Genomic DNA, 72,089 nt, shown 5'->3' with positions numbered 1-72,089 from the left:
ATGCTTTGGATATAACAGCATTGCAAAGTAAAGAGTAAATGCCAGTATCCTGTTTCTTGCCGTATCATCCTATCCAAAATGCACTATTTCCATTTTCCCTGCACTCAAGGAAGGTTGGGTTAATACTTGAATGGAAGACCACCAGGAAACACCAGGACTATAGGGCAGAAGTCCAAAAGACACCCAAGAAAGAGGCAGCAGCACATTGCTTCTAGATCACTGTCAAGAAATCTGCATGTCCATGAAGTCACCAGAAGGTGACCTGGACTCTGTGGAGACTTGACTTATTAAGACCTCTTACTTGAGACATATTCACATCATCACTGTTTTCATCCCCCCACACTCAGTAGGGTTTGAAGGAGATCCGTGATTGGTTTTACTTTTGCTCACTTGAAATGGGCAAACAGAAAGGGAGAACTGACAAAACCCCCATCATTAAATATATTCTTGAGTGGAGCTGTAAAGACCTCCAGTGAATGTTCGTCTTGCAGGACCTGAAGCTCAGGAATGAGGAGCAGAAGCAATGAGGCAAGAGTTCCTTCCAATGGGAAAGGGAGCTCTCGTGTCTCTTCAAGAAAGTTCTCTAGTTTTGCAGCTGCCTCAGCTGCACTGACCTGGAAATAAATCCCTCTGCTCTCTCGTACCATGGATATGTGGGAATGGACCTGTTTTCAAACAGACTCCTCCAATGGAAATGCCCTTTGAGTGGTGATCTTGTGAAACTGAGGAGTCTAGTAGGGTTGGCTGAAGTGGGTGATAGGCAGCCTTCTCTGCTCTTAGATGTGTGTGTGTGCATGAATGTGTAGAACTTCATGATTCTGCTTTGACATGATGCTATATCATTCTGTTCTCTTGATCAGTGTTTCCCAAACTTAGGGCCAGCTCTGCCATTAGGCACAGTGAACTAGCCTCCTAGTTTTATGGAATCTTCCAAGGATGGAAAATGGTTAGTTATTTAATCTGTCACGATTATACTGCCAATAACAGGGAGGCGTACAAGTGGGATTTCTGCTTCATGTGCTCCAAATAACCCAAGGACCATACTTGAAGAATGGAATGCCAAATGACACTCCACTCAGTGGGCCAACCCTATCTCCACAGCATAGTCTTATCACAACAATTGGGTTTCTTAAGAAATTTGCAGGCACTGTTTCTCAATATTATTATTTCTAGGGGTAGGGAGAAATAATTTCTAGATAGAACATCACTCTCAGATCTAGCACATTGCTTCTTGATTATTTTAATGCTAAAAATACACAGAGTGGGTTTGGAGTGATAGGGACCGTACCCTCCACCTCCACAAACATTGTGCATATCACCCCATCTGCCACCCCAAATGCTAAGTCTTAGCAACATCACTGCTTTCCAACATGGTTTATTATTCAAATTGCCACAGGAGGGATACAGGAAACCCAGGGATTTCAGCTGGATTAAAGGAACAGAAGTGGAAAACGTGGACCCAGCCATTCTGCTGAGGCTTGACTGCCACAAGAATAGCTAAATAACAACAGCAATGAGACTTCTAGTAGATGCTGCAAAATAGAATGTAGCGAAGGGAGATGTGAGCACATCAGTTCAAAAAGGCAAAAGATATTTCTGTAGGCTAAGAACATATGGCAGAAGAAAGCAAGCTTTGGGGGAAAAAGAATGGAAAATAAAATGATCATTTAGATTGTGAAACTGTCACAAAATGTGAGTACTAGGATCTGATCCCAGTTTTCAGAATTTGTTGGGGGAGGGGGAGAGGAAGAGAGGCTGTTGGAAAAATATCAGCTACTAATAAATGTTAATGGAGGAATTAGTGGATTAAGAATCTGATTTGAAGCAGTTATTGGCGATGTCTATCCTTGAGCATCTTGTCAAAATATTTTCATTTTTGTTACCAATGCGAGATCTTTCAGAACTGGCTCCCAGAACACAGTTCAGTATTGAAGACTCTTCACTCTATTGAAGACTCTTCCTATATGATGTACTCTGAAATAGTTCTTGAAACTTCAGTAGAAGTCTGATTTAAAAACTAACTTTTCCCACTGTGTGTGAATTGGTTTTTAATAGACAACACCTTTTCAAAAAGAGTTAAGAACTGATATGAACAAATTAACTTGTTTTGTCAATTTCCACTCATAATAGAAAAACCCTGGCTCTTAAGACAATGAAAAGTTGACCAAAATTATATGTCAGTTCATTCTGTGCTTGATATGGTACAAGGGATAGAATATTGGTAGTATAGAGCAGGTTCACAGGTCATTTTATGGTTTGTTTAACAATGATTTTTTGAATAAACTATAATTATCATTCATACACAATATAAATATAAACCATAGTTTAGAAACCACACTGGCTATATTCCTCAAAAATGCCAAGTCAAAATCAAATAAACTACCTGAGGTTTTAGCAAGATATGTGAACCCAGGATAAAGTTAAAATCCCTATTTAGCCATTACAAACTTGGGATGATAGATAGATAGATAGATAGATAGATAGATAGATAGATAGATAGATAGATAGATAGATAGACAGACAGACAGACAGACAGACAGACAGACAGACAGACAGATAAGGTATTCTCAATCTACTCTGTTTGAAAGACTATTGTAGTATGTAAAATAGAGTAGAAAAATAAGAAGGATGTCAACTAAAAGATGTTGCAAAAATTGTTAGCTGATATCGTACCCACTCTATGAAATGTCCCAAGAATGCTTTGCAGCTGGAAAAGTCAATTCAGGCTGATTGCAGGAGAACTTCCTCTGTGTGACTGATGAGCGATGCTGAAGGTCTGATCTGTACCTGCAAAAAGTCCATGAAAACAAAACCCTGTGCAGACAAAGCACCCTCTTAAGTGTCCCAGAATCTATGCATTGATGGGCTCCGAAACAGTCCCACAAACTAAAATGTGAGACTGGGTGACCAAAATATAAATCCAGTTACATTCTTTATGTTTGCTGTGAAGTAGGGAAAGAAATCTAAATTGTGCCCAATTCATCTGGTCATATAGCGGTTTGAAGTGAAATAAGTTCCCCAGTTCTGGTAGTCTTTCATGTGGGAAACTAAACCTCTGAGGGAGTTGGGAGTTAAGGTTTCTCAGTGCAGAAATGGCAGCCACCAACAGTCCCCTAGCTTTAAGATCAAGAGGCACAGGGCACAAATCCATTAAATCATGGGAAAGATGGGAGAAAGAAGCCCCAGTGTTAGACTAAGGTGAGTATAACCTTGGTGTGGACAGAAAGCAACCAACTCTTTCAGTAAAGATGCTTATTGCATCACTAATTCTTACCTGTGTCCTGTGATGGAGAGCCTGAAACTGACCTTGAGCCTAGAGGCTAGTCAAGTGTCAGATTTGGGGATACTTAGCATGGTGCTTTGTCTTCATTTCCAAAGTGTTCAGGAAATTCTGCTGAAGTCTTCTCTATAAGCCTAACCCCATCAAGCATGCTCAGTGAGGACTGAAGCATTGTACGGCACAGTAGGTCATGGATAAATGGGATTCTCATATCCTTGATGCTAGGATGCCCTGAGATCACTAATAATATTCAGCAAGGGAGGTGGAGTTGATATTATTTGGAGACCAGAAACTAAGTTTGAATGTTTGCTCTCTCTAAACCTAGTCACATTCTAGACGGTCTTCCATGGAATTAGCCAACGTAATGTAGTGGTTGAAGTGCTCGACTGGCACCACCAGGACCCAGGTTTAAATCTGTCCTTGGTCAGGGAAGGTCACTGAGTAACTTGGGGCCAGTCGCTTTCTCTCAGCTCAACAGACGTCACAGGGTGGTTGTTGTGGGGAAAAATGGAGGAGGGAGTGCTATAGGGACGTCTGAAGGAAAGACAGGATGGAAATCAAAGAAATGCATAAATGTGTGGCATAAACTAGCATAACCAAATATTATTTAGTAAAAATGCTTTTTAAGGGAGCCCATGGCTCAGTTGTTTGGAACATGCTTTGGACATAGAAGATCCCAGCCAACGTCAGTTCTTGGCAGCTCCAGATAAAAGGAGGTAGTGGGAAGGCCTCTCTCTGTCTGAATTTTGGAGAGCCACTCCCAATCCATGTAGACTTCCCTGAGTTGTCTGTAATAAACATCTAATTTAGGGCAAGGCAGCTTATTATATTCTATCTTAAATATGCTGCACTATATTGGGAGACAGGAGAAGACCAATGAAAGCTGCAACTCTGCTTGATATTCTGTTCTCATTAAACTACTGAGAAAGCCAATTATCTGGTTTTTCCCCTAAGTCTCATTTGTAATAAAAGTACATTATCTAATTTAGCCTTTTTAAAAATCAAACTGGTTCTTTTCTTTTATTTCTTTTACCTTTTTCTAATGACCCATTTTGTGGTGCTGTCCAGGTGGTGCACGATCAGCCACCCCGACCGTAAATAAGCTACAGATGAGGTCTCCCACTGATCCATTCAGATAGCCTGATGTCAGATTGCCTGTCGAAATACTCAGGGCTTTATTACCACGTGTAAGGTAATAAAATAAACCAGAACGTGTGTGTGTGGTTAGGAACAGTTAGCAGTTTTAATTATAAATGGCAGTGTCTCTGGAAGAAACGGATTGCTTTAGATCTGAGTGTCACTGCTGAATGCCTATACCTTGTGGACGTTATACATGTTGTGAAAAGAACGGTATCTTTGCTCGCTCAGACTAAAGAAGTGAAGGGCCTAGGAAAGGAGGACCTGAAATTAGCACAGGATCTGGCCCAATTAAACGAAAAACAAAAAACAACAGCCATTCCTCAGCAGAGAAGCAATGAAAAGTATTATCACATTGTCAAAGAATCTTTTGATCTTGGAAAGATTTCATCTCCAGAAAGTCACCATTTTTGACTGTACCCCCAAAGCAATCTTTTGTTTTAATTGCTAATTCGCAAGATGGAAGAGTTACATCTGTTGAGGATGAGAGGACCACACACAGCCCCATTTGTTACCTGGAAGACTTAATAGCGGCATTCCCTGCTCAGTGGGAAAACTCTGGGACTCACGCACCGTCTGCTGCCTAATTGTCTTTTGGCTCAATTTGGTGCGTGCAAATAGGACTGGGCTGCAAAAGATGGTTCAGGAAACCCTAACAGGATATCAAATACCAGGCAGCACAGAGCAGATGGCAAAATAATTTTCTAAAGCAATGCTCAGGAAGTTTATAGTAGACAAGGGAACGGGGAAATAGCAGGTGGGTAAAAATGGAATTGTCACAGGTTATGCATTGTCAATAATATTGCACTATGCATATTAATAATATGTCATTATGAAATAATAAAGTTGGTATGGTTATTAATATGTGCATATGACCTATTACTAATTAATACTAGATAACAGAGTGGTGGGATTATAAAATTATCTACTTATAATTAAAATGCAGGGGAAAATGGACATCAGGGTTGCTTATTGATGGTGCTCATCTTACCATAACAGAGTTTGTTTTGTCTTATTACACCGTTTCATTTTCCTACAGGGAAATCCCAGTCCTGGGACTCTGAACACTGAATATCTATATGTCAACCTTCCCTCCGTCCACCCCAGCCTCTCTTACGGTCATCTTAGGAATCCTTTTGGGGCCTTCCAGCTCTGACGACTGTTTAACCTGTGCAATATCTCATTCAGCAAGACCCCCGAGATGTGTAAGGGAATTCTGTAACTGTGAAACATTCCCAGCATGTGAGCCCCGTCTTTGGGTGCTTCAGTTGCTACAAACTCCTGCATCCTTGGAATAGTATCTGAATGATCCTGATTCACACCGTAGGTAGCATAATGCAATCAATACAAGATGCTGCATATAAATAAACTGTTTAGATTCTCGCACATTTTAAGATTAGAGAGGGCACCATTCCCAGCAGTATTCCCCCTCCCTCAGAGTTCACACCTTTTAAGAGGAAATGGTTGCAAAGTATTAATTTAAGCCAATAGTGAAAGCTTATGTTATTCATTTTTTTCAGTGATATACATAGTGCTCTTTTTGTATACTATTAACTATGGACATATGTTTTTCATCTGAATATGCTACTTACACACTAGATTCATATATATATATATATATATATATATATATATATATATACGCGCACACACACACACACACACACACACACTGTAAAGCAAGATATAACAGCTGTCACTGAAGTATTTTTAGATCACTGAAACCACCACTTGAATCTGGTGGACAATGAAAAATCTGATCACTCTTCCATTTCTACTATGATGGTACAGGCTGGGAGTGAGTTTCAGAGAGGGAGAGAGCCCAAGAATATCTTGCTTTTATTGGGGCATGGGCATTAACTAGCTTCAGAGTTTCAGTATCATGATCTGGTATTTCTTTCATAACTATCATGATGTTTTGACAATTCTACACTAATACATGCAATAAACATGGCAAGGAGGAGGAGGAGGAGGAGAGGAGAAAAAGGAGGAGGAATCAACAAACTTCCAAAGTTCTTTTAAAAAGTGAATAAATTGCTTCTACTGTGATTCTACAACATCATGAGTGAGGAGGCAAAGTTTGGAAAGTTTTCTAGGTTTTTAAAAACTATGTTAAACATTTTTGGAGCCTATATTTTATTTTACTTATGTTCCTTGTCTCAAAATGGCAGGAAACCATGCTGATGATTTTTGACCTCTTAAATGTAAGGCCTTCAGTTATCCACCTATATGCTGAATGAATTATTTTTTTCCGCTGAGTTGGTTTTCCACCCATCTTTGACATGCACGTATTTTGCTGTCTCCATTATGGATCCCTGCCTGTCACTGTTGCCTCTGTTCCCAGTCACTTTCCCCCAAGATAATGGGTGATGGAGCCTAACAAATTTGAAACACCTTGAGGCTATCCATGGACCATGTTACAATAAAGGAGAAAACACTGCTTTAGTGGCTGAGGAGGATATAAGCCAGTCTCACACATGAGCTAGTGATGAGAATGATGTCATGAGGACACTGCAGAAAAGTCATATTGCCAGGACACATATGCACCATGGCTAAGTGTGAAGGGGGTAAGACCCTATGAAGTTGCTAATCTAAATGAGATTTGTGTTCATGGTGATTCAGGATGTTAGATTATATCCTGTTGTTTGTGTTGAAGGCAATATACCTAGCACTCCTCCAGTTTGTCCTAACAATGACTACTGAGAGACAGTAATTGGCTCAAAGTCACCCAATGAGCTTCCATGGCTGAGGATGGATCTGCCCTGATTCCTCTGTTCCTAGTCCAACACTTTAACCACTACACCACAGTGAAGGGTTGGTTGGGTTGAAGCTGTATCCACAGTGCCCCTCTAATTGACTGACTCTTATTTATAGACTTCATGTTGGTTTTGTTATTGTAACTTTTTGAAAGAGGAGAAAGGAAAATAGTTTCCTATTAAAAAGTTTTGTCATTATGAGTGATGACAAAATTGATTTAGGTCATCCTGGCTTGATGGGAAATTCTGGGAGATGCTCCCTGAAATATCAGGTTGGGGAAGCAAGGATTATAATAATTTTCAGTTACTGTTGCTGGGAATCCATTTTCCTTCCCTCGCCAATCATCTCTCCACCTCAACAAGGGGAAAAAAATCTCTTGAAGATTCATCTCAACCTTCTTCTAAATGAGCCCAGACCCCCATGGGAATCTCCATCTGTACCATAGAGGACATTTAATTGAAGAGAAGAGAATTGCAGATGTTTCATTACCCAACTAGATAACATCATCAGTGCACACTGATGATGTTACCTAGTTGGGTAATTAAATGTCTCTAAGCAAACAACCATGCTCAGAGAGCACCAAGAACTCCATAGAGGGCATTGTTCTGACTTCACCTCTTTCTCTCTTTCTTCCAGCCACTTTGCCCCAAATTCCATTGGTCCATTTCTTTTATAGTTTTCCATTTTTACAGTCTACTGTGTTGAATGCCACTGGACTTTTATGAGCCCTTGAGGGGGTCTTATTAAAAAGCAGGGATAAAAAAGAACACACTGAAAACAAACTAAAATATCTTTATATAATCTTACTTTTCCAGTGAGGGACTGGACAGCCAAAAGAACAGCTTAAAGAATGCCTGGCAGCAGACACTAGTTTTCCACCTCCAATATTGTTTGTCACTCTGGGGTATTGTTTCCTGATTCTGTGTTTTGAAGTTGGAAGGCAGTCATTTGCACCAAATGGCTCATCCTGCTTCCAGAGGTTTGCGATACAGACAGACACTGAGCAGTCACAGGGGTCTCTTCAAAGGAAGGACAAGGCACCCATGATTTGAATGGAGCTGAAGGGAGCTCAGACTCACCCGGAGTTATGCAAGGCTGCAATCTGAGAAATTCAGTTCAGGAGGGCAGAAATGCATTACACTGATTGTTGCTCTTCTTGCTTTATTTTTTAAAAGAACATTGATTTATTCATCTGTTGTTTTTTTACCTACCACAATCAAGGGACTCTCGATGGGTTACCATCTCAACAGTAAATTCTCCATGATATAAATAATTTTACATAGCAATAAATAATTAAACCACAGATAAAATAATAAAACAGCTATCCAAAAGTAATAAAAATCACAATAAAAATAGATGGTGACTTCTATAACTCAAAGCCTGTCTTAAACAATTCTGTTTTTTAATAGTTTCTTGAAACTTAACCAAGTAAGAGCTGACTGGATTTCAGAGGCTAGGAGTTCCATAATGTTGGCATTGCCATAGAAAAACAGCATTTCTGACAAAATGAAAAGTGCTCTACATCTTTTTATATATTTTTATGTATTTTCCTTTTTTTTCTTCTAGAAAAGCTACTATTCTGTGCCCACTTCCATATGTTCAATGCTCACTACGCTATATTTTTTTAAAAGGGTGGGATAGAGTTCTCCCTTCCTGAAGATTTTTTTTCTTTTTTGCTTGTGTGCTTCCATTAACTCTGGATTTCTCCAAAAAGCAAAACTTAAAAGTAGGATAATGCCAAGTTGGCTATATAAAGGTCAGCTGTTGGTGAGAAGAGATCACTGTGGCTGTGTCTTTTCTACTGATCAGAGAAAGACATACGAGTCAGTAGTAAGTTTGCCTCCTTTTTGCTTTACTGAACCTTCTCTGAGAACTCATTTCAGTGCAGTGGTGTCTGTGGGAGGATCAGACTGATAAAAGCAGCATTGCAGCATCATGACACAAGCCCCATCCCTTTTCTATGAACTTTGCAATGTTGCCTACACACCCAAAAGGAGCAGAGTTTGCACTGCAATGGTGCTTTAAATGTTCTAGTGAAAGTATTGAGGACCTATGAATGCTGCTACTCCAGTCAGTCTGCAAACACTGTGGCGTATATAGGCAAGTCAAGATCATTGCATAACAATACAAGATTTATGTATTTATTTATACAACTGATAAGATGCCAGACTCCCAACAACTCTTGGCAGCTTACGATTAAAAGGTTACCCCCAAAATTACAAAAGACAAGAGAAATCATGAGTGGACCAGAGAAAACACAACCAACCAACCAACCATCCAGCAGGGTTCAGCCACTCTGACTCAAAGCCTGGGACAATAGCCAGTTCTTTAATATCTTCCTGAACATCAGGGAGGGGGGAGCTGTATGACTGGGGGAATAGCATTCCCATGGGCTGGCACTGTGACTGAGAAAGCATGCTTCCTGGGTCCTGCAAGATGACCCTGCGTGATCGATGGGACCTGAAGTGCACCCACTCTACCCAATCTCACCAAATGGGCAGAAACAACTGGAGACTTAGGGCAGTCCCTCAAATACCTAGGCCCTATGCTATGAAGGGCTGTAAAGGTGATAACTAGCAGCTTGAATTGTACCTGTAAGCCAACTGGCAGAAGAGGAACAAGCTTTATCTGACAAGACAGAGATAGAGACAGCATTGACAATGAAAGCGGATCTACAAATGACAGGCTACAGGAATGACATGGAAAAAGATGTCTCATTGGACACACAAAAGAAATTGGTTGATGCTTTAAAAATCAAAAGGGAATTACAGATAATAAACCAAGAGAGAGACCTAGATAATTCTTTTATATTGGATTTACAAAAGAGTAAAAAGAGTTAAAGCTTGGATGAATCTTGTGAGAAGAGGTAAAAAAAGAAATGAAAAGAAATCAAGTTCTATGACATTACTTGAATGGACTAAAGTTTAAGATTATTAGAAGTAAAAGGAAAGAATATAAAATTGGTTTATTTGATCATGGTTAAAATAGATATTTTGTTATGTCTGGCAACACTTAAAGGACTTTTGCTGACACCAGGACTGAAATGATGATGCTTTATGAATTTGTTTATAGATAAGAGATGGGATATGGGATGAAGAGATCATTGGTTATAAATTAAGAGGAGGTGAAAAGTAATTAAAATTATTTATACTTGTGATGAAGGTTGGAAATCACTTCATATATATGTCTTTTCTTTTTCTTTACTATCTTTCTTTCTACATTTTTTCTTTTTCATTGGACTTTTTCTCTTTCTTTCTTTCTTTCTTTCTTTCTTTCTTTTCTTTTCTTTCTTTTAGATTGTATTAGTTTTACTATTGCAATTATAATCTTTAATAAAATTATTTAAAATATATACTGTTATTATATATGATCAAGAAATTAGAATAAAATCAAGCAACTCTATCACTACTATTATATTTTAAGAACTACTACTATTAGTATTAATAGTATCACTACTATTATATTTATTACATTACTTTGGTAGCTACTCTGAGTAATCATTTAAGTAGAAAGATTGAATAAAATAAATAATATATATTAATCATAAAGCCCAGGATACACTTCTGTGAAAGCCAAATGTCTTAATGGAGAGGTCATTACTTGCAGCTGTAGAATAGTTTAATAGGCTTAAATTAGACAAGGTTCATTCCTCAAGAACATCAGCAGACATAAGCTGGTCCTCTATACTAGCACAATAAATCTTGCAATCTAAAAACTGTAACCATTTCAGTAACCAAGTGAAATGCTAAAATGCTTTATCTTTATGTGGTTAGGAGTTACAACTATAAAGAGCAATAGTAGATCAGATTAAGACAAGAAAATGTAGATACACACCAAATGAACCCGCTTCATTGCTTCCAAAAATGGAATTTAATGACCTTTTTAAATGGAAACCAGTCTCATTACACTGGTTATCCTTGTCAAGAAGCTCATTCTATGAATAGGTTCATTATACATCAAAGGCTTAAGGGAAAATCGTGTACTCAGTCCAGATCCCAGAATGATATCATAGCATGTTCCCATTGCCAACTTATGCGGAAGGAAGGAAGGAAGGAAGGAAGGAAGGAAGGAAGGAAGGAAGGAAGGAAGGAAGGAAGGAAGGAAGGAAGGAAGGAAACGAGCTTGCTTCTTCATTTGTACCTTCTCAGCGGATTACCACCTTGACATGACAGACAAACTTAGTAGTTTCAGTGACTCTGAAGCAGGAACAGAAGCTTCTGGTTGGGTCACTTTTGCTAGTAAAATCAAAAGGGGTAGAAGTGGTAAAGTGGTAAAAAATCCACAATACAGGGAGGACATATTGGTCTCTGAAGGCATAAAGAAAGGCAGCACACTTAGGAGCTGGAGCTCCAAACTCAAACCCAAAAGAAGGCAACAGCAAATCACTTCTGTATTTCTTTCAAGAAAACTGGCTGGGCACGGTTGAAACATTTAGACAATTTTGGATACCAGATGATCAGATCTTCAGGTCAAAAACCACTTCTGTAGTTACTGGAAAGAAACTGAACTTTCATAACTAGATCTGGAAGTGAGAATATGACTGGGACTCAAGAAAGTCTTGACACAAATTGTGCCAGAATTAAAAGAACAGTTCCTTGTTTTATAAGGACACATACAGTTAGTACATGGAATAAAGAAGCATCTACCAAGAAAAATGTTAAATTGTCAAAGAGGAAATGAAGCACACAAACTGGGTATTTTAAAATAAGTAAACTTAAGTGGTCTGGAATAATTACATATACTATTCAGGGCAAGAGATTCTGTGAAGATTTGGGTGGCCTTGGTACTCAAAAAGGAGATTGCTATGATTAGCTATAACACATAATTACGTAACACGTGATTGGCTAAAACACAATCAATGACAGGATCGTATCTATTAGAATTGGTAGATATCCAGTAAACATCATTGTATGGAACACAGTTCAAATGCAGTGATGAAAGACAATGAGAAATTCTATGGCAAATTGCAAGAATTGCCAAATTCAATGTCAAGAAAAGGCATAATACTAGTAATGGGTAATTGGAGAAATGGAGTTGTTATTGCTGCTGTTGTCGTTGTCGTCATCGTCATCATCATCATCATCATCATCATCATCATCATTTAAGGCCACCCAACTCTGTAACAATTTCAGGCAGTGTACAATAAAAAGCAGTAATAAAATAGATAAAACACAAATGGAAAATCCTAAAATATCCAGAGAAGCAACCATACTAGCCAAAAGAAATACAGTGGACCCATCACTCGCTCAAACCAAGGTCTGGGGGGAAAGCCAAGTTGTCAAGGCTCTTTTAGTCAAGGTTGGGGCCAGAGAATATTGCAGGGGAGGGAACAGCATTCCAGAGGCAGGTGCTGTAACAGAGAAGGTAGTTACAGGAAAGAGCTTAATAGAGTTTTGGGAAGAGAACACTTTCTTTATTGACATCTTTTACAAGAACTACAGACACAGGCTCTACATGTGAATGTGACCGGATGCAGAATCAGAATCAAAACTGACTGCATAATAAGAAATGGAAAATGGAGAAGTCCAGCCCAGGCAGCCATGGCATTGCTAAGTACAGATTGTGGATCTTGAATTATTGGTGCCAAATATTTATTTTAAACTTATAAAACTAAAGGGAATAGGTTTGACAACAAGATTTGATGTAGAAGTCATACAGTTAGTATCTAAGATTCAGTATGCTTAACTCATGTTTAAGAGAAGTTGGCGACCTATGGGAGGAGATAAGAGACATTAAAGCTGAAGCAGAAAAGAAATCCCCACATTTCAAAAAGAAAAAGATCCAAATAGCTGTTAGAACAAGTTATCTTGATAGCCAATCAAAGAGAGAGAAGAAAGTCTTGGATCTCAAGAAGGGCATAAGACAACCAAAGGCAGATTTCCAATGTCAAGCCACTATAAGGCAAGGAAAGATATCTCAGTCAAGGGAAAATAACAGGAAAAGGGAAAAAAGAGATTTTTTAAGAAGATCAAAAGAATCATACAGAACTTTACAGCTAAAATCGAACACTCAGGAATCATTATAGAAAAAATCTAATAGAGGCAAAGATGCTAAAGGAAGGCAGAAAGACTATACAGAGATCTTTAAAATGATATCATCTGTAGAAAGAAAATATATTCAAGAGCTGATTCTATTAGAAAGTGAGATAGGACAGACAACAGACCAATTGTTACAAAGGAAAGCACAGGATATATATAAAATACCCATTAATTCAATCTGCATGACAAGAGGCAGTTGAAGTGCTTACAGTTCTATATCAAGAAATACAATAAATATATTATTATTGCATTGACATCCTGCCTTTATTTTGCACAACTCAGAGCAGTATATATATGCTCCTATCTCCCCCACAACAACTCTGTGAGGTGGATGGGGCTGAGCGCCTACTTTCATGCTTAAGGAAACTCACAGTCTCTGGGTTTCTAGTCCAGCACCCTAATCACTACACCAAACGGGCACTCAATAGTTCTACTGAAGTAGGGATACATAAGAGAATGTGCAAATTACTGAGCCATTGCAATAATACCTCATGCATTTAAAAGGTTGCTTAAGAACTTAACAAAGAAGAATGAAATCATACCAGCAGAAAGGAATAGGAGATCAGATATCTAATGTAAGACAGATAATGCAGACAGCAAAATACAGTAGAAGGATTTCCTTTTGCTTTATAGAGTACAGCAAGACCATTGATTACATAGATCATGCCAGAATGTGCAATATATTAATACTAATGGGCGTGCCAGATTATTTGTCAGAGAAATCTTTACAATGAACAAGAATCTACTCTAAGAACTAAATTTGGAGAAGTAGAGTGGTTTAGAACAGAAAGAAGAATGAGACTAGGGTGCACACTGCCCCCATATCTGTATAATTTCTATAGTGACTATGTCATAGCAATGCAACACCACTTTGTTAGCTGAAAATAAAGAATTAGAAGAGCTCATTAAGAAAGTAAAACATGGGTTATTTCTATGGCAACACAGATCAGAATAGTTAAAGCAATGGTCTTTCCAGTGGTAATGTTTAACTGTGAAAGCTGGAAGAAAAAAAGAAGGAAGGAAGGAAGGAAGGAAGGAAGGAAGGAAGGAAGGAAGGAAGGAAGGAAGGAAAAGAGAGGGAGAGGAAGGAAGGAAGGAAGGAAGGAAGGAAGGAAGGAAGGAAGGAAGGAAGGAAGGAAGGAAGGAAGGAAGGAAGATGCCTTCAGATTAGGACTCTTAAAATGGTTACTAAGAATACCAAGGACTGCAAGAAAAGCAATCAATCCGTTCTTTCGCTTTGACCACTTTTTTTTCATAAAAACATTGTTAGATGACTTCTTTTTATGCCTTTTTTTTCTTTCCTAGCTGGCCTGATTGGGAAGAATACAAATACAAATCTGGAAGAGAAAATACATACAAAAATTAAATAGGGGCTGGATAAATTTCACTGGGTGACTTTGGGCCAGTTTGTCAGAACTTGCCCGTGGAATGAGCTCTGAAACCCTTCACTGAGACCTTCTTGCCAGCTAAGTATGAGTACCTAGCTAGAGGCAGAACTTTTTCCAGTGAAGAGCTCCCATCTGTGAAACACTCTTCTTAGAGAGATTCACCCTTTTTTATGATTATAGGAATTTGGGGGAGCAGGATCTTCAGTTGAAGATCAACATTTTCAAGTGAAAGTAAAAAATACAAAATTAAAAAGGGAAGATAAATGAAGAACTAAAATAAAAGTAAACCCCCCAAAAAGGAAAATAAATTTTAAGAAAAATGTTCTTTAGTTTTGGAGTACTTCACGATAACAAATGTAGCTGGAAGTGGATAAATCGTTAATTGAAGAGATTCTAATTTAAGTGAAAACTGTTAATAACATCTGGTAAATGCAGGAAGGAACAACTGAACTTCTCTCCTTAAATCAAGTCAGAACTTGCGACCTTCCATCAATAAATCTCCCCAGTTTAGTTTTTCTTTTCTTGCTGATTGTTTTAGGCAGAAAATGTGGTTGGCTCTATTTGTTGTTTTATTGTATCTTTTCTTTATTTAGGCTTTATAAGGTCTTTGGAGGATTCTGGTTGAAGAATAGTAAATGAATAACTTCAAGGAATATGAAGAGAGGGAGGGGGAATACTTTACTTTTCTTCATATGCGCCCTTTGTGCGAAGACTTTATCACATTTATATTTATTCACTTTAAATTGTTTGGTATTTTGGCCTGCAAGTATACAAATGTATGTGTAAGTTTAAAGCAAGAGAAAGATGCAAGCTATTTTGGAAGTGATCCATGGGAGAGCAGTGGTTTGCACTAACCAGAATTAAGGGAACAGACTGGAACAATCCTATTAGCGGTTTTGAGAATATCTGTAAAGTGTGGGGCCCCTGAAATGAGAATAATAACTTTGAAGCAAGTTATCTCATTTAAGTGCTACTCTGTGGTGTATTTCTTGACTGCTTGTTCATTTACTGCTGATTGTAAAAGGTAGAAGCTATCTCCCACTTTGATAACTTCATTATCAGTTCTAAAGCTGTTTGTTGTGCCTGTTGTCATTAGTTTGGTCTTCTCATATGTTTAATTTTATTCCTATTTGTTTCACTTCTTTCTTGATCTTCGCTTCTTGATTTTTAGTACTAGAGCCTACAGTTACTATCAGAGTAGTATCATCAGCATAGTGTAGGCTATTGATGTTTCTTCCTCCAGTTTTAAAACCACACTTATATTCTTCCAATCCAGTTTTCCTTAATATATATTCACCATTTAGACTGAATAAATAAGGGACAGCATACAGCTTTGTCACACTCCTTTGCCAACCTGGAGCCAGTCTGTTTCACCATGTTCTGTCCATACTGTGGCTTCCTGACCTGTATATACATTTCTCCTGAGGACAATGAGATGTTTTGGGATTCACATTTTTCTGAGCACATTCCACAGTCTAATGTGATCGACACAATCGAAGGCCTTTCTATAATCAATGAAGTACATACTGTCTTTTTTTTGGGTGTTCTTTGGCTTTCTCAATTATCCAGCATGCATCAGCAATAAAGTCTCATGTTCCTCGGCCTTTTCTAAAGCCAGCTTGAACATCCGGCATCTCTTTTTTCCATGTAGGGCTCTAATTTGCATTAGACAATTTGCAAATTTGCTAGCATGTGAAATTAAAGTTATTTTGCAGTAGTTTGCACACTCTGTAAAATCTTTTTTTTTTTTTTTGGTATTGGTATTTAGACTGACCTCTTCTAATCTGTTGGCCACTGTGTCATTCTCCAGATTTGTTGGCCTGGCTTCGTTAGAATCTTTACTGATTCTGTTGTTTGCCATATTTCTGTAGGCATTTCATCAGTTTCCATAGCCTTCTGACTTGGTAATGACTGGAGTGCTAATCTAACTTCATCTAACTCAACCTCCTCTTCTGCATTGGTGGTTGGAGCATAAATCTGAATTATTGTCATATTAAAGAATTGTCCCCAAAGTCTAACTGATATTATTTGGTCACTGATTGCACTGTAGCCAAGTACTGTTCTTGCGATACCCTTCCTAACTATAAAAACAACACTGTTCCTTCTTTGTTTTTAATGTCCCGAGTAATAAACAGTGTGAACTTCTGACTGAAAGTGTCCAAATCTACTCCATCTCAATTCTCTGATGCCTAAGATGTCAATTTGTACTTGTTTCATCTCTCACTGTGTTGAGTTTTCCCTGTTCATGCTTCTTACATTCCATGTTCCCACTCTAATCCTGTCTTTGCAGCTTCATATTTTCTTCTCCTGTATGGCAACATCAGCAACTAGACATCCCAAAGGCTTTAATCTAGCCACATCATAAACACCATTAGTACTCTGAAAGATCCTCAGCTCTTCTCCAGTAGCATGTTGAGTGCCATCCGCCCTGAGGGGTTCATCATCTGGCATTATATTGTCAATCATTTTATATTTTCTATCCATGTGGTCTTCTTGGTAAAAATATGGAGTGGTTTACCATTGCCTTCTCCTGCGCAGTATTAATTGATGTCTTTGTCATTGTCACTAAAGTGATCATCTGCCTTCAGCATCTCCCTCTATTGTTGCTTCCTAAAGAAGTGTCTGCTTGCTTTAGCTGGGCAGCTGGGATGACCTTCATGCCTTGAGTGACTGTGGAGTCCTTGGGATTCTCTGAACTTGGTTCTTTCTTGCAAACGTTTCATTGCCTGGCTAGGTAACATCTTCAGTGCTAAAATGGGATGGGGTTTGCTCTCTATTTATGTGCTGTGGCCTGCCTTGCCAGTGCTGGTGGGGGTGGGGGTTTTGTTTTGCTCCTCTGGTAGTTCCTTGATTAGGGTATTGTTTGCTGCTTGATTGTGTGCCTGGTGGTAACCTTTGCTTATCTGGGTGACTCTGCTGGGAATATATACTCTTGGTATTCACTCCTGATATTCTTTGCTCATCCCTCCCAGGAATACCATCACCAGTCCACCACAATGAGGCAGCACGGCAGGACTTTGGGGTGCGGGTGGGGATTATTATTATTAGTTACTAAATCACAGTTTCTTTGCTAGGGCTACTGAAAACAAAGCAGAGAAAAGAAAAACTAGTCCAAGTTGATGGTTTTTCATTGAGGAAAAAGTCAGTCGTTCCCAATTAAATGGAGATATTAAACATTTGAGAGCATGCCCCTTCTATGGTTGCCAGATCGGGGTGACTAAAATCCAAGCGACTACTACATGGCAGCCAAGAGTTGAATATTTCACTGTCTCTTTACTGCTATCTAGTGGTGATAATGGAGTTTTGCGCCCTTTATCTGGAGATAAAGTCCTGTAGTAATCTACCCTTACATCTGGTTCTCTAAACAGTGGAACAAGAGTGAAATAATTTTTCTGAGTTTTGGTGGCATTTTGCTGAACTTTTAAAAAAGATCAGCTGAAAAGATAAAAAATGTTTTCTTTAAAAAAAAAACAGGTGTATGAATTAAATATTAAGGTGTGAAAGAGAAAAACAGAACACTGTAATCTACCTGTTCTAAGGATTAAAAAACCAAACCAAACCAGAAAGAGCCTGTGCTCTATTTTGAACAAATGTAATACCACAGTTGTGAAACAGAGCATAGACAAATGCCAAAGCCGGGGCAACATGATACCTGGGCTGAGATCTTGGCTAAAAATGTGAGAGAAACTCAGAAGGCCTGGAGTTTGCAGTCCTGTTTGTGTGGGATAACAATGTACACTAGGGGGCAGCCTTTCACTGATAAGATTAGATTATGGTAAAATCTGTATCATCTGATTTCAATTAAAGGCTGGCCCAAAAGGCAATTATGCTTCCTGTGCAGTTTCTAGGAGAAAAAAAAATTATGCTTGCAGAAACTGTTGAATCAGCACACTCTCACAGTGTAAGTATGGGAAGGAAAAGGTCTTGCATAACATTAGAATCTTAGCACATACACCCAAAAGAGGAATATATAGTTCACTGTGGCATTTTTGTATGTTGTAAAAACACAGCACAAATTATTTCCAAGTAACAGAGTGGATTCAGGCAGTTTCCCTTCCAATAAAATTCTAGTCAAAAGGGAATGCTGAAGTTCACATTTTTGGTATGTTGTTATCTCTGGCGTGGGTTGGAAGGGAAAGGTCATAAAGGACGTTGCAGGCTTGTATTGCCACAGAAATTATTAACAAACTTTATTTATTGCTTAGCTGAAGGAGCTAGGCCTGTATATATTGTAATCTGAATAACAAAACCAACTGGAAAGAGAAATAAGAAGTTTGGATATGCAGCTGTGATCCTGCTGTTCATGGTCTGTAGTGACTTCTCTAAACTCCAAATTGTCTTGGTCCCTTAAATCCAGATTACTGTACAGCGGCACAAAATATTTAAAGGCACACCTCTTCTACGGCTGCCAGATCTGGGTGACTAAAATCCAAATGACTACTAGATGGCACCCAAGAGTTGAATAGTTCACTACCTCTTTACTGCTATCTAGTGGTGATATGGAGTTTTGTACCCTTTACCTAGTAACCCTACACTCGTCAGATGTTCTGTGTTTGCTTTAAGAAAACAGAGGTCAAAAGTGTATTATTTAACCAGAAGGCTTTTGCAGCAGCTATCAATAGTGTTGTGTTCACATTTGGAGTCTTTGGGGGACAGGCCCAACATTTTTTATTTTCACAGACATGAAGGTTTATTTTCTCTCTCTCTCTCTCTCTCGGTGCCTTGGCATCAAATGGCACGTATTTGATGCTTCCTTTCCTGATACTTTTTGCTGTTGTGGCATTCCAGACAGCTGAGGGGGTTTGAACTACAACTCTCAGGTTCCCCAGTGAATTCACACTTTAGATCAGCTTTCGCTTCAGTCTTACATTTCATTGTTTCAAATCTTATTGATTTCTCCTCATACTAGTGCTATCATAGGACAACATCTGGACAGAAGGGACTGTAAAGGGGTAGCGGGGGCATCTCCTCTGGCCTCAAGCAAAAAATAAAGTCCGAAGAAAAGAAGACCGCAACTGGTGTTCACCCAGCTCATTCCCTAGATTATCCCCTTCACAGCTGCTGCAGGACTCCGTTTTCACAAACACTTGGTGCTTTGGGTGTCTGGCTTATATGGGTGAGGGCCTTTAGAGCCGAGTGTTGGTAAATGGCTGTGACAAATGCCTGCTTGGGTAACCATTAGGCTCTCTTGCAATTTACTACTGTTAGGATCCTCTTGCCGTTATGTATATTGGATGGCCAGTTGGTTTGCGTGAGAGTGAGTAGCAGCTCAGACGCTGCTGCTGGACGTAGACAGAGGGGAGAAAGTGGAGAGGAGGGAATGAATGAGGAGAGTGGCAGCTCCTCCTGCCTTCCATCTCAGCTGGCAATTCCTCTTGTGCTGATCCCCAAGAGCCTACTTCATCTAGTGGAGAAATTGGGTTCATCTGTGAACTGATAAAACAGTGTACTCTCTTCAAAATGGTCTATGCTATTTGGCACTCTTTTTTCCTTTGACTTCTTGTCTTGTTTCCCAGCAAAAGAAAACAAAACTTAGACTCCTCTTAAACTTCACAGTCCTAATTCCAGATTTCAAAATGCAGCTATACATTGATTTTTTTTTTTTCCAATGAGGCAGAAGCTCTATAAATTAGTTAGCAGTTTATTGGATGCCCCAAAGAACTCTGAGTAATTCTCTCTCTTTCTCTCCTCTCTCTCTTATCTTTAAATTTATATGGCCACCCATCTCAATGTTGTGACTCTGGGAGGCAAACAGCAGTTAAAAACATAAAATAACATCCCAATAAATAGGTAAATGGCAGCCAGGTTAAAAACTATCTGAACCATCAATACAACCATCTCATGGGCTCTGTCACATATTCCAACCCCCATGCCCGGTGACATAACCAGGTCTTCAAAGCTGTATGAAAGGCCACCACGGTTGGGTCTAATCGAATCTCCCTGGGGAGGGATGATGTTCCAAAGAGCAGGTGTCAGGAAGAAAAGGCTCTTCCTGGGTCCCACCAGATGGCACTCAAATAGATGGGACCCATAGCATGCCTCTCCTCCTGGATCAGGATGGGTAGACACAATTGGGGAGAGGTGGCCTTACAAATAATCTCGCCCCATACCATGAAGGCTTTACAGGTAGAAAGGCTGACTCCTAAAAGGCTCTGCCAGAGAATTAATAAAAATGAGCGTCTTGCTTAAAATTTCCTTTGCTTCCCTTTTGCTTGGGTTGGCTGATTAGAAGTCCTGCCATAGCAGACATTATTTTCCTAGTTCGCTAGCAAATGGACCTGTTTAATTCTCAGGAGGTATCATTGAGCTTAACAGAGAGAGTAGCAGAAAATAAAGCACCAAATTTGTTGAAAAAAATACTGAAAACAATTTATTTTCTCATTTCTTTCTCCTGGACCACCCCCCAAGATTAAAAGCTTAGCTTAGTGTGATTGGGTTGTTCCCTTTATTTATCATTTCCAAATTAATCAGCCTCCCATTGTGACAGTGCAAGAGAAAACATTGATCTAGCCTCCAGGTAATTTCTTCCATCACAGCAATTGACACTAATGTGAGGACAGCCTGAGGAAGAGGATTTAAATTCTAATTTCTAGAAGAACACTTCTGAAGGTTTAAATTAAACTGGAAGCCCTGCACACACTTGGCCTGCAGCCCATGTGGAAGTTAAAGCTGGACAAGACAGCGATGATGAGGTCAGTGAATCCTGCATTTCAGTATGCCATCATACTTGCCATTCTACACGAGTGATAATTATGGTAACCTTCAATTTGTTTTCTGCTTGGAAAGTTTTGACACTGATGCTGCCTCTGAGCATTACTGACAAATCACCAATACAAATGCATGACCAACACAATTACAGGAGGGGAACAACAATTAAATTCCATTAAATAAATGCAAATGCTTGTCAGTTGGGGCTCTTTGGCTAATGAATCTCCCTGAGCAAGAGGAGCAGCAGTTTTTGCTGAAATACTGTTTCCTGTTCAATCATCAGGCCTCAGAACCATGAACGAACAGCTTTGCAGCAACGTTTGTGGGAGAAATGACATCACACGCTCTCTGGCTGATGCTGCATGGCTGCTGGGAAGAAGAACTTAAATTTCGAATGGGGATGAACTGCTGCAATGAAGGAGATTATACCATGTACGGTAAAATGCCTAGACGTATGTGCTGTAAACCAACTAGAGTCCAGCTGGATTGAAGAGGTGTATAAATGTCACAAATGAATAAATAAAAGAACGGGAGGGAATGGACATCTATTTTGTGCGACCGTGTAATATTAGGCCTCAAAATTCTACTGAGATAAGACAAGTCTAAGGAAATGTATACACATACCCATATACATATATAATTTTCCCACCAAATTAAAAAAGATACCTTTTGGGGAATAAAGTGATATGTTTTTCTTGCATTTGTTTACTTTCCTGTAAGCTCCTGAGATGGCTAACATGCTAGTTGTTAACCATGCCATCTGTTGTAGCAATTTTCAGCTAAATGAATCAATTCATACTTCCTCCCTACACATACACTCACACACTTTCTATGTAGCTTTTTTATGAACAATATGTTTGTGTCTATTACCCCCATCATTTGGCAATGTCATATGAGATATTTTAATTTTCCAATTTTTCCATCTCCAAATATTTTTTTAAAAAATATGCATACACCATGGAAAAGCTGTGTCTATTGATTTCTTTAGCATTGAAAACATTGGGGAAAATCTGTTTCTTTCTGCTGTCAAATTTCAACCATCTGATTATATTGAAATGAGTTCTTTTCAATATGTTTCCTCTAAATGACCCTCTGTAAAGGGATTCGTATCTTGCACTGCAGATGGCAGTGGTGCTCAATATAGCAGACAGATCTGCTTCGGGAAAACTCGATCAGTGCTTTGGTTACTAAACTGCAAGCAGTTAAACTGTAAAATCCAAATTCTTTTTCCATGTACACTCTTGCCGCCCCAACCCCTTCCTTCCATTTGCAACAGAAGAAACCTCCAGCGTGCTTTTTTTTTCCTCTCTTCTTTTTTGGAACAGGTTGATGCTTAATACAAATGGCCTTAAATCTTCTCCAGGAATGCAAGCCAAACACTCTTGCAAGTTCCAAAAGTTAGAGTATTTTATCATGTTTATTCTTTACATTCCTCCTTTACATTCCGTACTCCTTTGCTTCAGCTGAGGCCAGCAACACAAATACCACAAAGAAGATTGCTTCACAACAAGGTTGTGCACTGCCAAAACACAGGCATGTTTGAAGCACCCACGACTCAAGGAGATTGTGGCTGGCTGCACGTTTAGATAAGCTGGAGCAAATAGCCTCAAATTCAACATAGGATCTTGGACCGAACATATTTCGGCCCATGTGGCCCATGTTTTTCTTTAAACTCTAACACAGAAAAGCCTCAGTGTCTGACGGCCTGGAATATGGGGCGAGAAAATACTAGTTTAGGCTCAAATCCCAGATGAACGAGAGGTTTGGTAGGTGATCCTACGCCATGCCCACCTGAAATTCAGCATGTTGCAGTGTTCGTTTGACCTGCCTGTTATATATGCCTCTATGTGCATATTTATGTTTCTAGGTATCAGTGTTAACACTTAACTTATTAAGCTATTGGTCCTTACAATGACCATGCATCAGAGTTACAGCTATTACATTCACACAAGTATACTGACAAAGTACAATATGGTTCTGTACTTGAAGGGGACCTGGTTATAGCAGCAATTGCACAGATATATGAGACCCAGTTTGGTGTACGGTAGCGGTTTAAGGCATCAGCCTAGAACCCGGGAGACTGAGAGTCCTAGTCCTGCCTCTTAGACACGAAGCCAGCTGGTGACCTTGGGCAGTCCCTCTCCCAGAGCCCTAGGAAGAAGCAGGCAAGGGCAAACCGCTTCCGAAAAACCGTGCCAAGAAAACTGCAGGGACTTGTCCAGGCACTCACCAGGATTCAAGACTAACTTGAAGGCACAATGTAATGTAAATAGTAATTGCATGAATACAAAGATAATGTAAATAGCAGGTTGGGACCATACTTGATCCCACATAGGAGTGGGTATGTGGGAGAGAAGTAAAGTTTAACCCATCAGCGTCCTTGCTTGGAGGGGGGAGGGGGTCAGAAGAGTCAAGATGAAGCAGAGCAAGGCTTCAATTGCACAATTATTGCTGTCATCTTGACTTTTTGACCCCTCCCCACAGATGCTCCTGCTTTATCCCTTAAATTCTTCTACAGTGCCAGTCTAGATCAAGAGGAACATTTTTGTTTACAACACAAAAAGTTTAGATTTTGACTCTGATCATTTTTCTACAAGCATCTTCTAGAATTATTCAACCATAGTCATGCCAATATAACAGTAATTAGGACAAACTTTCTACCATCTCATTGATATTTGGGTGATGCTATAAATCACTATTGGGGAAATGGCCGAATTGGTCTCTCTTTCTCTTGCCGTAATCTTGAGCCACACTGGAGGTCCTAACCTGCTGTTTACCATGAAAGAAACCCCATGCATTTGTTACTTATTTACTTTTTACATGAACAATGTCACATGGTGCAATGAGGGAGCAGGGCCAGACACACAATAGAATGCATTTGGATGAACACAGAAAGAGGGTTTAAATCTGCCAGTAATTCTTAAATCTTGGCCATAATTACATGCAAACTTCCTTCCCCTCTTGTTTTAGCCAGAGTTGCTTATAGATCCCACCACTGTGTGTGTTTCAACAGGGATTTAGAAATAGTGCTTCTGACTTCTTGTGCGTGCAGCATCTCTCTGCTGTTCAGTAAAGGGGACAGAAAGAAGTCAGGTTATTTTAAAGAAAGGCAGGTGTGCTGGTGGGAGGTCTGAAGCACTTTTTCCAAATCTTGTTTCAAACATGCCCAGCCCTACTCAGCTTAAGAGCACAGTAACTGAAACATTGCCTCTTCCCGTATGAAGCTCACTACGAGTTGTGGTTACCTTCCAAGACGCTGTTCACCTCTGAGGAAACCGCAGTTGGAGGACGTGTGAAACAGAGCCCTTTACATAATGGTGCTCAACCTGCAGAACCCCTTCAGAAGAAAATTAAGCTGGTTGCTTTTGGCTTCTGTACAAAGCAGGTGAACTAGGCCTTGACTTTTCAGTTAGAAATACTTTGAAAGGACTGTTTGGTTGTGCCTTCATTGAAATTCAGCTTTCCTTAAGTTTTGCAATGGCCTAATGTGGTTCTTTTGGCCAGGTCTGGCCTAAATGTTTTGCCACAAATGAAGCCCACCTACCACCACATCAGGGTAACAAGGTGATATCAGAGTTGTCACAAGAGGATATTGCGTCAGTTAACAGAGCAAATGTAATCCATGTTATCATATTTCCTCTCTTCAGAGGGGCAGATGTATGCCTCCTGCCCCCCGCCCCACAATCCAAGAAACTGATGCTGGGCCAGAGATGAGGGGCACAGTTTTGCTGGGCTGATGGTCACATCAGTCTCTGAATGACGTATCAAGGGCTAACTGAGAAGGGTCCAGGTTGCATTAAACTCTTAAAAATGAGTGAAGAGGAAACTGAAATCAAATTAATGAAATGTTAACAGTATTACTTTTAATTCATTCAAATTTTTAACTGCTGAATTTTAACAATTTTAATATCTCACATTTCAACTGGTCTGTAGCTTCAAAACGAAGACCTAAATGAACAAAGCCAACTGGAGGGCAGCATTTTGCTGACTTGAGTGGATATCAAAAATGTCAGCTGGACCAGACCTGGTTACTACTTAGAAGGGACACCACTAGGAAATCTCAGGGTTATAAGCTAGACTGGGAAGTAAAAAAAAATCCCAGAAAAAGCCAGTGGCAAACCATTTCCATATCAAGCCAAGAAAATCCCTGGAGGTATTTGTGAAGTCTCCAGTAGCCAAGCTGCAATTTGAAGAAGTCTTTTCTTTTTGCAAGTGACCCTCCTCTGCCAAAAATCTCTTTCTTATTCTCTGTCTCTCTCTTTCATACTGTAAATGCGCACACACACACACACCTGACATGAGAGGGGAAAAGGACAAAATATAGGGGGGGATGGAAACATTATGAAAGAAATCAATGTATCCTGTTTTTTTAAAAAATATCTTTTTAAAAATATCTTTTTAAAAAATATTTTCTCCCTTCAAGAGATATGAAAGTTCAGGAGTAAACTGCAAAACAGCTGAAAAAAGCCCTTATTTTATTTCCATTTCCTCCCTTTTCTAAATCACATTGGCTCTCTTTCAAAGGTTTGACCAAGAAGGCGATTAGATTGTGTCACTGCTTGTTTCTCATGCTCTGCTCCTCGTGTGATGTCCGCCTGTTCAACAGGCCCCATCTCAAGAGAGACAAAGGCTGACCTTGAGCTTCTTCTCCATCTTCTGTCTGGAAGTTGCACTGTGATCCTGGAATTTCTGTCCCTGCATTTCAAAACCCAAAGATATATGCTCCTTTTGGGATGAGTCAATGGAAGATGGGGAAAAAATGATGGGAAAACATAGAACTGGAACTGGCATCTGTCATGCCAGCTCGTTTGGTCACAGGCCAAACTGATGGCCTTTCAAATGCTCCCCAACCATCCTTGAGGAGGCAGAAAACAATAATGGCTGACCATTGGCTGCCCGCACTGCCAGTCCCAATCCTGTCTCTAATAATTGCAAACACCTGACTTGACAAAGCCCGAGGTTTCATACACCTTCAACCTGTCCTTGGATGGGGTTCAAGCAAGGAGGAAACACCAGTAGAAAAAAGATGTAGCCAGGTGTCAACCCTTTGAGAGAGACCAGGTCAGGAAATAAGATTCCCCAGGTTTGACTGGAACTCTACTCTGTTGATAGAGGCTCTAGTATCAGAATCTTGAAAGCCTGACTGCTCTCCCTTCCCTCCCTCTTATACCCCAGTGAATTAGGGTGGAGCCAGTCTAAGCTTCTTTCTAAGGCTTTCATTGTTTCCTCAGCTTAAAGCATGCTTTTGTTTTTGCAACCGTTTCTGCATATTTTCTCCATGATCACCTCTGTGGCTTTCTAATCAGGACATGTGTGTGTGACTGTTAGATGCAAGTGGGGAAGGGCCCTGAGAGCAGGCGGCATCCCATTCTTATTTTCTGAGCCAGAGATGCTGCCTCCCTCTCCAGTGAACCCTGCTTTGTGACCTTTGGAGCTGGCATCATTCTCATGCAATCTGGAGCCTGCTTCTAGTTTGCTCACAATTCCCCTGCTAACAGAAAGCTTTGAGGACCATTCCCTGCTCTGAGCCCTTTACATAATGCAGCAAACCTGATTTTAACTTTTGACTGGGTCAGTATTAAACACATAAGTCCTCACTGATGAAGCTAGACATTTCCAAACATCTCTGAATCCACTCGCCGGCCACTGTCAATTCACAGAGAGCCTGGGGAGGAACAAAGAAACACAAATGATGCCAAAGTCATCCTTCCAGCAAAGTTATCTGATTCTTCCTGAAGCATCCACACCCCAGAAATCAGTCAATGCCCAAAGGACAAACCCAGCTTAGGACAAACCAAGCGTAATTGAATGGTAGTTCAAATATTTGCGAATATGAAGAAACCCTATGAGAAAAATCAAGTAAATAATAGTTAATAGAACTTCAACGCACTACGAACAGTGCTTTGAGATCACTCAAAAAATGCACTCTAGCACGTTAAGCTACTTTATTATTTTTTTCAAAAGCAGAAAGCCAGCATCATCATTGACTTGACTTTGATACATTTTTATTTATCAATGAGAACCAGTGTGGTATAGTGGTTCAGGTGTTATATTAAAAATGGAGAGGCCCAAGCTATACCCTCAACTAGAAAAGTTTATTTCTATGTGAGAGAGCCATTCTGTCTGTAGGGAAAAACAGGTTTTGCACTGCACGTGGATATAAACTCATACCATTTTTTTAAAAAATGATATCATTTCCATCTTGTTCCCAGCCTGCTACTGAGGCAGCCTAAAGCCATTTCAGTTGTTCCAGTTTCGAAGTCTTTTCCTTCTCCTGACACAACATTCTTTCTCTGTTCACATTAATGTTCATATTAATGATCAAGACCTGGCTCTTCTTGTGGGCCTTTGAGTTGTGATGGTTGGCACCCTGTTTGGATGATGGTGTTACTTCTATTTGGAACACCACTTTATAATTTCATGGTTTCATTATTGTTTATCAGTATCGGTGTGGTAGTATTTTATTCTTTGTATTAGTTTATGAAGATTTTCAGGCATCCAGGTGGAATTTTCTGGAGGTTGAGTTTAAGTAAAAAATACTGATGTCAATAATGCATAGAAAGACACCAAATTGTTCTATAGAAAAAAATATTTATTATTATATAATGTTATTGCTGATGCATGTTTGGTAACTGAGAAAGCCAAAGAATACCCAAAATAAATCAGTACTTCATTGATTATGGAAACACCTTTGATTGTGTCAATCATATCAAGCTATGGAGTGTGCTTAGAAAAATGGGAATCCCAGAACGTTTCATTGTCCTCATGTGAAACCTATATACAGGACAGGAAGCCACAGTATGGACAGAACATGGTGAAACAGGCTGGCTCCAGGTTGGCAAAGGGGTGTGACAAAGTTGTATACTCTACCTTATTTATTCAACCTATATGCTGAATATATATTAAGGGAAGCTGGATCGGAAGACTGTGAGTGTGGTTTTAATAACCTGAACTAGGCTGATGACTCTACTCTGATAGCCAAAAATGCAAATGATATGCAAGCTCTTGGAACTACAATTAAATGTAAAGAAGACCAAACTAATGACAACAGGTACAACAACCAGCCTTAGAAATGACAGTGAATATATCGAAGTGGTGGATAGCTTCTATCTTCTAGAATCAACCATCAACAGTAAAGGAGCAAGAAGTCAAGAAATATGCCACAAACTAGCACTTGGTAGAACAGCCATGAAACCTTGGAAAAGATATTCAGATGCCATGATATGTCTATACCTATAAAGATCGGAATCATGCAAGCCATGGTATTCCCTGTGACACTCTATGAAAGTGAAAGTGGACTTTGAAGAAGCAGGATAAAAAGAGTATTGACACTTTTGAACTTTGGTGTTGGAGAAGACTCCTGAGAATACCATGGGTAGCCAAGGGGGGCGGGCGGAGGATAATCAAACAAATCTTCCCAGAGTTCACACTTGAGGCACAAATGACCAGACTCAAATTATCATATTTCACACATTTTATGTGAAGACCTAGCTCTCTGGAGAAGGCTCTAATGCTGGGAAAGGTGGAAGGTGGATGGACTCAGTTACAGTGGTGATTGGTGCACCATTGGAAGACCTGAAAGACCGTGGAGAAAATCTATCTATGTAGTCGCTAAAAGTCGACACCAATTTGATGGTGCATAATCACAATTATAGAACGAATTTCCATGTTTTCTACACCCGCAGCTGAAGCTATGGATTAACTTTCAAGACTGTATCTGGGAAATTTTTCAAGAATATGAGCAAATAGGCAGGCCTCGGTAGCATGTCTGTGCTGCATTGCTTTCTCTCCAGTTATTCTATTACGGTGGGATATTTCATTAGAAGGCAGCACCGTAATTAACTATTTCAGCAAGAGGAATGCAAGTCCTTGTTCATTTATTCATTGTTTATTTTACTGGGCTTGCATGCTTTTCCAATCAATATTGACTTTGAATGGCTAACCTACTCTATTTCTATAGATAAGGTTAAACATATATATAAACTTCAATAACATCCCACCATTACAATACAACTCCCTGTTTTATGCCATGCACAGGAAAGTAGAAGTTGGGTTGTTTTATGAAGAGTTGCAGCCCCTTTAAGGGCATTAATGGCACAGCTGTTAAAATTCCAAATTCTCGTTACTTGTATAAATAGCTGCTGCTCAGAACTTTTGTGCAAAAATATCTGCTGGCTGTTGTGTCTTGGTGCTATGTGATTATATTCTTCTTCCCCTCTGTCTCCTCACAGTATTCATTGGCAAAAATGTGTTTAATTGCGTTAGATTACAGGCATGGAGCCAGTGAGATGCTGTAAGTGTGCCATCTGCCTGGCCTTTGGCCTTCACTTAAAATCTGAACTGAAAAAATGCGAAAGGATCCCGCCCTGGAAAGGAAGTCTACCGTGCTGTAGAAGAGCCTCCCTCCCTTATTCACCCTGAATGAGACTAGCTATAGGATTGAGGAGATATCATGCAAGTTGCCTCCTGGGGTTTGGATAGTCCCTAAGAACCACAATTTAGTGGTATTGGTAACATTAGACGCAGTCGTAATTTCCCTAGAAAAGTGCCTGCCCTGAGATCAACTAGCCCATGAAACTGTTTTCATAACCAATATTTACTATTGTTTCATGCCTTCAAGTCAGTTTTTTGACTCCTGGCAAATGCCTGGACTGGTCCCTGCCTTCTTGGCAAGGTTTTTTGGATGTGGTTTGCCCTTGCCTGCTTCCTAGGGCTGAGAGAGAGTGACTGGCCCAAGATCACCCAACTGGCTTCGTGCCTAAGGTGGGACTAGAACTCACAATCTCCCATTTCTTTGCCTGATGCCTTAACCACTACACCAAACTGGCTCTATTTATTATTAGGTTACCTTATTTTAGACTGATTTGGATGATACTATAGCCATCCTCTGGACCAATGTGAAGATACACCTGTTGTACACAGTGAATGGTTGTGTTGCTGGCAACTGATGTAAGAATGAAAACTGTGCTCGTGGCCCATGTACCTAAATCCCAATAGCTGTATTCACACAACATGCTTGACCTGAGTATTGAATTAACCCATTTTCTGGATTCACCCAAAGCACTGAACCATAAAAAAGTAACTGAAGAGGCTGACTCTCCAGACCTATTAAGCCACCCAAAAGTGGGGGGAAAGCTAAGATGAAACGAACCAAGTTAGCACAGTGTATATATAGTTGCTTAGTCTTTAATTGGTCTTTAATCCAGTCCGGGGAGGAATAGTTGGTTCCATTCCGGTAGCCGGATGAGTATATGTTTGTACCATTCAAGATGTGATATCTGAGAACTTCTCTTCATTAAAAAACAGAAATAGAAAAGCTTTGCTGCTATTTGATCAAGAAAATCCCCATTCCAACCCAGCCTTCTAAATGCCACTGGTCCCCCCTGCTGACATTGTCCCTACTGGGGAATTCTGTCCTAGAATCCTCCCACATTGTCAGGCAGCTCTGCCATTGGCTCAAGTGGCAAAAAGCCATTTTTATGGTACTATCAAGCAGAAACTCTCAGCCCCCATCACATCATAAACAGTCAGCCCTTCTACAAAATTACTATGTTTGCCTCTTCTTTGAGATCACTCTAACCTTTAGGGATAGTCTACTTTCACTCCTCCTAGAACTAATGCTAAATCAGGGCTGATCACTTCAACTCAACCCTGAAGCCCAATACTGAATAACTTTTTTGTTGTTGCGCCAAATTGCTGTCCTCTCTAAGGAATAACCTACCAGCATAACTTGTTGGTACGGGCTGCAAACTGACATAATAACCTTAATTAGAATAATTTTATTCACGATAACCAGCCACTGAGCATACATGTTGAGTCTCCTAGCTCAAACAATGTGAGGTCCAACCATGCTGGAGTTCCAGAATTGCTCACTTTTGCACTAAATTCTGCTCTTCGTGACCTACTAAGCTGACTAGTATGTCCTTAAGTGGACAGGCTGAGAAAGGAAAACCACAAAAGCAGAATAAACACTTGCTAATGGAACAATGAACATGACCCTATGAATTGTCCAACCATACTGACAGCATGCTTAGAGAACATTTTTACCATTTAATCTAGGCATGCTGATTCTTAGAACAAACTATTGATCAGTGATAAGTAGCAGTCTTATTTTATTCAAAGGTAGATGCAGAAGATTTAATCCTGATTGGGACTGGGTGGGTGAGTGGGGCAGTAAAGGATTTATCTGTTATATGTTGGAGGAGCATATCTATGGAGTCTTATTTGTGTGGAGTTATAAATCATGGGGGGGATGCTGCATATTGAGACGGTTACCCCCTATAGCAGGAATGGACAACCCTCATTTCCTGGATTATGTGTGGTCCTTCAGGGCCACTTTCTGTGGGCACCCCAAACCTCAGACCCTCCCTCCATTTGCCTACCTCGTTGCGACTTACAGCTGCTGTAGCTTTCCAGCAGAACTAGGTTTGGGAAGGTCCAGTTGCCAAAGCTTCAACTTTTCTCCTGAGAGAGTTCTATGGTCCCTAGGTCTTGCAGGAAGAGGCTGGATGAAAAAGCCTTGTTTCCTCAAGGAATTTCATTCTTAGTGATAAAAGAGTGAAAATTGGAGGCATTACTTCTTTGTCCCTCACTCTGTTTTAATGGATATTTCATCCCCATCCCCATCCCCAAATGGAGGAGCATGTCATCTGTTCTCCCACTTTCCATCTCTATTCTGGTGCTCTTATGAACCTAAAAGGGTTAAGCCTGAAATAACCAAGGGCTGCTCCCTTTGGGACTGTCTCTGCTAATTACCCACAGTATCGTTTCCAATGAGTCTGGACATTTCTGTGCCTTTTGATAGATAGAGATAGATAAATAATGTACATTCTTGACTGTTGTCCATGTCTCGCTCCCTGATTTTGCTGCCTTTTGTCCCATTTTTGCCAGTTAAACGTTTTTGTTTGTTTGTTGGCTGATAAAAAACCATCAAGCTATATTATTTGCTAGCTGAACTGAATGGTGTGTGTGTGTGCATATGTGCGTATGTGCTCTGGTCTGGATATAAGGATCAACTGGGAGTGTGCTGAGTGCACACTAAACTGGAAAGTACCCACCATAATTTTCCAACAATAGAAATGGCACTTAGGGTTACCTTGAAACTGAACCAGAGTGAGCTAGATACCGAGCCCTGTCTTCTGGGAGGAAACACTGAAGAAATAACACCCAGGAAAATGGGAGAGTCTGAACACTGCTGCTGCTGCCAGGGCACAATGGCGAGAAGAATGGTCCCTGCATAGCCTATATCAGTGTTGTCCAAACTTGGCCACTTTAAGATGAGTGGACTTCAACTCCCAGAATTCTCCAGCCAGCATGGCTGGCTAGGGAATTCTGGGAGTTGAAGTCCACTCATCTTAAAGTGGCCAGGTTTGGACAACACTGGCCTATATTCCTGAGGTCAAATCTAGCTAAAGCAAACATACACACACACACACGCACACTCACACACACATACATATGCATGCATACACACATAGACACACACACATAAACATATATGCACTATACACACAATGGACCCACGTCTCCTTGGTTTCAGTGAGAGAACAAGTTAAGTGCACGGCTATTTTTCCAATATGAGATGATGTAAAAGTGTTAATGTTGGCTCTGTCATGTTCTAGTTCTATGAGAACTTTGCTCTATCATTAAAAAAACCCAAAACCTCATTTTATTTTTCAGGATAAAAAGTTTCATTACTATACACGGTGATCTGGCATACACAAATCTTATGAAAGGGGCTCTGCTGTTTTGAATCTCTCCCCCACCCCATTTACACAAAACAAGTTAATTTCGTAGGTGATGGTGTATACTTCGGCTCCTCTCCTCAAGGCCTAAGAGAAAAAGCTATGGAATAAAGTACACAACTGCAGTGTTGGAATAAACTGGACATGAGAGCAAAAATCTGGAAATGAATATTGAATTTGGCCTGATTCTGTCCTCCCACAGAAAGCCTTAAAAAAAAAACACCCAAGAATTTCTTGCCACAGAAAACGGGCACGAAATAGGAGAAAGGTTTGAGAATTATCTCATCAAACTAAGAAGAAACAAAAGAAAGAGGAAGGAACCATGCAACGATCATATTAATGAAGCATTTTGTAGAGCATTTATAAAGTATTTGGTTTTTTTTAAACAAAAAAAGATGTAATAGAGAACACACAATAATGTGGATTCTCGGGTGTTGTCCCTTGTGTGCTATAGTGAAGTAATATAGCCAAGTGAAGGGAAGAGAGGAAACAAAGCCTGCTGTCTCCATCTGTCTTTCTACCCCTACTGGCCCCTCCTTGCAGCATCTACAAATTGGAGTAACACAGCTGAAGAGGGGATCCTGTAGAATCTTCTCCCCAAAGATCTGATCATGCAAGAATCAAGTCTGTGAAGTGTTCCAGATGTTGCTGAACTCCAACTCCTGGCTGTTCTAGCCAGGCTGACCAATAGTGTGGGGAATTATAGCTCACCGAAATCTCAAGGGCCAAGGATTCCCTACCTGTGCAGGGATTATGGGGTTAAAAACCTATATATGTTGAGTACAATCCCACCAAAGTATTGGTGTGTAGAGAGTAAGGAATATGACCTTGATGGAGATATACAGGAACTGTTACCTAGACAACAGGGGCTGAAACATTTTTAAAGTCCAGAACAATGAGATAACATTCAGAAGCAGCTCAGGCAGACACCCCCTTAATTTAGTGGGGTATAAAAAGCAGGGGAGGGACAGCACAATCAGACTTGCAAGACTATTACAGCCAATCTTGCTTAATAAAAGCAATTTTAACCTTCCTGTGGTGTTGATTTCCTGGTCTGGTCTGGACTACTGAGTGGGACTGATACGATGGCAAAAACAGAAAGGGTGTCACCAGCAAACCTGGCATTGCTTTCTCCCTCATGGGTCTGTGGCGCTAGGATGAATACCCTAATAGGACTTCCATCTGTGTAAGAGGCTGGCGGAAGATATCTTTAAAAATACATAGCTTTAAGCATCAGCTATTTTTTTTTAATGCAAAATTAAGTGTAGGATCACTGTTTGCATCCATTGTTGATTTTCTAGAACGCCTTGTTCCTGCAAGGCCAGTGAGCATAGAGTCCATTCAAAACAACAGCCAGGAAATTGATGGGTAGGGCTCTGTGCTGTGATAGAGCTACTCCAGATTCAGAAGTGATATGTTTCTCCAAACAAGTTGCTGGAGAGCAGGAGCAGAAGAGCCCTATCGGCCTCTTGGGCTTGTGGGCCTCTGATCAGCACCTGATTGCCCACTGGACCACTGGGAGAGCAGAATGCTCCACGGGCCTTTGGTCTGACGGGAAAAACCACGAAACAATGCACCACTCAATTATTTTTAAAAGGAAGTCCAGAGAAAAGTATCAGCTAAGGGAACAAAAAATAGTAATAAAAACAAATACCAGGTCTACAGTATGAGCCAGTAACCTTGTATTTATAAGGCAAGGGTTATAACCATTGTCCTATTATAGTATTCTTGGTAAAAGAAGACACTAGAGGCCATGGTAACAATTTATTCAGTTGAGGCGGCATGCCTGACTTGGTGAGGGAGCTACCGAACTGCTGGGGTTAGCCTGTAAAGCACACCAGCCAAAACAGACAGGAGCCCTTGAGCGACAAGAGTCTTTTCAAACCACAGCAGGAAAATGCAAGGGGAGTGGGGTGAATACAGAGGGCCATCTTCAGTTCCTGTCCTCCAAAAATGGTTACTGGCTTGTTCTGGCAGCAGGGCAAGTGGGCAGTATGGATAAGCCATTGACCATATTTAATAAAAATGGTTTCAGTGGCTTAATCTTGAGAAAACAAACAGAAGTGTTTGTTTAATATATATGAGTGATTCTCTTTCTCTCTCTCTCCTGTCCTTTCGTTTTCCTATTCCCAGTATTGGCAGTGAAAGTAGACAGCCTCTTGGAAGCACTGGATCGGGAGGACGGATGTGTGTCATTTCTGGAGCAAATCCATAGGGCAACATAGGTTGTTCTGCAGAAGGAAGCTGATACTCAGGGAAGTTGCAGTTCAGCACATCCAGAGTATTCAAGACTGAGTGTTTTTAATGTGAATGGAGATAGGACTAACACCTGCTAGCTAGGGAGAATTTGGAGGACAAGAAAAACAGCAACAAACTCCTTTTCTGAACTGTTGTCTAGATCCAACAATGACAGCAGAATATGGGAGAGAGCACCATATCTACATATATGTTTATGGATGCCTTGTTCAGGTAGAGTTACCTTTTCATTCTGCCATTTCCAAATCTTTGTCCCAGGTAGTCTCTTTGTGTGGCAGCGTTTAGATCTAAATGCAAGATTAAATTAGTAGCAATGAAATGGAAGGGCAAAGCTTGCTTTTGTTAACTTAGGCCCAATAGATTTCAATAGGGTTAACATGTGAATAATATACATAGTTCATTTTGTAAGCTACTAGAAATGTTAACTTTGGAATACTTTATTTTTAATTCAGGATTAAGGAGACAATTAAGGAGTTCTATTAATTGGTTTCCAATAGAAAAGCAAGGGTTTTTGGCTCCTCCTAAACCCTGTTCTTTTTCTTTACAGAAATACAGAGAACGGCATGAATGTGACACATATGGGCACAGATTCCATGCTTTTTTGTCTCTGAGCAGTGTAACTACAAAACCAACGGTCAGTGGTTTCTTTAAGGAAAATGGTTTTGTGTGATTGTTACTTTGGGGTCATGGTAACCACAGAGTAAACCATGATTTTAAGCCCAGTTGTTAATGGGTTAATGTACAGTTACCCATCAGGCTTCTCCTTAAATAAACTATGGAAAGGAACTTTCATAGTTGTTCCAGTTGAAAGGAAAAGGAACTGAATGCATTCAGAGTGTTTCACACTAATCATTTGCTGTGGCATAGCATGGCTAATTAAATTGCTGAAAAACAAGTGGGCTGCCCACAGCCCTCAAACCACATGCAACATGCAGTTAGCAACTCGTATGATAAAGGTGCTGGGCTGGCACTGGGGAGACCCAAGTTCTGGTCTGCCCTCAGCCACAGCCTCACTGGGAGACTTTGGGCCAATCACTCTTTCTCACACTATCCTACCCCACAGGGATTTCTGGGGAAAATGGGGAGAGGAACAGTATCTAAGCTATCTGGAGTTCCTTCTCCCCCTCCCCCTCCCCCTCTTCCTCCTTCCTCCTGATAACAACAACTGCGACTATTACTCTAGGTTGGCCACCCAATCTGATTTTGGGGCCTTTGGGGAGAGTTCAGAAGCTTACAAGCAGGATGGGAATGGTTTGCATCTCAGAACCCTCCCATTCCTATTTCCACTGTAAAAACCACATAAGACAACTAAAAAAATTGACCCTCTCCTTCTAGGGACATAAAAGTAGCACCTGAGGGTCTCCTGCTGACCTCCAAAATTTGAGTAGGCCAGGTTTCAACACCCAACACCTCCAAGGCTGCCCACCCCTGCAGTGAAATGCATGAATGAGATTCTGTGGGAAAGGACTAGTGAATTTGGTTCTGATCCTCAGCCACAAATGTAATTTACATGCCAGCTTCAGCTTAAGACATTGTTTTGCATCTGGCTCCAACCGTAACCCTCCCAATTCTAGTAAAAAACCTCAGATAGATTCCACAAAAATCTGTTGGTCCCTGATGCCAGGCATCCTTACAGAGTAATTTACTGAAAAAGAGAATGGGTTTCTGTCTGCGGGAAATCTATCTGAACCAGTCCTTTTCAGATTGCACAACACAAGGAAGACTTTTACACCCCAATCCAATCTATCCAAAAGAGGAAATGAACTGAAAAGGAAATGAGTCCAATTCAGAACTTATCAAAAGATGTTATCACAACCTCTATTTGCTACAGTTATCCTTGAGAGCTAACGGCTTTACTAGATCTTGTCCCACTCTTTGCTTCTTGAGAGGAAGTGCCGACTGCTAGCTGGAAGAACCCAGATATGTAACGACTCTAGTCAGTGATGCTGAGAATAAAAACACTGCTTTGTGCTTCCCTTGTGCATTAAGATAGTGGACTTTACAAATTAATTTATTTTGGAGGAAGTATGTATGGCATTACATACTATGGCATTATGCGTAATTTTTAGCAGGAATTAGAGGAAGAATCAAGCACACAGGTAATACCCAACTGGGAATGATAGCACCCAGAAATCCTAAAAAAAAGGGATTATCCCTAGGAATTTTCTGAGCAACTCAGCAAACTGATTCCAGATAATTGGCATTCATCTTTTTCTTTTATGCATGGCTGGAATCAGATAAAACTTTTTTCAGAAGCTTCCCGAGCAGATCAATAGGGCCAATGTTCCAGATAAGAAGTAGCCAATTTGCCATTCATACACACTTAGGGTTCACCTTGGATCATTAGGCTGTATGAACCACCCACAGAGACAACAAGGCATTTTGCATAATAAAAGGTAGTGGGTGTAAAACAGTCCTTTGCAACTGTTCCCCTCATTTTGATCTTTTAGAACTGTCTCTGTTGAAGGCTGCATTTTGAATTCTTCTAGGCAGTTAGTAGTTTGACTTGAGAAGTCAGTACAGACATTTTTCCTGCCCCTCTTCAGCATAAGTTGCCTGCCTGCCTTTTTAAATCTCTCCCATCCTACCCCTTTCACTTCACCAGTTGTTCTTTATATATGATATATTGATCTCTAAATAAAACAGCCTAACAAACTTAAATTGAAAGCAAAAAAAAAGGGGGGGGGAATGAAAAGGGGGAAAAAAAACAATATAATTGTTCTACTTGTCTACAATACAGGTAAAATAATTATATCTTTGTAAAAATTACTACAACTCAATTTTTAAATATCAGTTGAATCTTGACTACATGGAATCATATTGTCTGATCTTTCCTTTTTGTCTATAAAGACTGGGAACTGAACGATTTTGTTAAGCTAGCCTTTAGAATCTGGTACACAGGAATCCATCCAGGAGTACAAAATCACATTTTTTAACATGTTCCAAACACAATATATCCAGAGCACTTCATAAACATACATTTTCCAAATTTGGGGGATATAATTTCACAGCACATGAACAGATTGACACGTTTACTTTCTCCCAAGAACCTTGTTCATCACTGCAATAATATCCAAACAATAAGAAACTACTAACGTACTTTCAATTTTATGGCATCTCCAGCATAAGAAGAATGATAACCACACTTTTTAAAACAATAAACACTGAGGTGCCCCATTAAACCTCTTCACACACACACACACACACACACACACACACACACACACACACAGAAATGTTTTAACCTTCTTTTTAGATCGTAAGGGCAATTCTGCAGTGCAATCTAAGCTGCTTCTTTCCCATTCTGCTCCCAGCTGTTTCTAAACCCAACTTCAGAAATTCCAGCCTGGATTACACAGGCTGGGCTGATGCTGAGTCTGGACAATGGCCACTGCAGAACCCGGCTGCTCTTTCGCTACTTCTTGCTGTTCCCATCTGGGCAGGGAAGGCAACTCCAAGTGGCTGTCTCCTGTGCAGACCAGTCAACCAGGGCCTGCCTTTTCCTTTTAGAGTTTGCTCTCTCCTCACTAGTCCCCGTCCCTTTCCTTTGCTTTTCCAGATGTTGCACATAGGGATGCTTTCGTTCCCTTTTCCTTTGACGCTATAGCACACTCTTATTTTCTTCCCCTTATGAGAAGCTCTGATGCTACAAGAATCAAAACAGTAGGGAACAAGTCCTTCTTTTATTCTTACATCCCTCCGTTGGCTCAGGGAAACTTTCAAGCAAGGAAGAATAGAAAGTTCACCTTTGTAGAAACAAAGTAGCAACTTGCCTATATTGCAACTTCAAGAAGGGAGGGAGGGAGGGAAGCTTTGCTGTACAGTGAGCAGAGGGTGGGAAATCAAAGGGACCATGTTTCATCCAGCCTGGGCAAAAACCAAAAGCCTGTCTGCTGGGAGATGTAAAGGCTGAAGAGAAGATGAGTTCTTGGGGTGAAGATGCTTCATTGACTTAATGGGCCATTAACAGGGCAGCAACCAGCTGCTGGAAGGGAGAAAGGGTGCCGGGCCCTGCAGCTGTTCAGAGCTGGGGCTGCTGCTAGATCAGAACAAAGTGCTGGAGATCATTCTTTCTGAAGACCTGAAGGCAGCGGGACCTTTTCCAGGCACTTTTGAACTGAAGTTGGAAAACACAGGCAAGGGCTGCATTTGCAATGGGCTGGGATGGAAGGAGACCAATGTCGTCTGTTCCTGCACTCAGGAAGCAGTGAGTAGCCCATACTGGGGATGGGCCAAGCAGAAAGTGTGGATCTGCTTTAACCAACATTTAAAATGTTTCTTAAGACCTGAGACCTCTAGCTTTGTATAATAGGAAACTCCAATTCACTACTCCCATTTTTTGTAAATTATCCAAATTTATTTTTGCAAATGTTTTAAATTATTGGTAATATTGAATTGTTGATTTGGTCTTTGTAAAAACCTTATTTAATACATTGAAAACTACTGGAGTTTCAGAAGCAGCCAAGACAGTTGGAGCAAATCAGGAATATAACTAATGATTGAACTATATGTAATGCTATTCAAATGTTTTTGTACTCCTTTTGTAAACTTTCAAAACTTTTGAAAGTGTCATCATTCACTGAGAAAGAGTAATTGTTCCATTTTCAACTTGAGTTCTCCAAAGAAAGAGGTTTCCTACTGTTTTTAAATAAATTATTCTAAAGTGTCGATTTCTGATGAGAAGTTAAGTTTTTAATTGCTTACTCATCAACACCCAAATATGTCTAATCAGCTTAATTGTTAATCGCTCCAAGACTTGGAACCAAGTTCTGGCCAGGATTTCTCTGTCATTCTCCTGCAGAACTGGATTGTTGCTGCCCAGATTACATAGCCCAAGCAAAGAGGTTGAGAAAAAAGGACACCTGTCAGCAGTTTCAGTTTCTTCTGAACGAGTGGCAATGATTATTAATTTCTTTCCTGTGTATCTGACTCTTCCTTATCCATTTTCTGTTCTTCTCATGCTCACAAAATATTTGAAAAAGTTCCCTCCCCATGGGAAACCACATTTATGCCCTACTCACAAGCATTTCATTTCCCTGAGTCAGAAGAGAGAGGGAGATTACACATTCAATCTAATCTCCAGCAAACCTTATATTTAACATTGTACTGCTGCATAATTATCCTGTTTACAATGTTCTGTACATCTTTTCTCACAGAAAATGTTTTTAGATTTGGATTCTAAGCTTCACACAAATGCCAGAAAGCTTTGGCAAGGAGATGGCCTCTGCATACTTAGGAATATTTCATGGAGAAAAAAAATATGTTTGCAATAAGGAATGCACAGAAGTGTGCTGGCTCCATTTGAACAAACCAAAGCCAGCCAGTTTAGCCTTCCAGCAAGAGGACTGTGTGAGCTGAAGTGGATAAACACAGCTTAGGTTAGAGTTATTAAAAGAATGAAGCCAGGGCCTCTCAACTCCTCCTTCAGCTTCTTGCTTAACACCTTTGGTAACTTCTTGAGCGATGAAAGAGTAGTATCACTTGATGCCTCTGAGTTTCCATCAACCAAAGATTGCACCGGGGAAAATCAGAGCACTTTGAAACCATGACAGGCCCCCATTCTTGGGTTGCTCAAAAGCAGTTTGAAGTTGAACTCTGATTAGCGTCAGGCCTTGTAATGCTGGGAACAAGGAGCAAGAATCACTTCCTCACTCCAAATCCTGCTTTAACAAAAAGTCCCTGGGCTCCCACCCCACTCAAAAGGGAAAGAAAGAACCCAAACAAGCAGACTTGGGGATTTGCCTGCAGTTTGTTCTCTACCTGAGAGAACTTGACAATTCCCTCCACCCCCCACCCCTTCTTTCACTGCTAAGGGGAAGGTGCAGGGCTGTTTAGCCAACATTCTCTTTTTAGGATCTTCTAGAGCAGCTGAAATTCAGGAGCTGGAAAAAGAGGTGAGAAAAGCATTGCTGTCAGTAGAACAAAGATCTGTCCCCAGTCTCTGCAGAGCTTCAGTGGCGTCCAGTTAAAAAACTGGCTTTGGAGCAGATCCTCTTACACTGCCACTAAGAATTAAATCGGCTGCCAAAAAGCAATGTGGAGCCCAAACATTTCATGCACAAGCACTCTCAAATAGAGGCATCAGAAGCCCAGGCACAACAGAAACTTTGTAAAACGATATCATTATTCATAATTTCTGGCAGGCCATCCTAAAAGAGATACGTTCTATGCGAATACAACATTTGCAACAGCTTTCTCCAAACTGGCGCCATCCGAATACAATTACACTTCCCAGAATTCCCAGACAACCTGGCCAAGGGCCGTCTGGGAGTTGTACAGCTGCAGTTCCAACATCTCTGCAGGCTGATTTATAACCCCAGTCCTGTGCACATTAACTGCAATCAGTGGCACTCACTCAAAGTTAAGTGACTAGAGGATTGCAGCCTTAACTGTGCTGTCTTTCCTCCTCCAACCACAGCATTTCTTTTCTGTCCCAGAACCACACCACATCTGGATTTTCCATATCTTTGGTGCTGATATAGCTTATATTAGTCTTCCAAACTTGTCAGTTCAAATGCTTTTTCCTGCCTTGCAGGAATTATGCCTGCTTCTCTTTGTACTGACTTCTTGCCATTTTCCATCCCAGCTGGAAGGAAGTTCCTTCATCCACTTCAGGTGTACCATCTTTGGACACATTATTTTATCTCCTTTCTTGGGATTATTTGCTGTTCTTCTGCCTTCTCCTGTTTCTGCTTTGTTCCTCTTTGTACCAGGAAGAATTTCTCTCCATTATCAAGCGATTTCCCTCTCTTGTTCACAATCCTTTCCTCCACATTTCCTTTCAGCAAAGCAGAACTACCACACAGTCCAAAGGTTAAAAGTAGCAAGGCTGATGAGGAACAGGGTATAGTGGATTCTGGGGCTGCCTACGCCCTTGAAATCTGGGCCACCCTCACAGTTTTCTCCCATGACTGCTGAATTGTAATTTTTAGGTAGCAGATGAGAAAATGATTAAATACTTGGGGAATGATGATAAAAAGGTATCTGTTTAATTTCAATTTGAATTTATTTTCAAATTAAAAATTCCTTTTTTTCTGGCTCTGGAAATAACTTTGTTTTTAACCACCTACTTTTGGAAGTGCCACTCCTAGGATGTTTCTTTCTTTCCTTCCACAAAAAAAGATGCATATTCCTGGAAACTCTTTTATAGGTATTGCTTAAAAAATATCTTTCTTTCTGTGAGGATTTTTTTCTATCATGATATTATTAACCTTTAAAACGGAAGGATCATGTTAGATTCCTGACTCCTCTTCTCTTTTTTTAATAGAGGAATTTTAGTATCTTAAATTCAAGATCACTCTTCTACTGAGTAAATATGATTGTTACCATGATTCTTCCTCACCAAATATGAATGGGGTTGTTGAAAAGACAACAGCTTTCCAGTCAATCAGGGAGATACTAAATCGTCAAAGCTGTATTCAGCTCTCAAAGTACAATAAAACCTTAAATCGTCCAAAATTATTACCACTTTACTATAATGAAGGTTTTTGTGTTTTTAAGAAACTTTATTTTAATTCATATTTATTTTTTTGTTTTTATTGTAAATCGCCCAGAGTCACTTCCTAGTGAGATGGGCAATGACCAAATTTGAAATAAATAAATAAATAAATAAATAAATAAGTAAATAAAAATAAATAAATAAATAAATAAATAAATAAATATACCAATGTATCTAGGGTAATGGATTTATGTTATACTAACACAGGTTTGTGGTTCAAAATTCTTCAGATGTTTTTACCATAAATCACAAACTGAGAAGTGCTTCATCCTTGCTTGCCCTAAGGCTCCTGGATCAGCTAGCTGGACAACTCACGTGAATGAACCATGACTAATAAGCATCTCACCCAGCCTTGGTGCCCATTTGGCTTTGAAGTGCACTCAGCTTGAATTGAGATTGGATGTGCAGACACTTTGTCTAGGGAAGAAAAAGTTTGGGAATTTTGGAGCCAGAAGAGAAATGGGACCTTTCAGTACATAAGAGTTTTATGTGCTGCAGCAGTCAGTGTTCCCTTATGCTTGGACCTTGGCTCCTGCTGTGCTAAGTAATTACTGCGCTTCATCTAAAAGCCAAAAGCAGTTTCTCAAGGCTGAGCCAGATTATGTGCTGGAGTAAATCTCTGAAGCTGCCTTCAATTGCAGTTGACTCAGACAACCAGTAGACTCATGGTGGCCACATGAAATTCCCTCCCACTGACCAACTAATTGTGTGAAACCACTGCCTGGCTCAGGGATAAACTGCATGCTCACCCACTGTCCCAAGTACTATCCCAAGTAGTTGTGCAAGAAGCTCCAGGCTGTAAGTGGGGAGCCAACTTGAGCAGCAGTACGAAGTGGCCACCAGAAGCCCGGGACTTAGGATCCTGATCTTGGTAAAATTGGCCACTTGGTCTTAGTTGTTACTTGGATATTTCTTCTGACATTATAGGCTATGTCAGGAACTTGCCATGCTCCATAGGAGGTTTATGACCTTCCGCTGCCTATTTAACCTGGTCAACAGGCAACGGGTTCTCAGATTTCTTCTTGCTGAATAATTATGGCGTTTCAAAAAGTAGCTGAGGATGCAGATCTCACATTGAGAAAATATACGAACTGCAGGTCTATTACTAAAGTCAAGTTCCTCTGAGAAATCAGACATATATCTTCTGCTCTATTATATCTGGATCCCTTTCAGTCAGGATTCAGGCCTGGATATGGGACAGAAACGGCATTGGTCTTACTTTTGGATGATCTCGGGCAAGGGCGGGATGGTGTATCCATCCTTGCTCTGCTTGACCTCTCAATGACTTTTGGTACTATCAACCATGATATCCTTCTGGATCAGCTCCAAGGATTGGGGGGGGGGGTGGCACTGTGTTGTGCTGGTTTGCCTCCTTTCTCCAGGGTCAATACCAGTTGGTGGTGACTGGGGAGAAGAGATCCTGCCCTCAGCCCCGACACTGTGGGGTGCTGCAGGGTTCAGGGCTCTCTACGCTCCTATTCAACATCTACATGAAGCTGCTGGGTGAGCTCATCCATCGCCATGGAGTGAGGTATTATCAGTACACTGATGATACCTGATTAGACATCTCTGCCCCTGATGAATTAAGCAATACTGTTGAAGTCTTATCTCGGTGCCTGGAGACTGTGAGGGTCTGGATGGGGAACAACAGGCTTCAGCTGAACACCAGCAAGACTGAGTTGCTCAGGATTTTGGGGCCTGCCTGTTCTGGGATTATGCCATTTTTGGTGCTTGGTGGGGTTGTACTGCCCCAAACAGATCCAGTGCACAACTTGGGGTTCTTCTAGACTCACGACTCCTGCTCAAAGAGCAGGTTGCAGTCATGGCTAGGAGGGCCTTTGCACAGCTTTGTGTTGTGTGCCAGTTGCACCCATTACTTGATCGGGAGGCTCTGCTCATGGTTACTCATGCCTTGGTCACCTCCCAACTGGACTATTGTAATGCACGTTACATGGGGCTGCCCTTGAAGAGTGTCCAGAAACTTCAGCTAGTGCAAAGTTCAAGTTATGTGTACCTCTAGAACCGCACACCTTACACCTCGGCTCTGAGAGCTGCATTGGTTGCCAGTCTGCTTCTGGGTCCAATTCAAGGTGCTGGCTTTAACCTTTAAAGTGCTTCATGGCATGAGGCTGGGTTATTTGAGGGACCACCTCTCCCTAATTACACCTGCCCATCCCAATAGATCTGGCAGAAGAGGTATGCTTTGCGCCCCATCTGCCAGGGAGCTACACTTGGCGGGACCCAGGAGGTGGGCTTTTTCTGCCGTGGTGCCCACCTGATGGAACATCATCCCCCCAAAGTGAGGTTGGCTCCATTCCTGTTAAGTTTCCAGAAGTCCCTCAAAACTTGCTTTTGCCATCAGGACTGGGGCCCCAAGGAACCGGTGAGTTGCTGAAGTGGCTCCATCATGGTTAATATCTGCTGCCCTCTCTTTGCCTTTTAATTACAATTTTTTAAAATTTTCTGGACTTGTTAATTGTTTTTATATTACTGTTTTATCATTTTTATTGTACGCCACCCAGAGTCACCTTTGTGTGAGATGAGCGGCCATAGAAATATGATGAATAAATAAAATAACTAAAAGTCAGAATGCTCAACTGTCACATTTTTCATATGTCAAATAATCTAGGAAGCAACCCCTATTGCCCCATGGCCCCCTTAGTTTTATTCATGCTATGTGTTTAAAAAGTACTTTTGATCTGTTGGTAATATTATGCTACAGGGGTTTGCTGAAAAGAATGTTACACCCATATAGACATTCCTTGAATGAAAGCCAGATTCTTGTGAGATCATAGAGATGACTAGAAACAACCAACCACATATTTTGCTAACTTTGTTTACTTCTTCATGATCCTCTGGAGGACTGGCTCATTTCCTTGAGGCATCTGGTACAGCTGTGTTCATGGTTTACCTTTTAAGGTTATTCACATCTATTATTTTTGCATGGTGATTGGACTGTTCATATCACATGATTCAGTTGTTTAAACAAAGGAGGGGGGGGGCTTGTAGCCCTTCAAATATTGCTGATTTACACCTATTTACAACTGCCTAGATAATGGTGAAGAATGTTCAGAATTGCAGTTCAAATGAGCTATGCTTATATATTAGAGATACATGATTGTAGACTCCTGCTTTGATTTTTTTTTTTCCTTCTCTGACCTCAGAAGCTAAGTGGGGTCTGACTTGACTAGGATTTGGATGGGAGATCACCAGACAAGCTGTGGTTGTAGAGTGGACTGGGAAGTGATAATAGATCCTGGAACAAAGCAATGGCAAACCACTTCTGAATTGGTGCCAAAGAAAACTGCACGAAATCACCAGGGGTTGAGTTTGTTTGGATGGAGATTTTACTTTTATTTTCTCTATAGCCTCTGTACCATCCTAATAGCAGTTAAACTGTAATTTCAAACAATTAGCCTTCATTCATTTGTTTATTTATGTATTTAATAAATTTATATAGTGTGTCAATCCAGTTAGACTTTAGGCAGCTTCCAATATAATAATAATAATAATAATAATGATGATGATGATGATGATGATGATGATGATGATGATGATGAATGATTGTGGCAAAAGAAAGCGAAGATAGTACCAATAGCTATAGGCGCCTTAGGTGTAATTCCAAAACATCTGGAGCACCATCTGAAGACTATCGCCATTGACAAAATCACCATCAGTCAATTGCAAAAGGCAGCTTTACTTGGAACAGCCTACATCCTGCGACGATACCTTTAACACCATCAAACAACAACATCTGCCTATCCCAGGTCCTTGGGAAGGACTCAATAGGTGGTTAAAATGCCAAATCCAGTCTGCCAAAACGTCTGGCTGACTCTGTGACCAACTATAATAAAGAATATACATATTGGGTAAAACTAAATCTTCAGAGCCAATTTGGTCGATTTTGTACAGTGCAAATTCATGGGATCATTGTATCTGCTGGGAGAATATCCCAGGAAGCAAAGATTGAGTGAATTTGGGACTCTTACTGGCCATAAGGAGCTAGTGAGATGGTTCTGCTATGAGCTAATGAACATCTGAATCCAAAGTTGTGTCGCCAGTCAGCTGAGACCTGGCTTGGAGACAACTACAAGAAGGAAAGGAAGTCTGTGTGTATTATTACTATTCCTAAGAAGAAACTACAAGAAATCTGCATGAATCCTATTTTCACTTGGCCAGTAAGCATCACTTGAAAAAAAATAGGTCAACAGATAACAATTTGGCTTTGGGGATGGAATCTGGTGCAAAATCCATGGAGAATTAGGGAGGGAAAATTGGCTTCTATAGTAAGAACGGATTGATATATTTCCAACCTTTCCAGCTTTCCCCACTCTTCTTTAAGCTCAAGTATAGTTTTTGTAACAGTAACTATGTAAGTGTTTGCAATATCATCCCATCTATTTCTATCTTTATTTTGTTTCAAGAGCTATTGACTGTTTTTATTTCTCTCTCCGATCATGTCATTCTTACTCCTAAAACCATTGGCCTACTGTCCAGGGTTAGGGAGGGTACAAAAAACGGTAATGGAAGCAAATAGTAGGTTATGAAAAAGAGAGTTTTCTTTTCCTTCCTTTTCTTTCTTTTCTTCCAAGAGGGAGAGACTTGGAACTTGGAGCGTCGCCCCAGGAGTCTCGGTGTGGATGCCTATAGTTATGAACAGGCCTTCAGTTTTTTTTGAGGTTAATGAGATTTACACAGAATGATTCATTTATTTGGAAAAATTAGCTTCAGCTAGACAATACACTTTTAACTAGAAAAGAATAAAAATGTAGCATAATTATATGTACAAATAGTTGTGGTTAGTTTCAAGAAATATCATGAGTCATCTATTTCTGGAAACAATTAAAGCTAACTGAAGTGCATCCTCAGAGTAATAACTTGCCATTTGTGTGTCCCTTTAGCTGGGTAATTTTATTTCATCCCCCACCCATTCTTGATTATCTGGTTGTTTGGGTTGCATCTTGCTGCTTTTATATGAGTTTTCAAATAGAGCTTATTTCACTGCTGGGATGGGGGAGGCGGCATCCCTACAGATCTTTTTCTTCTTTATTTTTACTCCAGACTTCCTCATTCTCTAAACTTTTTTTTTCAGTATGCAACTTCCTTATAATTAAAACGTTGCCTATTGGTGTTGCATACCAACAGATATTGGCATCGCCCTCCAGTTATGAAATGACCCTGAGCTCCATTTGGAATGCAGCACACAGCTGTGGTTTTCTCTTCCTTCTCTGTCTACTTTGCCTTGCTTAATGCTACTCCTGCCAATGCCCCTGTCACAATCTTTCAGTAATCTAACCCATATTTGCATGGTTTTAAAATTACGTGTAACTTTTCTTCAGTGTGTATCCTGAGTATGTCAATCAACTGTCTGTCCTACATGGTGGTTGTTATAATCCTTACACTGTATTTTGTAACTGACTACCAGGTACAGTGTAAGGATTACAATGTACAGTGCAAAGACTGTAGCAAGCACCGTGTAGGACAGACAGGTAAAGGACTGAGAGAACGCATCCACAAACATCAACTGGCAGTCAGAAGACACGGTGAAAATTCCTTCATCTCTCAGCATGTTGACAATTTCAACTGGGAAACTGTTGACATTTCAGATCAAGCCAAATCCAAAAATGCTCAGGCATTCCTGGAAGTTTGGCATTCTGTTTGGCACAAATCAACCATCAAAACCCCCCACCTACAGACCAATTAAAAGACACAACCAAAAGTCCAGGAAGGAAAAACAGCCCCAGAGTACATCCTAGCAGCCAACACCCAGATAAGCACGAAACATCACCAGCTAAACAGAAAGGGAAGAACTAATATCCTCATCAAGGAACCATCAAGGAAGGAACCACACCCTCACAAAGTTTGACAGGGCAAGCTACTATATATAAACAACCAGAAAACTTCACTCTCCCACGCATTCACATAATATTACCTAAGCCCCGTAATGAAAGAAAACAACCAAGCTCAAAGAACACCAGGAACCCAAGAAAGAAACACAGATGTCAGATTATGTCATGCCTCTGTGCAGAAGGTTTTATAGGAGTTCTACCAGCCCTATTGAATGGGGTGGGAGGATATCTCTATTTTTACACAGTGTGTATCCTGTATGGTGTTTTATATACCACCAAGAGGCAGTACATGGCCAGTTTTGTCTCATATTGGGACTCGTCAGATGTGCCACGGAGAAGAAAGGAGCGCTTATGGCACAGACAATAGTGGGGAAGTTCCATCCCTGACTAGTGCTGGAAGGGAATGGTGGTGCTGGTGGTGAGCAATCAAGGAATCTAGTCCTGACCTTGTGGCTGGCTGCGCCAGGAGAACATGCAGTTGTGGTCACTAGGAGTTGAAGACAACCTGATGGCCCATAACCAACCAACCAACCAATCATACGCAACAACTGCAGCCATCACCATGGCTCTTAATGCTGGCAACATACCTAAGATAAAACAACTAACTCCACCAAGAATGGGATAAATAATCATGACAAGTGGCAGAAACAGTTGCAGGAAGTGCAGCTGCATGAGATCAATGCCAGGAACATTGAATGATTAAGGCGACCATTGTACTATTCTTCCGCGATAGTAAAAAACAGGAATAAAAACCCTTGTCAGCGAAAGCAGTGGAAACCTGTAACGCAAGCACTAGTGAAAAAGATAGCCCCGTATCTCCAGCAGAAACGAGGTCTGTTTTCTGGTTTAAATTGACAGACTGTGCAGCACTGAACAAGCACTCTTTCAAAACAGTGCTAAACCTATGTATGTAAAGAGCCTGCGTAAGACCTGACAAACCTTTCAGAAAGTGCAGGTCAGGCATTATGTGGGCAGATGCCTCCATGGAAGCTCAGATGGGGTCAGGTCTCTCTGGTAGCCCAATTCAAAATGTCCGTGGAGGACAGTGCCCGGGGACTGCAGGGGACGGACGGCCATGCCTGCAGCAGCCTAAAGTGGCCAATCAGAGCTGGAGAGTTTCCATTCCTTGATCATATCAGCAATCGCATCTTTGGAGGAGTGTGCCAAATCATATCCATGGCCAAAACTCTATCGGGGAAGAGAGAAAACACCACTCTAAAATTAGAATGGTTAAGGACAGCTTAAAAATATCTCAGCTATGGGCTGGGGATCAGACCAAGGTAGCTTAGCAAGGACATGGAAGAAAAAGGTAATTGCTGAAGCATTTCATGTTGTAGTTAGGAGAATGTGAGGAAGAACCCTCTGTCTTGTCTGCCAGGTAATCTCTGATTCCTGAAAACTCCCTGACCCCTCCTCCCCCCAACTCAGTCTTTGTGACTCCCAGTTTAACTCTCACTTTTCTCTCTTACTCCCTTTTTGCTGTCCATCTACACCCTTTCCCCCAGAGTTCCAGAAGAGGTTCTCCACCGGTGATTTAGTTGGGGCAATAAGAACTTCTCTGTGCCTGAACATTGAGTAGTTGCTATTAAAAAAAAAAAAAGTTCTACTACCTCTAAATTATTGATCTGAAAAGTACAACTGTTATGACTTCACAGATGTCTTCAAGGCTCTGAGGTTAGGAGCTCTGTATGTGGATCCCTATATGCAGGTGCAAATTGCTGACATCTGCCCTGGTTTTTCTATATAGTAGATCAGTGTCTCTCAACCTTAGCAACTTTAAGATATGTGGACTTCAACTCTCAGAATTCCCCAGCCAGCATTTTTCCCTTGTCTGCTATTGGAGTCCTTCCTAGACCCAATTGCTTGCTACTCCGCAGTCACACTTACCTGGAGTTGGTCCATCCTGGCCTAAGCCTGACTGGTGCGGCTGGGTCCCATTTAGTAGCTTTACACCAGAGCTGATTATGTGAAGGGGTTAGTGCCTATCCCTTTTTCATACTTAATATACACTCTTGAATGGTCTTAAATGTCTAGAGGAAATGTAGTAATGGATACAGTGGCTTAAATGTGCCCCTAAAGCAAATATTTCATTAGTTTTAAATATTACTTGTTTTGGAGAGAAACACAGGCCTTTAATATACTGTAGTTGCTTCATTACATATTACATTTGTCTATCACTGCTGTTTCTTTTTCAGCTGTGCCACTAAGCAATGCTTTTCTCACCTGCAGACCAATATTTTATTGATGCAGAGAAAATTTAAAATTGCACCAGTCTAAAGGACACCAGATTATTGTATTCCTCTTAGTTTCCTGACTGCTGTTCAATCAATATTGGAAATTAAATAGGAATTTGGGTTCTACATGCTTTTCTCTAATAGTTTTCTGGGACTGATTAAATATTTGCCTGGTTCAGTTGTGATTCTTCAGGTTCAAGATCCAGGAATGCAATGGATTGCAATTCTGCACTCTCAGTTGGTGAATTTTCATTGTTCATTCATACGTAAAGTGAGAGAAGGGAAGAATATTAAATCAACAACTAAAAGGTATCTGACTGAGTATACAATTGGGCCATGAATGGGTATAATTGTTCTTTTAAAAAATGCATTCATATCTTAACGTAATGCATGCAATTATTCATACTACTGGAAATATTAAAATGGTATGAATTATCAAGGGTGGAGGTCATGCAAAATAATTGTCAAATAAAAAGGAGTAAAACGGGACCAAATGAAAGTAACAAATAGAGCTTAGAGGAATTCATCTATGTCGTGTTTTCTAATGATACATGTGGAAGTTGAACTCTAATACCTAAATTTGTTTCTGGGAGCAGAGCTATTAGGACAACAGGCATTGGATATCTTCTGGTTAGAAGGTTCACCACCTGCTTTGGTACATTGGGGCACAAGGAGAAACCCCTGGAGCCTTTCCTGAAAGTACTTTGATGGTAATTACATGAAAATGATTTCATTTAACTTTCTAACCAAAACATCAAAGCAGCACTTTGAGTAAATCCTTTAAATAAATAGAGGCAGGTATAGATTCTAGGAGCTGCTAGGGAGCGGAGACAGCAAGGTCTTAAAGGGCACAACTAGATATGCTCTGGGAATGCAGCGCCAGTCACTTATACCATTGCCCTGTCTCAGCCCTTGCACTCAGCCTCATTCCCCGATCACTGGACCTTTGGAGGCCCTGGTTTTCAGTGGCTGCTGCGCAGTTTGGTCAATCTGCAGTAAGACCTCCCTCATCTAATCACAGATGAGAAGGCTGACCTTGTGTGTATTATGGAGACTTAGATGGGTCTCAGATAAACAAACAAGCAAACTAATCTGAGCAATCCGATAAAATTGGCCCTGTAGTTAATCTGGATGGGTCATTTCCCCCCAAAGGAGGTGCTTCATGACTTGGAGGTCCTCAACTCCTGCTCAAGCTGGAGCCAAGGGGAAGTTTTGCCTGGCTTGGCTGGTGCACCAGTTAGGACCCCACTTGTTCCAGGATGTCCTGCCATTGGTAACTCATACCTTGACCATCAGTAGGCTGGTGACTGTAACATAGTTTACATGGGGCTGCCTTTGGAGATGATCAAAAATGCACTGCCGAGTTGCTAGTGGCACAACCCTGCCACTGTAACGCCAATTTAAAATCAGTTATCAGAAAGCCTCTGGACCCAGTTCAAAGTCTTGGTTCTAACATATAAAGCATTACAATATACCAGGCAATGCCTTGCCAGAATCAAGCCCACCCATCTGGTCCAAAGCTCTCGAGATGGCCTATTGAGATCCCCTTCCAAGGACATGACCAAGGTGCCAGGCCTTTTCTGTGGTAGCCCCACACTCTGGAACACTCTTTCCCTGAGGTTGAGTCAGCTCCATCTCTTTGTGCATTTTGCAAGGAGGTAAAAGCTAGACTATCCCAATGTGCCTGTCTTCAGCCCTAGTTGACTGTAGGCTCCATCACCATAGGAATGATCTTGTCCTGGTGTTCTTTTTCTTACACCTTTTATTCCATCAGTTGTTTTATTGCCTCTGTATTGTGTGCTTTATGTTTATTGTCCAGAGTCTGTTAGGCTTAGGGCAGACTACAAATCCTGTTAAATAAATAAATTACATGCAGTTGCATATGTCTGGATAACTTGGAAGGAAGAAACTCTTAAACTCCTGCAGGCAGCAACAGTCTTGGGTCAGTCCTGAAGGTTATAATTTGATGAGGTCAAGCATGGTGGTGCTACTGATTATATATTGTCTCTGGGTTGTGCACAGTCATTTTATTAAGCAAGAACTCAGGATTCAGTAGTCCAGACTTGAGTCCTGCACCACGCTCATCCTCATCTTGCTCTTTGCTCATGAAGTATTGGGAACTACACATATACTAGCATAAATATCAATATAATAATTATACTCTTGGGATGTTCAATAACATTTTTCAAAACATTTCTCATTCATGTGTTTTTCTCGAGGATTTGTTTTTATGGAATATATGGGGAGAGCTTTCAAAAGAGCCATGTGAGCCTTCCAAAGAACGGGGGTGGTTTCCCACTTTGAAAATTCCCTCTTTAAATTGTGAACAGCCCTAATGTTTGGTATGTGCACACACTTGCTGAATCTCTGCACTCTCAAATCGTAACTTTCTCTCTCTCGCACAGATGAAAATTGCATTTTGTTTACTCTCTTAGATTTGTTCTATGCTTTTTTCAGATCAAAATGCTAAAATTAAAATTCGAGGGTAATGAATGCTTAAATTAGGACAGTTAGAATACTTAGGAAAAAATGAAATTGCAAACACCCAAAGGGATTCCTTCCTTCCTTCCTTCCTTCCTTCCTTCCTTCCTTCCTTCCTTCCTTCCTTCCTTCCTTCCTTCCTTCCTTCCTTCCTTCCTTCCTCCCTCCCTTCCTTCCTTCCTTCCTTCCTTCCTTCCTTCCTTCCTTCCTTCCTTCCTTCCATGGGTCAGTTCAGATGGAAATAAGTTCTTCAGACTGCAACTTTTTCAGATAGGTAGAAGATATGCATAATGTAAAGTTGTGGCAAAAGTATTCATTAAATGCACCACAACCAAAATGAATGTACTTTCTTGCCATGGTCAATAAATCAAAAGCATAACTCTTCCAGGTTCTGAAAGGAATCCAGATTTGCCTGAGTATAGAAATACCTATGAATATAAAACATTGCTCAGTTCTTTGCAACCTTAAACATCTTTCAGAAATAAGTCCTTTGCATCCAATGGAGGTTTTACTCTGATGTGTGCTTAGAATTGCAGCCTTAAAAAATCCCTAAGTATTAATATTCTGCAAAAAAGTTTGGAGAACCTTATTTTGAACTCTTATATTAGATGCTTCTTCAGCGAATTGAAAGACACAATTTTCTTGCCAAGAAATTACAGTACCTGCGAAGGGGTGGGGTTGGTGGTGAGGGGGATGTAATTTTACATGAAAAGGAGCCAATTGATGGAAGGGGCAATAGACTGCAGATCCCCCTAGCATGGATATCTTCCGTGGTAGGAATAACCATCAGCCCACTTGGAAGGCACAGGATTCTTTTTCTGTTGCTTGGCTGGCTAAATTTAACTCTTTATATAATGCATAAATAGGGCATCTCTATTCCCTTTCCTTTCCTATCTACCTTTTCCCTTTGCCTAATCTCCACCCAGTTTGGACCTCCCCTTTACCTTCCCTTCCCTTTCCAATACTGCTACTCCTTCCTCTTAATCCACAGGGTTATGGGAAAGGCTGGGGCTGAATTTCTCCCCAACTTTTTATTTATTTATTTATTTGGTGAGGGTTAAGATTGGAAACTGGGGTGAAAAGGTAAACTGCTCCTGTTTCCATCCTTTAAAAGCTTTCAAAAATGTTTTAAAACTATGCTGCTGAATTTTGGTGGCCCAGTTTTAAGACTTTGGGGGAATTGGGTTAATGATGGGAAAGCAGCTGTTTGCCTCCTGATACCTCCTTCTGCCATTTCCAACCTATTTAAAAACAAAAATAAAACCAGCCATTTTGGCATCGAATTTTAGCAGCATGATCTAGGACTACCTGTGCCCCTTGGCCCCACTGTAGGCAGATAATTTTTCAGGGAAGATTGGCTGCTGTTAACTTTAAAGAGCCACTAAGTATGAAGACATCAGAACAAAGTTTTTCTTGTTTGAAGCACTCCCAAGAAAAATGACAAAAAAGAGTATTAAAATATCTAAAAAATTTTATTACATCCCACTACATTTTAACCAGCTTTTATTTTTGTTTCAGCTACACTGTTCAGAGGATTATGATTAATTCCCTAGGACTTTTTGGTTTCTTGTTTTAAAATTCTTTATGTGGCCTTTAATATCTTTTTTTCCTAACGCTTGTAAAAACTGAATAAAATTTAAAAGCGAAGATCTTTGTGATAATTAATTTCACCACTTTTTTAGCCACTGAATTCAGAATGTAAATGATTTTTTTCCCCCAATGGAACAATCTCAGAATAAAGCATATACTTAGTATAACTATGTGTGCAAGACTTAGCATGGAGAGGCAAGGGGGCAAAATTATGAAATGTGCATCACAGCTCTGTTCCTTTTGTACATGCACTGTGACATCATACACATACACATAAAGGGTGGAGCTTGCAAGGTGATGTCACAATGCATATTTCATCATTCTAATGAAATCTCCAGATTTCATGGGTGCCTCTGGGCACACCCAAGGTTTTGGGAGCATCATGTTCAGCAGAGTCCCTATAATTTCTAAGCCACCTGGGATTTTTAAAGTTTCTGCTGCTGATGGTGCTGCAATGGATTATGTTCCTGAACTTCACTGAACTATGGAATCCAACACATCTGGAAGGATGGTATAAGAGATGGGTGTCTCTAGCATTGCAAGGGTCTGCACCATGAAGAAACTTCAGATTCACCCAAAGCTCCACACCGAGTCTTGCAATTCCTTTGACTAAGCAAGTGTACAACTGTACCAAATTACTCAAACTCAAAGTGCTGTTTTGGCTTTGCACTGGAGCTACCTTGATAAGAGGTTTCTGGAACTGTGTAACTTTATTCTGATTTCTCTAACTTGATCAGGTCTTTGCAAAATTTACATGTTAATACACAATTCTCTCACATCTTCACAGTCCTACAGAAAAACATTTTTTCTCATGCTCCTTTGGTCACCTTACTTGCCCTCTGTTAATTAATCCAGCTTATCTAACCAAACAGATGCTACTTTGAAAAATTTAGGCTCTCAAGAAGAGCCTTGATAGCATAGCACCTGATAAGGATTTGTTCCACTCCGTAAAACTTTTCTGCAAAGAAACAGAACTTTCTTATTAACATACCTTCACTTTACTTTAAAAGATACTTTCTTAATGAAAGATAATTCTGTTTTGATTTTCTTTGCTTCCTGATCAGATGGGTCCTGTTCTTGTACTTTCGTCACCATCCCGGTTCACACCATTTAGTCACCTGTCATTCCTCCTTGTCAAAAAACTTTGACCATGCTACTTTTAATTTGCAACTTTTAGCTCCACTCCTGAAGAATTCCAATTATATAGCAGCCAAGCAATTTAGCAGCAAAATCTACACTGGTTTTTAGTAAAAATGCATTCTGGTAGTTAGACTCTAAACTTAGCCATTTGCAATGAATCTAAGAAAACAATACATCTAATTTGGTCAATTGTAACTAAATTCAGAGCTGCATCTCTCCCCTGGCTAGAATCAAGCCTTTTTTAAAAGAAAGATTTTAAAAATTGAATTGAGGCATATCTCAGTTTGCATTCCTGAAAGCTGAGATAATAAATGTGGACTGGCTGTCCTTGAGCAAGCAAATTAGCAGTTTGGTTACACACTAGTGCCATTTAGAATCAAATGACCCTCTGACTTGTGGAATGTGTATAGTGCGTGCCTGTAATGGGGGCGGGGGGGACTTATATCATTGGAGTCCATTGGAGTTGGGCAGCTTATAAATTCAAACGAACAAACAAATTTTTAATTGCACTGATTAGAAGCACAGAAGGGATAACCTCATCATAAGCATGTTTAAATGTAAAGACTTCTAGTCGAGTTTAACTCCTGGTGCCTACATGGATCCATCTATGATGTTTTCCTAACAACGGTGTGGAAGTGATTTGCCACTGGCTTCTTTAGGATTGAAATCATATTGTACTCTTAAGGGGTAATTAATGAATGTCATGTGATCCTGAATATTGTCTGATCCATCATGTCATATGAATTTCTTTATAACATTTCCAAACTCCCTAGGCTGAGAACACTATAAAATTGAGCATATATATATATATATATATATATATATATATATATATATATACACACACACACACACACACACACACATACACACACACATACATACACACATACATACATACACACACTCAATTTTATAGTGATATATATATATATCCCTACATTAACATTGTTAAGGAAAATCACAGTAAAATTACCAGGTAAAAAGCTGAAGTAGTAGCAAGGACAATTTTGTAAGTGAAATATTTGAGCCATATTAATTTGTTGTTTGTATTGTCGAAGGCTTTCATGGCTGGAATACGATGGCTGGTGTGGGTCTTCTGGGCTGTGTGGCCGTGTTCTGGAAGTTTTGTTTCCTAATGTTTCGCCAGCATCTGTGACCGGCATCTTCAGAGGGCAGGAGCATAGACAGGAGCAGTTCTGAGGAGAGAGAACCGCTCCTGTCTGTGCTCCTGCCCTCTGAAGATGCCGGTCACAGATGCTGGCGAAACATTAGGAAACAAAACTTCCAGAACACGGCCACACAGCCTGGAAGACCCACACCAGCCATCAATTTGTTGTTTATTGCTGTGGTCTGAAGGCACAGGAGGAGGACCTATGGTGAATAAGCTTTAACTACAATATTACCAGCAGATTTTTCCTTCTGGAATAAATACTTTTATTGCAGATATTATGAACTGAACAGGCTTGGATGAAGAAAACAGTCTTATCTATCTTCTGGGCCAAAGCCTCTAGCGATTTTGTGCAGTTCAAGGTATAACTCACAACTTGAATTGCATCACAAAAATTGGAGATCTGTGGAAAGCTAAGCAGTTCTGCTAGCTTCTAAATCCAGTCAAAAGTTAGGTAAAACTTTCTGTTTATAAAGACAAGTTTGGGGAAAATGTAATACTACAGCTGCTTCTGCCACTAGTTATATGAATGACAGAAGAATCCTATTCCAGAAATCAAAGGGTCTTGGCATGCATTCCTGGCCAAAGCTGTAATTATTATTATTATGGTTGGTCGCACAGTCAGCTGGATGTTTAGAGTGGATTTGGCATTTCTATCCACCTATTGAGTCCTTCCCAAGGACCTGGGATAGGCAGATGTTGCTGTTTGATGGTGTCAAAGGTATCGTTGCAGGATGTAAGCTGTTCCAAGTAAAGCTGCCTTTTGCAATTGATGATGGTGATTTTGCCAATGCCAGTGGTCTTCAAGTGGTGCTCCAGAAGCTTTGGGATTGCACCCAAGGCACCTATAACTATTGGTACTATCTTTACTTTCTTTTGCCACAGTCTTTCTATTTCTATTTGTAGGTCTTTGTATTTTGTGATTTTCTCCTGTCCTTTCTCTTCTATTCTGCTGTCTCCAGGTATTGCAGTGTCCACTATCCAGACTTCTTTGTCTTTCTTATCAACAATTGTTAAGTCTGGGGTGTTTCGTGGCAGATGTTGTTGTTGTTGTTATTTTGCCCCTCGTTTTCATTTTTCTTTCCTGGAGAAATACTCTTTAATGAAATGATAAACCATGAATTGTTTTAACCATCATTTGTTGAACAGGCTGCAGCAGCTACATTCAGCCTAGCGTTGTGCATCATAGTCAGATGATGTTCAAATTCCAAGCTGGATTGGAGGAATTTGGGACAGACGGTAATTCATGGAAGAGAGAATAGATTGCTCCAACTCACCCTGTTCTGACTCCAATTCCCCTTCCACTAACCTCTGCTTCAAATTAGTCGTCACACAACTCCAGAGCTCCTACAAATGGAGCGCAGATGGTAACACTATGACAGCCATGCCAAAAAAATAAAACAAAATGCTTTTGCAGCTTGTGCAAAGGGAAAGGAAGGGAGGAAAGAGGCTGGATTTGGTGACTGGTAAGTCTCTCTTCCCCTCAGGGCAGCCTTCTGCTCACTCCATTACATTGGACATCCCATCACAGCATCTAGGGAGGGAGGGAGGGAGGGAGAGAGAGAGAGAGAGAGAGAGAGAGAGAGGCATCCTGGGTGATGCTTCAAACTATCTCACTGTTACCCAATCTCTCATCTCTAACAGTTGCATAATAGTTTGTGAGGTGTCTTAGCTGGCTGGCTGAGGTAACAGCAGTTGTCTTTTATGGAAAAGACCCATGAGCACATTCCTCTGACTGCTCCCCTAAAAACCAGCTCTACCACATACAAGAAACCATTGTTCATGATCGTCAGCCCTTCCCTTTGCAGAAAACACTCACAGATTCCCTATCAGACACTTGCCATAGATAGGGTGGGTTTTTTTTTTTTGGATGCCTTCAAGTCATTGACGACTCCTGGTAACTGCCTGGACTAGTTCCTGCAGTTTTCTTGGAAATGGTCTGCCCTTGCTGCTTCCCAGGGCTGAGAGAGAGGGACTGGCCCAGGGTCACCCAGCTGGCTTTGTGCCTAAGGTGGGACTAGAACTCACGGTCTCCTATTTCTAGCCTGGTGCCTTCATCATTACACCAAACTGGCTCTTGCCATAGATAGTACTCATGGATAATAGGAACTATTTTCATTGGAAATTTCATCATATTTCGTCTTGAAACAAAATGTATAGGCATGTTTAACAAAAATTCTGATTTTAATGCTGCATGTCTCTAATCCCCCCCACCCCCTAGTCATGATATCTGAAATTTGGAGTTCATCCATATTTTGCCTCTAATGGTCTAACTGTCCTTAAAATTCCATACCGTTCTAATAAAAAACCATAAACACTATATCCATGTAGGTATTTATATTTTTCTCATGCTAGAAAAGGTACAGCAGAACCTTGCTTTTCCAAATTTCACTTGAGAGCTGTCAGTGGGTTGCCACAGACTCTCCTCAGACTGACCTTGGGGTTGGTTAGTTTCTTTCCAAAGTCCTTGTCCTCAAATCAAGTTGAGCAGTATCTGGACTAGTTAACATGATACCTTATGTCAAAATCCAGAGTCATCTGGAATGGGGCAGCCTACAAATTCAATCAATCAATCAATCAATCAGTCAATCAATCTATCAAATCAGGCAAACTATCCAGCTTAACATAATGTGTGAATCCAATCTGCATGGCATCCAAATCTGATGCAATGTCATTATTGTTTTACTATCTGTATGTTAACTGCCAAAATACAGGTGACATGAAGTTCTACTAGTGTTATTCCCATTTGGCACAAGCATCCCCAGGGTGGGGATGCGGAGTGTCAAATGATGAAAGTAGCACCGGGCTGTAAACTTGACCAACTTTGCATGGGTGTTATGATGTTGCCTGCGTACACAAAAAGGGTGGAATTTGCATCACAACGGCACAATGCTGCTTTCCTTGTTTTAACAAAAGTGCTAGACCCTGTAGACATGTCTGCCACTGGGTTTCTTTTCAGAGCAAAGCAGCAGCCATGAGTGCTGTTCTGCAACAACACAGGTCTCTTTGGCTCTACAGAGAACTGAGGAGAGGACAGGATATGTAACGATTAGGCTGAGTTTCCCCATTACATTAAGAGCCCCAAAGGTTTTAGGATTCCTCATGAGATGTGAACCCACTCAATACTGCTTGGAACTTGGTGGGAAGCAAGCCATTCCAGCTTTTTTCATAAGCCAAGCTTCTGGTGTTCCTAGTTTAGCCGTCATTTACCTCTGATGGTCTATTGAGGAGCACCCTCAGCAGCCTCTGCCACTTGATCCCTCCATAAGCTCTCAGCTAGGCTACGGCCACGGCCACTCCTGGTTGCAGCACGGCCTACTGAAGGCAAGTAGGCCCCAAGAGATTTCCTGCCAGAGAACAGGATTTGCCACAGAAAAGAGGTTCCCCATTTTGAAGAAAGGATTCAGATTCTTACATTGTTTCTGCTTTGGGAGATGGAAGAGACTGGACCATGCTCCTCTCTGTTCAATCTGCTCTTTCTCTGTTCAATCTGAAGTCAAAAGAGGCTGCTTAAAAAAAAAGGGGGGGGCAGTGAACAATCATAATCAAAATCCACCCCTCCCAAAAAACTGCCTATACATTTATTTCTTTAGTATAAGTGGCCGTATACATTCCAGTATATTTTTTGCTTCAGAGGTCATTGTGATGCTGTCCTCTGCCATAATAAACTATGTAGATGCACATATACTGTATGCTTTCACTCTTTGCTTATGTAAACCAGATTTTCAGAACTCTGGGAAGGTGCGTTCTAAAAGGAACAAAGGATCATTCTCTGGTTCTAAAAAAAACAAGCACCGAGGCCAAAAACTGGCTTTTAGGAAAACCTTTAGATTCAAAACACATGCTACATCAGGCCAGAGATAGTTCAGTGGAGGACGTGTGTGTGAACAGTCCCGAACTGTTTTATCGGGTTTTTTGGGAAAAGAGCGTGCAGAAATGTATCCCGCACACGCACACATACATACAACCAGACTAAGCTGCGGGTACAAATAATCGGAACAATCTGCAAGGGCTTCCCGTTTGTGGCTGGTGGGATGTTTCATCAAGCTTTGTCACCATGGCAAATACTTTATAATCCATAAACATTTGCTGTGCTGAAAATCCACCCACTCTTGCTGAAAGATGGCCAGGTTTTGTTAAACTGCATTCCATCCACCCTGCTGACTTTTGAGATAAGCTCTTGCAGTCAATGTTCCATGCGCTTGAGAAAAAAATGTGTGAAAAGTACAGTTTAGAAGAACATGGATCCTTTTTTTACAGTTCAATTTTTATGTTTTCATGAGAGAACCTCATTTGGTTTTTGTTTTTTAACTCAGACGTTCACATTTTTGTCCACTGACTCCTCATTTTCTGCTTTTCTAGGAAAAAAGCTGGGAACAAGTTATTTTGTTTCCAGATTTTTAAGCTTTAGCAGGTGTTAGATGGAGGTTTCAGTTTTAACGAGACATTCTTTAAAAAGGTTTCTGGCTGTGCCTGGCTGCGCCTTTTTAGACCAGGGGTTTAAAAAGTGTTTAGATAGATAGATAGATAGATAGATAGATAGATAGATAGATAGATAGATAGATAGATAGATAGATAGATAGATAGATAGAGTGGGGCAAAAAAGTATTTAGTCAGCCACCAATTGTGCAAGTTCTCCCACTTAAAAAGATGAGAGAGGCCTGTAATTTTCATCATAGGTATACCTCAACTATGAGAGACAAAATGGGGGGAAAAAATCCAGAAAATCACATTGTCTGATTTTTAAAGAATTTATTTGCAAATCATGGTGGAAAATAAGTATTTGGTCAATATCAAAAGTTCATCTCAATACTTTGTTATATATCCTTTGTTGGCAATGACAGAGGTCAAATGTTTTCTGTAAGTCTTCACAAGGTTTTCACACACTGTTGCTGGTATTTTGGCCCATTCCTCCATGCAGATCTCCTCTAGAGCAGTGATGTTTTGGGGATGTCGCTGGGCAACACGGACTTTCAACTCCCTCCAAAGGTTTTCCATGGGGTTGAGATCTGGAGACTGGCTAGGGCACTCCAGGACCTTGAAATGCTTCTTACAAAGCCACTCCTTCGTTGCCCGGGCGGTGAGTTTGGGATCATTGTCATGCTGAAAGACCCAGCCACATTTCATCTTCAATGCCCTTGCTGATGGAAGGAGGTGTTCACTCAAAATCTCACGATACATGGCCCCATTCACTCTTTCCTTTACACGGATCAGTCATCCTGGTCCCTTTGCAGAAAAACAGCCCCAAAGCATGATGTTTCCACCCCCATGCTTCACAGTAGGTATGGTGTTCTTTGGATACAACTCAGCATTCTCTCTCCTCCAAACATGACAAGTTGAGTTTAGACCAAAACGTTCTACTTTGGTTTCATCTGACCATATGACATTCTCCCAATCCTCTTCTGGATCATCCAAATGCTCTCTAGAAAACTTCAGACGGGCCCAGACATGTACTGGCTTAAGCAGGGGGACACGTCTGGCACTGCAGGATTTGAGTCCCTGGCAGCGTAGTGTGTTACTGATGGTAGCCTTTGTTACTTTGGTCCCAGCTCTCTGCAGGTCATTCACTAGGTCCCCCCGTGTGGTTCTGGGATTTTTGCTCACCATTCTTGTGATCATTTTGACCCCACAGGGTGAGATCTTACATGGAGCCCCAAATCGAGGGAGATTATCAGTGGTCTTATACGTCTTCCATTTTCTAATTATTGCTCCCACAGTTGATTTCTTCACACCAAGCTGCTTGCCTATTGCAGATTCAGTCTTCCCAGCCTGGTGCAGGTCTACAATTTTGTTTCTGGTGTCCTTCAACAGCTCTTTGGTCTTGGCCATAGTAGAGGTTGGAGTGTGACTGTTTGAGGTTGTGGACAGGTGTCTTTTATACTGATAACAAGGTCAAACAGGTGCCATTACTACAGGTAACGAGTGGAGGACAGAGGAGCCTCTTAAAGAAGTAGTTACAGGTCTGTGAGAGCCAGACATCTTGCTTGTTTGTAGGTGACCAAATACTTATTTTCCACCATGATTTGCAAATAAATTCTTTAAAAATCAGACAATGTGATTTTCTGGATTTTTTTCCCCATTTTGTCTCTCATAGTTGAGGTATACCTATGCTGAAAATTACAGGCCTCTCTCATCTTTTTAAGTGGGAGAACTTGCACAATTGGTGGCTGACTAAATACTTTTTTGCCCCACTGTAGGTAGGTAGGTAGGTAGGTAGGTAGATAGATAGATAGATAGATAGATAGATAGATAGATAGATAGAGATTGACAGATAGAGGCAGACAGATAATAGTGGAAGGGATCAAGAACAAATATGATTTTAATTTACAGTTAAAAGAAAGATTAGAATAAAGCTGGTGTCTTATATCTATAAGTTATAGTTTGACACATCTGAAAGGGACCCACTAAGCAAAAGTTGACCAGCATTGATTTCTTTGCATAATTTATTGATGTTTAATCCCAGAGGGGAGCAGAGCCAAAGGCAGAATTAGACTGCTTGCTCTCTCTATATGGCAAAGAAAGCCAATTTAGGCTCATTGGCTGAGTGCTGAGATCTGAGTTCTTGTCCTCATTTAAGCATGTAAGTAGCTAGATGACCTTGGACCAGTCACTCCCTCTCAGCCCTTGGAAGAAGGCAGTGGCAAGTTACTTCTGAAAATGCTGCCTAGAAAACTCCATGGGACTTGTAGTCACCCCAAGTCAAATTTGACTTGAAGGCAAAAAAAAGAAAAAAGAAAAAAAAAGCAGGGGGGAGGAACCTTGGTAGACCTTCTGATGGAGAACTAGCTTACAAAAACCTTTCATTCAGTGACCTTCATGCTTGTGAATCTTGAAAGATTTTAAATGATATTTTTTAAAAAATCTCTCTCATTTGGCCAATATCCTAATTTAGAACTACTGGCACCAGAAATACCCACAAATTAATGCTGGGGTGAAAATATTAAGCTATAATCAGAGAGACTCATCTTCCCCCATTCATGAAGCTAAATGAGTATCCCTCAGCCACTTTTTCTCTCTTTGCATGTATGGAGGGAAAATGGGTGCAAGGGGAAGGAATCATCCATGTGATATTGAGCTCCTGGGAAGAAAGTCGATAGTTGAAGAAATTCCTATAAACACGTTTTCTGTATAGACATTCCTGTGCATTTCAGTCCTATATTTGTATTGGAAGCTTGAATTAGTAGGCTTTGTGGATATTTACTGAGTAGTTTACACATATATCCTTACTATTGTGAAAAAGGAAAGCTTTATACTGTGGATACACCCACTGATGGATCAGACTTTTCAAAAGACCCAGTCCAGGAAACTCAGCAGACACGCCCACACCAGCAGAGAGATATAGCAAGGAAGGAGAGCTTCCATAGGCAAGGCCTTTGACTCTGGAGGAAAACACCTTAATAGAGAATGGGGAGAAATGTATTTACTACACATTAGAATGTGAATGTACCAAATGTCACTTTTCAAAGAATACAGGAACTCAAAATCCATTACCTTTCAAAATCTATGCCAGCTTTTTTTTTTGTTCTTCGGCTTCTCAATGGAAAGAAGAATATGTATTAGAGAAAAGTGGACCGAAATTCATGAAAGTAAAGTAGAAAAAAGCAGTATAAAAGAAAATAGCAATTACTCTGTACACAGGCAAATTGGAAACAAAAATGTGAAGTTTGAAGAAATATATTCACAAATATCTAAATATTTGAATACAGATTTGAAAAACCCTACTAATGGAATGAAGCAATTATTAATGAAAAAATAAGAAACAGAGAAACCAAACTCTCACCCATTTCTACCTAGACCTTGTAGGAGGAGAGTTGTGTTTGCCTGTGGTGGCGAAGAATCAGGAGTCTAGTAGCACCTTTTTGGATTAACTGATTTTATTAAAAGGCATAAAGTTTTGGGAGGTGCAGCTCACTTCAGAAATGCATTAAAAGACATAAGCTTCAACGGATGCATCTGATGAAGTGAGGTGCATCTGCCAAAAGCTTTATGCATTTTTTAATAAAACAGGTTAGTTGGAAAAGGTGCTACCAGACGACTCCTGATTTTTTAACCCATCTCTGTCCATTTCTCTGGATGCATCAATAATTTCCATGAAAAATTTGGAAACAATCCTTCATTTTATTTTACATGTTATTACTTGGAAGCTTGAATTTCTCTTCAGGACAGTAAGGTTAGGGATCTGGGTGGCAGGGCCGGAAGGCCCATTCTCTTCCATTTATCCAGACAGTTTCAACCTTTCTGAATCCAGACAGAGGACTTTAGAGGCACTGAAGTGAATTTTCTAGGATCCACACAGACTGTCCAAATTTCAGTCTATAGTCTGATTCTAAAATAGTAAGTATGCTTACCACTGAATTCAAAGGGAATCAAACAGAGGATTATACAGCATCACATATTGCTGCAGAGCTGAAGTGACTAGCAAGATGTAGCCAAACTTTTTTCTTTTACTTGCTTTATTTGTACAAAGCGGGAGGGAGAATCTTGCTGAAAATATAATAATACAATGATGCAGGGCTAAAAAGAGCTCACTAAAGTGAGACCCCTGCATTTGGGAGAAAACGCTCATGGTTCGGACTTCATTCTATTGAGGCTGGCTGTGATAGCTCGATTTGAAAGAATTTTCAGCCTTCTTGATTCTGATGAGTGGGTCAGCCAGGAACAAAGTTTCCTGCAGTGTGCTAAAGGGTCATGAAAATTGGTCATCTGATAGCTTTCCTTTTTTTTTTTAATGAATCCCACAATTATTAGAGGTGAATAAAAGGAATCCTAGCATATCACACAATCAAGTCTTTCTGTTTGAAGAAAACACACACACCAAATGGTACAATTTAGTATTTGGCAGAAATTCCTAATGATAAATTGCTTGTGAGAGCAAGAGCAACTCAAAACTAGGCCATTCTAAACCATACTCTAAGCCAGTGTTTCTCAACCTTGACAACTTTAATATGTGTGGCCTTCAACTCCCAGAATTCTGGGACTTGGAGTCCACACATCTTAAAGTTGTCAAGGTTGAGAAACACTGCTCTAAACAAAGGAAGTGCAGCACTGTACCGGGTACAACATGTGGCCCATCTATAGTTAACCCGGCTTGTTGGGTGACAGAGGTACGTTCATCTGCAAAACATAATGGGAAATTAACGTTTCCTTTCTACTGTGGTGTTTTCTTCCAGGAACAAGGTCATTGAAACAGAACAGGACACAAAGGACACCAATCTAGAATACAGAAATCATCTTGAAAATTTAAATGAGACCACTGCATTTCAATATCAATTTCCTAACTGTGCAGCTTATGCAATCTGGGACTCCTGATGTTTTCCAATAAATGAAAACTATGCTAAAAGCTTTAATGTGAAGAACATCTGGCAATTTAAAGTACCTCTTTTAATACTCATTTTAATAACTCCCAAATGGAGGTAGAACTAGTACAATATACTTTGTTTAAAGTTCATTTCCTGTCCCTAGGATATTTATTGGCCCTTTAATGCTGGCCATTTCCACTTTTCACTTTTCCTGTGAGCCTTCTACTAGTTTTCATTGACTTCATTCCATTCTTGACCTCTTTTCCCCTCAAGAAAATTAAACACAGCCCAAGACATGTTGGACGCCAATTAGTTTTACAGCTCTTTTTACCTCCCTTTCTTCTACATTCTTTAGTTCATTGAGTCAACCATAATGTTACAAGACTTTAGGAAAAAGGACATACAGCCACAGTGCAAAATACAGGTAATTAAAAAGATGTGAATAGCAAACAAAATTCCATCTGAAAGAGACAGAAAAAAAAGCATTGAAAGCATGAGATTGAATGATGCATTACTTCTTTCTATAAAATGTATATAATGGCAGAAACAAAGCTGGGTATAACAGGAAAAAATAACATTAAACCTGCCAATACAAAAATGAGAGGAAAACAAATACTTAAAAATTGAAGGAACAAATGTGTTTGATATTCAATGGAATACTACAAAGTACAAGATCCAATATTTAGTTGTTGATTTTTTTTTTAAAATAGCACTGTGTGTTCTGTAATGTTAGTTCTGCACATATTTTTTATTGCAGGCTTTTTAAACCGTGGGTTCTAATGGGTTACTCTTTAAACTATACACAGATGGGTCTCTGGAAATTATTATAATTCTACTATACAATATTTTAATTTACTTTGATACAAATTTAGAACAATTTCACAATTACATGGACCAAAAGAAATTAAATCTCCTGGTATTTGAACTTCTTTGAATTTTGCAATATAGTTTCTCCCTATAAATGCATATATTTGGGGATGTATATATATATATATACATATATATGTATATATATGACAATAAATAATACAATGTTTTATAGCAGACAAAGTTGCTTATGGAGAAATTTGCAGGAAAATAAAGAGTCATAGGATTTGTTTACACACTGCACAGGAACAAATGTAAGATTAGAGAAACAAAGTGAAATGGATTTATTCCCTTCTTTCTGTGCTTTCTGTTTTATCCCATGTATTATTATATTCCTTGAACTATACTTCAGAATGCTTTCAAGTATAGAATTTTAGATGTTAAAATACAATCTTTCAAATTGCTTGGCCACCACAATTAAGTTACAACTTCATACATTTGGCCTTGGACAACATGCCTTGGCTACATACTTTAAGTGGATTTACTATGTCCCAGCTTCCACTGAAGTCAGTGGGCTGGCTTCCAAAGAAATGTGCTTTAGAAGTAAATACTGATAGCTTGGTACTCACTGATGACTAGGCAGTCAAATAGTTTCTTTTGGAAGTGAGCCAAGAGCAAAAGTGCTTAAATGTCTTGGCCTCGTTTCTAACCCTAAGTCATCATGAGTTCCATGAATTCTAGACATAGCTTTCATCTCTTTCTTTCCTTCCTTCAGGTCAAGATGCCTCCCCACACATTCAAGCAGAGGAACATTGTAGGAGGAGAGCCACGTTAGTCTGTGGAAGCCAAAAATCAGAAGTTGAATCGGATGAATGAACTTGCCCAAAGGTCCGAATGATTGTCCAAAAGGAAGTGACAAGTATGCAGAATCCCACTGTTTCAAAGAAGTTCTGATTACATTTTACAGGGCTGGGCCCTGAAACAAAAATAGAAAACAACAAGAGATTGCTAATTGGATAAATGAAATAATGAGCATTGCTATCACAACAAAAAATTAAAAATATAAATACTTGGCGCATTAAAGTAGTATTAATTTTTTTTTCATGCATTTCATGCATTTCATTACTGTAATAGTTTGAGGAAGAAGATGATTGGTTGATGAGACTTCGGAGACAATGAGGTCTTATTGAAGAAAAAGGCATCCCCAGTAAAAAATTCATGTGACAAAATTTCAAGGCAAATAGCTAATTATGCACAGAGAAACCAAGATAAACTATCTGAAAAGAACAATTAGGTATTTTACACATAGAATTCATTTGTCTCAGCCTATGCAGGTTCCTTGACCAGAAAAGAAAAGTCCTAATGGATCTATATGCATAGGGCAATCAAATGGTGGTTGTAGTAAGCAGCAGAAAGGGAAGGATTTGAGCCCCAAATTTTGGCTCAGGACATAATTTAAGAAGAAACATTCAGCATGATGGAGTATGTTTTATATGAGAGTGAGATGCTATAGGATAATGATGCAACCATTAAAAGGCAGCTACAGTTCCTATTTAACAGAGCTTTAGAAAAGAGGACCATACCTTTATCTGTTATGGATGCCAATGTACTACAGCCAGGACCCCCCCCCCCCCAATATCACTAAAACCTTACCATTTTAAAAGATTCCCATTTAAAGAAAAGTATGGGGAAGGGGATGCATCTTCAGTGTCCAATATGAGCCATGGCTCTTGTGGGTGTTGTGTTGCTTTAGATGATTACCCGCATCCATACAGAGAAGATTTGAGATTCCTTTGGAATTTAATGGCAGTCCTTTTTTCTCTTAGAGGACCCAAATTTTATTTTTATATATTTATACTTACACACACACACTAGACAAGCCGTGACCCGCTGGGTCATCATTTCAGAGATATTTCCTTACCTAAACAGAGAAACAGAATGACCAAGGGCAAAAAAGCAGTGGGAGTGGGAGCGACTTAGGACTTGCTGCCGGTTTCCCCATTGACTTTGCTTGTGGAAAGCTGCAGGGAGGGTCAGAAAACTTCCTTCCTTCCTTCCTTCCTTCCTTCCTTCCTTCCTTCCTTCCTTCCTTCCTTCCTTCCTTCCTTCCTTCCTTCCTTCCTTCCTTCCTTCCCCCCTCCCTCTCTCCCTTCCTTCATTTCCATGTATAATACAGGCTTGTGCCGTTTGCCCTCCCCTCATGACCCTCAGGATAGCCCCAGTGAAGCTGCCTCCTCCCCCTCCCCCTCCTCCTCAGCCTGCCACTTTGCTGGGGGGAGGTGGAACCAAGGGAGTCCCGTTTTGTGAGGAAAACTGCACCCCTACTCTACATTCCGGCGTATCCCCAAGGGCCCCCTCCCTTGAGGGAGAAAGATGGCTCATCCATCAACCACCGGTGCTCTCCAGCCAGCCTTCCTTGCCAGCAGGCATCCAAGTCACTCCCTTGTCCTTCCCTCAATGCCCACCATTAAGACATTTAAAATTTTGACTTCATTTCCAAAGCAGCCAATTGCCACTCGCCTGTCGGGCCTTGCTGCCTGCCAATTGGGTGCAGGGGACAGAGGGAGGGGGGAAAGAGGTCAGGGATATGTGCATGATGATCATGGGACCTGGGCTGACCATGGTGGCACAGGGGCGCAACAGACCTGAAGCGGCCACAAATTTCAATCCCATAGGACTAATGGGTCCTGGATTTTGGACACATTCTGTAAGTTGGCCCATTTGAGATACCTTGGTTCAAAGATGGTTACCCTATGACACACCATTTCGTCCAGTTGAAGGTTACAGACGTGAGAATTTTGGTAGTGTGTATATATATGTATACACACACACATACACACACATGCTTAACTTTTTAAGTAAGCCTTGCCTTGCTGGTTAATGGCAAAGAGTAATTTTGATATGGAATATGCCTTGCCTCTGCTGAAGCTAAGGAGAGTTGGATCCAGTTAGTACTTGGGATGGAGACTGTCCAAGAATCCTAGAACTATAGGACAGAGTAGAAAGTTGAAAAATCATCCTGGAAAACAGCAAAGACAAACCACTTCTGGAACACTGCCAAGCAAATTGCATGGATAGAGTCATCGGGAGTTGAACTCAACTTGGGAGTGTTTTCACTTCATTTCACTCTTCTAAAGCAATTGGAAATCCTGCTTTATGTTCAGGGCTCTGTGCTTCTCATCCAGCAGGTCTGGCATTGGACACTGCTGCTCTCAGCACTTATTCACAATTTAGGCTTATATTCTCCTCATATCCTGACTTCCTGAATTTTTAAAAAATGAGGTTAGATCTGCAGCTACCATTTAAGGAGAATCTTCTCTACATTTTTCTATTCATCTACCCAACATGCACTTTCACTGAACTCTGAAATGACTTCATGCAGAGTATTAGCCTGTAGCAAGTAAAGGAGGTCATCTTAACAGAAATATGCAAGGACTGTTACCTAGGCAAAGAGGGCTGAAATATTCTTTAAGTCCTGGAAAATAAGATAATATTTGGAAGCAGTTCAGACAAACATCTCCCTGATTCACTGGTGTAGGCCACATGTGTACACACACACACACAAAGGAGTTCAGTTGCAAAAAGATTTACTTGGATTTGTGCAGTTACAAGCAGTGGTAGGCAGGGCGTGTGCGGAATCACATATAGTTTTGAGCAGTACTCACAAAGTACTCAAAGGAACAGAGGTTTCATAGGGAAGAGTTTAGGCGCAAATGGACAGAGTTTCCAATAAGCGGAGCAGTTGTTCCTAGTGAAGGATGGCCTGCTACTGGTGGCTCTAAAATACAGCCCCCACCAGTTGCAAGCAATCACTGGTGGGAATGCCCTTGCCTTATGAGGAGTTGCATAGACCTCCTCTATTCTGCCCTTTGCTCAGACTTACATGCCTTAAGGCTGGGAGGAGGCCCCAGGTCAGGCCTCTCACCCTCTGCTACTTCCAGCTGCCCAAAATGTTCTGCAGCCTCAAGCGTCTCCCTGCTGCTCTCCAAGGCAGGCTGCTGTTCCACAGGATTATCTGAAGCACCTACTACTACTACTACTACTACTTAGAGTTGGAGCTGGCCCTGACAACTGGGGTATAGGTAGGAGGGGAGGTACAGTACAATTAGACTTTCAAGATTGATGTCATCCCCACTAGTCTGATTGTACTGTGTGACCTGATGACACTTCTGGCCACTGATTTGGACTTTGGTTACTGGAAACGCCTTACAGGCAAGTTTCCAAAGGATTTGGGACTGCCAGGAAGACGAGAACTGCACTTTATTGAAATGGGCTATAATAACTGAAACTTGCAAGTCTGACTGTGTCCTTATTAACTTTAAGTATTGCAATGCAAGCTCTGAAAGAGGAAGAAGATAAATTCCAGAGCTGTCCAGACTACAACCAAATAGCAGTTTAAAAGAAACATTCAAAAACAAATGCAATACTCCAGACAGACTACAAGAGGGTGATGATCGGCTAAAAACACCTCAACCTTTGCCCCAGCAGCTCATAAAAAAGGGATAATTTGAATGCTTCAGATTAATATTATTGATTACTGGAAAACTCTAAAGAGAATTTGATATCTTCATACATAGCCCGATGGATGGATAAAACACTTAGGTTACATGTTCCATTTCATAATTTGTACAGCGAAATAAAAAGATTAAACTGATCAAAACACAGAAAGAAATAGCCAAGAAGCTGATGCACGCTCATAGCCAGACTGAAAT

The 72,089-nt window shown here is 40.4% G+C and overlaps 1 long non-coding RNA gene across 1 annotated transcript; it reads left to right on the top strand.

The window, feature by feature from the left end:
* The first annotated feature begins 35,127 nt into the window (after nucleotides 1–35,127).
* LOC112540562 (uncharacterized) lies at nucleotides 35,128–68,447 on the top strand. Its single transcript, XR_003084652.2, has 3 exons — nucleotides 35,128–35,521; nucleotides 35,856–35,942; nucleotides 68,153–68,447. It is a non-coding gene; the product is annotated as an uncharacterized LOC112540562 (long non-coding RNA).
* The last annotated feature ends 3,642 nt before the right edge of the window (nucleotides 68,448–72,089 follow it).

Source organism: Python bivittatus, unplaced genomic scaffold (genome assembly GCF_059951505.1).
Source record: "Python bivittatus isolate LINGU-HERP-01145 unplaced genomic scaffold, Pbiv_v1 ctg000480_np1212, whole genome shotgun sequence".
Taxonomy (NCBI): Eukaryota; Metazoa; Chordata; class Lepidosauria; order Squamata; family Pythonidae; genus Python; species Python bivittatus.
The sequence above is the reverse complement of the archived record's forward strand: the minus strand, read 5'-3'. Positions and strand labels throughout refer to the sequence as shown.